Below are 72,089 nucleotides of genomic sequence, written 5' to 3'. Positions count from 1 at the left end.
GCCGATCCGGCCGATGAAGACGTGAATTTCACCGAAGGGGACCCAGCACCCGTACTCGATTGAGCCGGCTTCGGGGCCCCAGCCTTCGTCGTCGATGTAGAGCTTGCCGCGATGACTCTTGGTCATCCGGCCCACAGCGTATCCCTTGAGACCTTTGAAGTTGCCATTCAAGAACTCAAATCCACCATGCGCTGGCCCCACGGTGGGCGCCAACTGTCGTGGAGTTGATATGGCAGATGTCCTAGAGCAAGGACTTAGTCGTAGGGCCATCACACTAGGTAGCTTAAAGGGGTTAATCGGGACAAAGGACACAAGAGAGTTTTATACTAGTTCGGCCCCTTACGATGAAGGTAAAAGCCTACGCCTAGTTTGGTTTGGTATTGCTGAAGTTTCGATCTCCAAGGGGCTCAACTCGCCGGCTTGGTTGTCGATTTGGTTGTTTCTTGTCCTAAGCCGCCACCAGCTCGTCCCCTTATATACATGGGTTGACACATGGTGGCCTACAGAGTCCCGGCCGGCTCATAATCGTGTCCGGCTCGGTGACTTCCTTTACATACGGAGGTTTACAATAGCGGGCTTTAAGCCGGCCCCAGGCCTTTGGGCCTTCTATATGTTTAATAAACTATCATCTTGAATTTATATTGGGCTTCTTATGTAACCCGCCATTAGAGCTGACCCGGCCCCTCCTGGGCGGGTCATACTGGTAGTAATATCCCCAATAGTTTGGCCTACTAGATTGATCTTTCTTGCAATGGGAGAAGTGCTTAGCTTTGGGTTCAATCTTGCGGTGCTCAATCCCAGTGATAGAAAGGGAAATGACACGTATTGTATTATTGCCATAGAGGATAAAGAGATGTGGTTTATATCATATTGCATGAGTTTATCCCTCTACATCATGTCATCTTGCTTAAGGCGTTACTCTATTCTTATGAACTTAATACTCTAGATGCATGCTGGCTAGCGGTCGATGTGTGGAGTAATAGTAGTAGATGCAGGCAGGAGTCAGTCTACTTGTCGCGGACGTGATGCCTATATACATGATCATACCTAGATATTCTCATAATTATTCGCTTTTCTATCAATTGCTCGACAGTAATTTGTTCACCCACCATAATACTTATGCTATCTTGAGAGAAACCACTAGTGAAACCTATGGCCCCCGGGTCTATTTTCCATCATACAAGTTTCCAATCTATTTTATTTTGCAATCTTTACTTTCAATCTATATCATAAAATACCAAAAATACTTATCTCATTATTATCATCTCTATCAGATCTCACTCTTGCAAGTGGCCATGAAGGGATTGACAACCCCTTTATCGCGTTGGTTGCGAGGTTCTTATTTGTTTGTGTAGGTACGAGGTGACTCGCGCGTGGTCTCCTACTGGATTGATACCTTGGTTCTCAAAAACTGAGGGAAATACTTACGCTGCTTTACTGCACCACCCTTTCCTCTTCAAGGGAAAACCAACACAGTGCTAAAGAGGTAGCAATTTGTCACTCCGATTGTCGGAGAGGTATCTCTGGGCCCTCTCGGTAATGCACATCACTATAAGCCTTGCAAGCAATGCAACTAATGAGTTAGTTGCGGGATGATGCATTACGGAAACGAGTAAAGAGACTTGCCGGTAATGAGATTGAACTACGTATTGAGATACCGACGATCGAAATCTCGGGCAAGTAACATACCAATGACAAAGGGAATAACGTATGTGTTATGCGGTTTGACCGATAAAGATCTTCGTAGAATATGTAGGAGCCAATATGAACATCCAGGTTCCTCTATTGGTTATTGACCGGAGACATGTCTCGGTCATGTCTACATAGTTCTCGAACATGTAGGGTCCGCGCGCTTAACGTTCGATGACGATCGGTAATATGAGTTTATGTGTTTTGATGTACCGAAGGTAGTTCGGAGTCCCAGATGAGATCGGGGACATGACTAGGAGCCTCGAAATGGTCAAGACGTAAAGATTGATATATTGGACGACTATATTCGGACATCGGAAAGGTTCTGAGTGATTCGGGTATTTTTCGGAGTACGGGAGAGTTACGGGAATTTGCCGGGGAGTATATGGGCCTTATTGGGCTTTAGGGGAAAGAGAGAGAGGAGGCTGCGCCCCCCCCCCCCAAGGCCTAGTCTGAATTTGACTAGGGGGAGGGGTAGTGCCCCCTCCTTCCTTCTCTTCTCTTGTCCCTTTCCTTCTCTCCTACTCCTACTACATGGAAGAGGGGGAATCCTACTCCCGGTGGGAGTAGGACTCCCCAGGGCACGCCATAGGAGGGCCGGCCCTCCCCCTCCTCCACAACTTTATATACGTGTCCAGGGGGCACCCCATAGACACACAAGTTGATCAGTTAATCTTTTAGCCATGTGCGGTGCCTCCTCCACCATAATCCACCTCGGTTATATCGTAGCGGTGCTTAGGCGAAGCCCTGGTCCGGTAGCATCATCATCACCGTCATCACGTTGTCGTGCTAAAGAATCTCTCCCACGAAGCTCTACTAGATCGTGAGTTCATAGGACGTCACCGAGCTGAACGTATGCACATCACAGAGGTGTCGTACGTTCGGTACTAGGATCGGTCGACCGTGAAGACGTACGACTAGATCAATTGCGTTGTCATAACGCTTCCGCTTATGGTCTACGAGGGTACATGGACAACACTCTTCCCCTCTTGTTGCTATTCATAACCATGATCTTGCGTGTGTGTAGGAATTTTTTTGAAATTACTATGTTCCCCAACACACACATCATTGGAGAGGCTATGGTGTTGATGTAGAAGCCCTCCGTGATCGATTCCCCCTCCGGCGGAGCGCCGAAAAAGGCCCCAAGATGGGATCGGTACAGAAGGTTGCGGCGGTGGAAATAGGGTTCAAGGATTGACTTGCCTGATGATCGGTGAGTCATTGAGATTAAATGGATCTTCAAGAGGAAGATGGATGCTGATAGTAGTGCTACTATCTACAAAGCTCAAATTGTCGCAAAATGTTTTCGACAAGTTCAAGGTGTTGACTACGATGAGATTTTCTCACTCGTATCGATGCTTAAAAGTCTGTCTGAATCATGTTAGCAGTTGCCGCATTTATGAAATCTGGCAAATGGATGTCAAAATTGTATTCCTTCATGGATTTCTTAAAAGAAGAGTTGTATATGATGCAACCATAAGGATTTGTCGATCCTAAAGGTGCTAACAAAGTGTGCAAACTCCAGCGATCCATCTATGGACTGGTGCAAGCATCTCGGAGTTGGAATATATACTTTGATAAAGTGATCAAAGCTTATGGTTTTATACAGACTTGCGGTGAAGCCTATATTTGCAAGAAAGTGAGTGGGAGCACTACAACATTTCTGATAAGTGTATGTGAATGACATATTGTTGATCAGAAATAATGTAGAATTTTCTGCAAGGCATAAAGGAGTGTTTGAAAGGGGTTTTTCAAAGAAAGACCTTGGTGAAGCTACTTACATATTGAGCATCAAGATCTATAGAGATAGATCAAGACGCTTGATATATTTTCAATGAGTACATACCTTGACAAGATTTTGAAGTAGTTCAAAATGGAATAGTCAAAGAAGGAGTTCTTGCCTGTGTTGCAAGGTGTGAAGTTGAGTAAAGACTCAAAAACCGACCACAGCAGAAAATAGAAAGAGAATGAAAAATCATTCCCTATGCCTCAGTCATAGTTCTATAAAGTATGCTATGTTGTTTACCAGTCCTATTCTATACCTTAGCATGATTCCGACAAGGGAGTACAATAGTGATCTAGGAGTATATCACTCAACAGCGGTCAAAATTATCCTTAGAGGACTAAGGAAATATTTCTCAGTTATGGAGGTGATAAAAGAGTTCGTCGTAAAGAGTTACGTCGATGCAAGCTTTTACATCGATCTAGATGACTCTAAGTCTCGATCTGGATACATATTGAAAGTGTGAGCAATTAGCTAGAGTAGCTCTGTGCAGAGCATTGTAGACATAGAAATTTGCAAAATACATATGGATCCGAATGTTGCAGACTCGTAGACTAAACTTCTCTCACAAGCAAAACATGATCACTCTTTGGGTGTTAATCACATAGCGATGTGAACTAGATTATTGACTCTAGTAAACCCTTTGGGTATTAGTCACATGGAGATGTGAACTAATCACATAAAGATGTGAACAAGATTATTGACTCTAGTGCAAGTGGGAGACTGAAGGAAATATGCCCTAGAGGCAATAATAAAGTTATTATTTATTTCCTTATATCATGATAAATGTTTATTATTCATGCTAGAATTGTATTAACCGGAAACTTAGTACATGTGTGAATACATAGACAAACAGAGTGTCACTAGTATGCCTCTACTTGACTAGCTCGTTGAATCAAAGATGGTTAAGTTTCCTAGCCATAGACATGAGTTGTCATTTTATTAACGGGATCACATAAATAGAATGATGTGATTGACTTGACCCATTCCGTTAGCTTAGCACGATGATCGTTTAGTTTGTTGCTACTGCTTTCTTCATGACTTCTACATGTTCCTCTGACTATGAAATTATGCAACTCCCAAATACCAGAGGAACACTTTGTGTGCTACCAAACGTCACAACGTAATTGGGTGATTATAAAGGTGCTCTACCGGTGTCTCTGATGGTACTTGTTGAGTTGGCATAGACCGAGATTAGGATTTGTCACTCCGATTGTCGGAGAGGTATCTCTGGGCCCTCTCGGTAATGCACATCACTATAAGCCTTGCAAGCAATGCAACTAATGAGTTAGTTATGGTATGATGCATTACGGAAATGAGTAAAGAGACTTTCCAGTAACGAGATTGAACTAGGTACTGAGATATCGACGATCAAAATCTCGGGCAAGTAACGTACCGATGACAAAGGGAACAAGGTATGTTGTTATGCGGTTTGACCGATAAAGATCTTCATAGAATATGTAGGAGCCAATGTGAACATCCATGTTCCGCTATTGGTTATTGACCGAAGACGTGTCTCGGTCATGTCTACATAGTTCTCGAACCCGTAGGGTCCGCACGCTTAACGTTCGGTGACGATCGGTAATATGAGTTTATGTGTTTTGATGTACCGAAGGTAGTTCGGAGTCCCAGATGAGACCGGGAACATGACGAGGAGTCTCGAAATGGTTGAGATGTAAAGATCGATATATTGGATGACTATATTCGGACATCGGAAAGGTTCCGAGTGATTCGGGTATTTTTCGGAGTACCAGAGAGTTTCAGGAATTCACCGGGGAGTATATTGGGCCTTATTGGGCTTTAGGGGAAAGAGAGAGAGAGGAGGCTGCGCGCCCCCAAGGCCTAGTCCGAATTTGACTAGGGGGAGGGGCGGCGCCCCCTCCTTCCTTCTCTTCTCTTTTCCCTTTCCTTCTCTCCTACTCCTACTACATGGAAGGGAGGGAATCCTACTCCTGGTGGGAGTACGACTCCCCAGGGCGCGCCATAGGAGGGCTGGCCCTCCCCGTCCTCCACTCCTTTATATACGTGGCCAGGGGCACCCCATAGACACACAAGTTGATCAATTAATCTTTTAGCCATGTGCGGTGCCCCCCTTCACCATAATCCACCTCGGTTATATCGTAGCGGTGCTTAGGCGAAGCCCTGTTCCAGTAGCATCATCATCACCGTCATCATGCTGTCGTGCTGAAGAAACTCTCCCATGAAGCTCTAATGGATCGTGACTTCGCGGGACGTCACCGAGTTGAACGTGTGCAGGTCGCAGGGGTGTTGTACATTCGGTACTAGGATCAGTCGATCGTGAAGACGTACGACTACATCAACCGCGTTGTCATAACGCTTCCGCTTACGGTCTACGAGGGTACGTGGACAACACTCTTCCCCTCTCATTGCTATGCATCACCATGATCTTGCATGTGCGTAGGAATTTTTTTGAAATTAATACGTTCCCCAACACACACATCATCGGAGAGACTATGGTGTTGATGTAGAAGCCCTCCGTGATCGATTCCCCCTCTGACGGAGTGATGACCCACAAGTATAGGGGATCTTTCGTAGTCCTTTCGATAAGTAAGAGTGGCGAACACAACGAGGAGCAAAAGGAAATGATAAGCGGTTTTCAGCAAGGTGTTCTCTGCAAGCACTGAAATAATAGGTAACAGATAGTTTTGTGATAGGATATTTGTAACGAGTAACAAGTAACAAAAGTAAATAAAGTGCAGCAAGGTGGCCCAATCCTTTTTGTAGCAAAGGACAGGCCTGGACAAACTCTTATATGATGTAAAGCACTCCCGAGGACACATGGGAATATCTTCAAGCTAGGTTTCATCACGTTCATATGATTCGCGTTCGGTACTTTGATAATTTGGTATGTGGGTGAACCAGTGCTTGGGTACTTCCCTTACTTGGACAAGTATCCCACTTATGATTAACCTCTATTGCAAGTATCCGCAACTATAGCAAAAGTATTAAGGTAAACCTAACCATAGCATGAAACATATGGATCCAAATCAGCCCCTTACGAAGCAACGCATAAACTAGGGTTTAAGCTTCTGTCACTCTAGCAACCCATCATCTACTTATTACTTCCCAATGCCTTCCTCTATGCCCAAATAATGGTGAAGTGTCATGTAGACGTTCACATAACACCACTATAGGAAAGACAACAAACATCTCATCAAAATATCGAACGAATACCAAATTCACATGACTACTAATAGCAAGACTTCTCCCATGTCCTCAGGAACAAACGTAACTACTCACAAAGCATATTCATGTTCATAATCAGAGGGGTATTAATATGCATATAGGATCTGAACATATGATCTTCCACCAAATAAACAAACTAGCATCAACTACAAGGAGTAATTAACACTACTAGCAACCCATAGGTACCAATCCCGGACTTGGAGACAAGAATTGGATACAAGAGATGAACTAGGGTTTTGAGAGGGGATGGTGCTGGTGAAGATGTTGATGGAGATTGCCCTCTCCCTATGAGAGGAGCGTTGGTGATGACGATGCCGATGATTTCCCCCTCCCGGAGGAAAGTTTCCCCGGCAGAACAGCTCCGCCAGAGCCCTAGATTGGTTCCGCCAAGGTTCCGCCTCGTGGCGGCGGAGTCTCGTCCAGGAAGATGACTTATGATTTTTTTTTCTCATCAAAAGACGCCATATAGCAGAAGATGGCCATCGGAGGGCTACCAGGGGGCCCATGAGGTAGGGGGGCGCACCCACGGGGGTAGGGCGCGCCCCAACCCTCGTGGGCAGGGTGTGGCCCCCCTGGTGAACTTCTTGCACTCAGTATTTCTTATATATTCTGAAATTGACTTCCGTGAAGTTTCAGGACTTTTGGAGCTGTGCAGAATAGTTCTCTAATATTTGCTCCTTTTCCAGCCCAGAATCCCAGCTGCCGGCATTCTCCCTCTTTATGTAAACCTTGTAAAATAAGAGAGAATAGGCATAAGTATTGTGACATAATGTGTAATAACAGCCCATAATGCAATAAATATCGATATAAAAGCATGATGCAAAATGGACGTATCAACTCCCCCAAGCTTAGACCTTGCTTGTCCTCAAGCGAAAGCCGAAATCGAAAAACATGTCCACATGTTTAGAGATAGAGGTGTCGATAAAAATAAAATACGGACATGAGGGCATCATGATCATTCTTAGAACAACAACTTATATAATTCTTGTCATATGATCTCGTATGCTAGAGTAACAATTCAATCACAATTTCAAGTATGAATCATAAACTTCATTGAAAACTAACAAACTATAATCTCAGTCATTGGAGTAATTGCAATTTATCATAACATAGGAAAGAGTCAATATAAGAGCTTTTCAGCAAGTCCACATACTCAACTATCATATAGTCTTTCACAATTGCTAACACTCACACAATACTTATGGGTATGGAGTTTTAGTCGGACACAGAGAAAGATAGGGGCTTATAGTTTTGCCTCCCAACGTTTTACCTCAAGGGTAATGTCAACAATAATAGTTCATGAAAACTCACATCCAATTAGCCATATATACCAGGATCTTTCCAACATGTTGTGCTTGCCAAAAGATAAAATGTAAAAAGGAAGGGTGAAGATCACCATGACTCTTATGTAAGGTAGAAGATGAAAGTAAAAAATAGGCCCTTCGCAGAGGGAAGCAGAGGTTGTCATGCACTTTTATGGTTGGATGCACAAAATCTTAATGCGAAAGAACGTCACTTTATATTGCCACTTGTGATATGGACCTTTATTATGCAGTCCGTCGCTTTTATTTCTTCCATATCACACGATCGTATAAAGCTTATTTTCTCCCACACTAATAAGTCATACATATTTAGAGAGCAATTTTTATTGCTTGCACCGATGACAACTTACTTGGAGGATCTTACTCAATCCATAGGTAGGTATGGTGGACTCTCATGGCAAAACTGGTTTAAAGGTGTTTGGAAGCACAAGTAGTATCTCTACTTGGCGCAAAGAATTTGGCTAGCATGAGGGGGAAAGGCAAGCTCAATCATGTTGGATGATCCATGACAATATAATTTATCTCAGATGTAAGGAAACATAACCCATTGTGTTGTCTTCCTTGTCCAACGTCAACTCTTTAGCATGTCATACTTTAATGAGTGCTCACAATCATAAAAGATGTCCAAGATAGTATATTTATATGTGAAGACCTCTCTTTCTGTATTACTTCCTATTAATTGCAACGATGACCAAAACTATGTTTGTCAACTCTCAACAACTTTTATTCATCATACTTTTTCTATGTGAGCTCATTACTCTCCATAAGATCCATATGATCTCTTTGTTCCTTTTTATTCTTTCTCTTTTATTTTATTCACTCAAGATCATGGCAAAATAATCAAGCCCTTGACTCAACACTAATCTTTATTATATATAGCTCACGGACTCGATTACATAGAAGGATCGTAAAGCAAAACTCACAACTAGATCATACTAAAAAGCTTTTATGCTACTAGATCAAGATATTATCAAAAGGATCGAACTAAGAAAAACGGTAAAGATAAAATTGATGGTGATATGATATTCTTGGTGATGATGCCCCTCAGGATACGATTCTCCTCCTCGAGCTTATTGACTTGCTGCTTGAGGTCCATTATTTCCTTTCAAAGTTTTCCTGTAACAGCCAAAGCTCCCTGCACCCAAGGGTGTTGCATAGCTGCGAGAGAACAAGTGACACTCTTTTTCATATTCTCATAAGAAAGAAATCTAACATTGGAAGGGATAACCGAGTTTGGAATAGTCGAGCTCTGCAGTTCCCCCATTGTGAATCCAGCTCGGAAGCGGGAAGTGACTTCTTGATCCTCCTCCATGGCATCTATCCTTTTCAAATCAGCCTCCATCTCTTCCTCCGTTGATGGCCCAAAGTGGTCAACATTGTTGTTTGTCATTGATCTCAGTGTCGGATGAGACACCCGGCTCTCCTCGACTGACTCTTGCGAATACATCTTGCTCTAATCTGCAGCAGCAACAACTCAAAACACAAACAGAGGATAATTGCGTGATACGGGAGTCAAAACCTTCAGGAGGTTATATAATGAATTTTTACTGACCAAAATATGTACCGTGCAAGAAAATGGAGTCCGGAAAGCGCACGAGGTGCCCACGAGGTAGGGAGGCGCGCCCTCCACCCTTGTGGAGCCCTCGTGTCCTTCCCGGACTGCTTCTTATTTTTCTATTTTTCTAAATATTCCAAAACGGAAGAAAATTGCCTTTAGAACTGTTTTGGAGTCGGTTTAATTACCGTACCACATACCTATTCCTTTTCGGAGTCTGAAATGTTCCGGAAAGTGTCCCTTATGTATTCCTCCGGAGTTATGGTTTCAATAACATTGGTTTCAACATTTATGGGATTACCTGAGATATAATGTTTAATTCTTTGACCGTTCACCACGTTCGGATTTGTGCCTTCGAAGTTGTTGATTTTTATGGCACCGGAACGATAGACCTCCTCGATAACGTAAGGACCTTCCCATTTAGAGAGAAGTTTTCCTGCAAAAAATTTTGAACGAGAGTTGTATAGCAATACATAATCACCTACACTAAACTCACGCTTTTGTATTCTTTTGTCATGCCATCTTTTAACTTTTTCTTTAAACAACTTGGCATTCTTGTAGGCTTGGGTTCTCCATTCATCAAGTGAGCTAATGTCAAATAACCTCTTCTCACCGGCAAGTTTGAAACCATAATTGAGCTCTTTAATAGCCCAATAAGCCTTATGTTCTAGTTCGAGAGGTAAGTGACATGCTTTTCCATAAACCATTTTATACGGAGACATACCCATAGGATTTTTATATGCAGTTCTATAGGCCCATAATGCATCATCAAGTTTCTTGGACCAATTCTTTCTAGATCTATTAACAGTCTTTTGCAAAATTAATTTGAGTTCTCTATTTCTCAATTCTACTTGACCACTGGACTGTGGGTGATAAGGAGATGCAATTCTATGATTAACATCATATTTAGCAAGCATTTTATGGAAAGCAGCATGAATAAAATGTGAACCACCATCAGCCATTAAATATCTAGGGACTCCAAACCTTGGAAAAATAACTTCTTTAAGCATCTTAATAGAGGTGTTATGATCAGCACTACTAGTTGGAATAGCTTCTACCCACTTAGTAACGTAATCAACAACAACTAAAATATGTGTATATCCATTAGAGGAAGGAAAAGGTCCCATATAATCAAAGCCCCAAACATCAAATGGTTCAATAACAAGTGAATAATTCATAGGCATTTCTTGACGTATACTAATATTACCAATTCTTTGACATTCATCACAAGACAAGACAAACTTACGGGCATCCTTGAAGAGAGTAGGCCAATAAAAACCGGATTGCAATACCTTGTGTGCAGTTCTATCTCCAGCATGGTGTCCTCCGTAAGCCTCGGAGTGACACTTGTGTAGGACATGTTCCTGTTCATGCTCAGGTACACAACGTCTAATAACACCATCCACTCCTTCTTTATAAAGATGTGGGTCATCCCAAAAGTAATGTCTCAAATCATAGAAGAACTTTTTCTTTTGCTGGTATGTAAAGCTAGGTGGTATAAATTTAGCAACGATGTAATTAGCATAATCAGCATACCATGGAGCAGTATGAGAAGCCTTTATGACATTTAATTGTTCATCAGGAAAGCTATCATCAATAGGTAGTGGGTCATCAAGAACATTTTCTAACCTAGACAAGTTGTCTGCAACGGGGTTCTCAGCTCCCTTTCTATCAATACTATGCAAATCAAATTCTTGTAGCAAGAGAACCCATCTAATAAGTCTAGGTTTAGCATCTTTCTTTTCCATAAGGTATTTAATAGCAGCATGATCTGTGTGAATAGTTACTTTAGAATCAACAATATATGGTCTAAACTTATCACAAGCAAATACAGCTGCTAAGAATTCTTTTCAGTAGTAGCATAATTTCTTCGAGCATTGTCTAGAGTTTTACTAGCATATTGAATAACATTTAATTTCTTATCAACTCTTTGACCTAGAACAGCACCTACATCATAATCACTAGCATCACACATAATTTCAAAAGGTAAATTCCAATCAGGTGGCTAAACAATAGGTGCAGAGATCAATGCTTTCTTAAGTATTTCAAATGCTTCTATGCAATCATCATCAAAAACAAATGGTATATCTTTTGTAATAAATTAGTTAGAGGCCGAGAAATTTTTGAGAAGTCGTTAATGAACCTCCTATAAAAACCGGTGTGACCAAGGAAACTTCTTATACCTTTGATGTCCTTGGGACATGGCATCTTTTCAATAGCATCAACCTTAGCCTTATCAACTTCAATACGTCTTTCAGAAACTTTATGCCCCAAGACAATACCTTCATTAACCATAAAGTGGCACTTCTCTCAATTCAAGACAAGATTAGTTTCTTCACATCTCTGCAAAACCCGATCAAGGTTGCTTAAGCAATCATCAAAAGAGGATCCATAGACGGAGAAATCATCCATGAAAACCTCACAAATCTTTTCACAAAAGTCAGAGAATATAGTCATCATGCATCTTTGAAAGGTAGCAAGTGCATTACATAAACCAAAAGGCATACGTCTATAAGCAAAAGTACCAAAAGGGCAAGTAAAAGTAGTCTTTGATTGATCATTGGCTGACACGGGTATTTCAGAGAAACCAGAATAACCATCTAGAAAGCAAAAAATGTGTATGTTTGGATAATCTTTCTAGCATTTGATCGATAAAAGGTAAGGGGTAATGATCTTTTTAGTAGATTTATTTAATTTGCGAAAATCAATTACCATCCTATAACCTGTAATAATTCTTTGCGGAATCAACTCATCTTTATCATTAGGAACGACAGTAATACCTCCCTTCTTAGGGACACAATGGACAGGACTTACCCACTGACTATCAGCAACGGGATAAATTATACCTGCCTCAAGAGGCTTTAGTATTTCCTTTCTTACCACTTCATTCATCTTAGGATTCAGCCATCGTTGATGATCACGAACTGGTTTGGCATCTTCCTCCAACTTTATTTTGTGTTGACACAGAGTGGGACTAATGCCCTTAAGATCATCAAGAGTATATCCAATAGCAGCGCGGTGCTTCCTCAGAGTTTTCAATAATCTCTCTTCTTCATGCTCTGAAAGGTTAGCACTAATAATAACAGGATATATCTTCTTTTCATCAAGATAAGCATATTTAAGAGTATCAGGTAACGGTTTAAGCTCAAACACGGGATCACCCTTGGGTGGAGAAGGATCCCCTGGGATTTCAACAGGCAAATTGTGTTTCAGGATGGGTTCCTATTTAAAGAATACTTCATCTATTTCCCTTCTTTCGTTCATAAACATATCATTTTCATGGTCTAGCAAATATTGTTCTAAAGGATCACTAGGAGGTACGGCAATAGAAGCAAGACCAATAATTTCATCTTTACTAGGCAATTCCTTTTCACAGTGTTGTCTACTAAATTTAGAGAAATTAAATTCATGAGACATATCATCTAAACCAATAGTAACAACATCCTTTTTGCAATCTATCTTAGCATTAACTGTATTCAAGAAGGGTCTACCAACTATAATGGGACAAAAGCTATCTTGTGGGGAACCAAGAACAAGAAAATCAGCAGGATATTTAGTTTTCCCATACAAGACTTCAACATCTCTAACAATTTCCATTGGTGAAATAGTATCTCTATTGGCAAGTTTAATTGTGACATCTATATATTCTAACTCAATAGGTGCAATGTCATGCATAATTTCTCTGTATAGGTCAATAGGTATTGCACTAGCACTGGCACCCATATCACATAAGCTATGGTAACAATGATCTCCTATTTTAACAGAAATAACAGGCATGCCTACCACAGGTTTAGGTTTATCTTTAGCACAAGGTTTAGCAATTCTAGCAGTTTCATCACAGAAATAAATAACATGCCCATCAATATTATCAGACAAGAGATCTTTAACAATAGCAATATTAGGTTCAACTTTAATTTGCCCAGGAGGTGTATAAGTTCTAATTTTCTTTTACGAACCACAGTTGAAGCTTTAGCATGATCTTTTATCCTAACAGGAAAAGGTGGTTTCTCAACATAAGAAGTGGGAACAATAGGATCATTATAAGTGATAGTCTTTTCTTCAACTTTAATAGGTGCAGCTACTTTTACTTCTATGGGAGGATGATATTTAAACCACTTCTCCCTAGGGAGATCAACATGAGTAGCAAAAGATTCATAGAAAGAAGCTACTATCTCATAGTCAAGTCCATATTTAGTGCTAAATTTATGGAAAACATCGGTATCCATAAAAGATTTAACACAATCAAACTTAGGTGTCATACCTGACTCCTTACCTTCATCGAGGTCCCAATCTTCGCAGTTGCATTTAATTCTTTCCAATAAATCCCATTTGAATTCAATAGTCTTCATCATAAAAGAGCCAGCACAAGAAGTATCGAGCATGGTGTGATTGCTATCAGAAAGCCGACCATAAATTTTTTGAATAATCATTTCTCTTGAGAGCTTATGATTGGGGCATGAATATAACATTGATTTAAGCCTCCCCCAAGCTTGAGCGATGCTTTCTCCTTCACGAGGCCAGAAATTATATACTCCCTCCGTTCCTTGATATAAGGTGTATAGATTTTTGAGAAAAACCCCAAAATATAAGGTGTATTGCATTGCACCACTCGTTTGGATAATTTTTTAGGGATGTAATTACATTTCCTTATATTAGGCAACCTCCTCTATTTTCTCATGCCAATTAGTCAAGTGTAATCTCGCTCAAAACTTGTATAATTTTACCTCCACGTGTGTTCTTTAATTTCCGTGCCAAAAACTATACACCCTATATTTAGGAATGGAGGGAGTATATAATTGCGATCATGATGAACAAGATGCATAGGATAAAACTTCTGATGAAATTCCAATTTCAATCATTTGTAGTTCCATGATCCAATATCATCACATAGCCTATACCATGTTAATGCATCTCCCTTCAAAGATAAAGGGAAGACCTTCTTCTTAATAACATCTCCGGGTACACCTGCAAGCTTAAATAATCCACAAACTTCATCCACATATATTAGGTGCTCATCAGGATGTAATGTTCCATCTCCTGCAAAAGCTTTAGTTAGCAGTTTTTCTATCATACCCGAAGGCATTGCAAAGCAGACATTTTCATTTTCAGTAGTTTCACTAGGTTGAGGAGCAACACTTTGCTCTACTAGTCGGGGTGAAGATACCCCGAACAAGCCCCTCAGAGGATTACTTTCCATAGTAACAAGTGACAGTAAATTTCAGCACACTATATAAATTTTTCCTTACCAAATTCCACCTACCAAAGGCACTTCACTCACCGACGACGGCGCCAGAAAAGAGTCTTGATGACCCACAAGTATAGGGGATCTATCATAGTCCTTTCGATGAGTAAGAGTGTCGAACCCAACAAGGAGCAGAAGGAAATGATAAGCGGTTTTCAGCAAGGTATTCTCTGCAAGCACTGAAATAATAGGTAATAGATAGTTTTGTGATAGGATAATTTATAACGAGTAACAAGTAACAAAAGTAAATAAAGTGCAGCAAGGTGCCCAATCATTTTTGTAGCAAAGGACAAGCCTGGACAAACTCTTATATGATGTAAAGCGCTCCTGAGGACACATGGGAATATCGTCAAGCTAGGTTTCATCACGTTCATATGATTCACGTTCGGTACTTTGATAATTTGGTATGTGGGTGAACCGGTGCTTGGGTACTGCCCTTACTTGGACAAGTATCCCACTTATGATTAACCTCTATTGCAAGCATCCGTAACTACAACAAAAGTATTAAGGTAAACCTAACCATAGCATGAAACATATGGATCCAAATCAGCCCCTTATGAAGCAACGCATAAACTAGGGTTTAAGCTTCTGTCACTCTAGCAACCCATCATATACTTATTACTTCACAATGCCTTCCTCTAGGCCCAAATAATGGTGAAGTGTCATGTAGTCGACGTTCACATAACACCACTAGAGGAAAGACAACATACATCTCATCAAAATATCGAACGATTACCAAATTCACATGACTACTAATAGCAAGACTTCTCCCATGTCCTCGGGAACAAACGTAAATACTCACAAAGCATATTCATGTTCATAATCAGAGGGGTATTAATATGCATATAGGATCTGAACATATGATCTTCCACCAAATAAACCAACTAGCATCAACTACAAGGAGTAATTAACACTACTAGCAACCCACATGTACCAATCTCGGACTTGGAGACAATAATTGGATACAAGAGATGAACTAGGGCTTTGAGAGGAGATGGTGCTGGTGAAGATGTTGATGGAGATTGCCCTCTCCTGATGAGAGGAGCATTGGTGATGACGATGGCGGTGATTTCCCCCTCCCGAAGGGAAGTTTCCCTGGCAGAACAGCTCCGCCAGAGCCCTAGATTGGTTCCGCCAAGGTTCTGCCTCGTGGCGGCGAAGTCTCGTCCAGGAAGATGGCTTATGATTTTTTTCTCATTGAAAGACTCCATATAGAAGAAGATGGCCATCGGAGGGCCACCAGGGGGCCCATGAGGTAGGGGGCGCGCCCAGGGGGGTAGGGCGCGCCCCCACCCTCGTGGGCAGGGTGTGGCCCCCCTGGTGAACTTCTTGCGCTCAGTATTTATTATATATTCTGAAATTGACTTCCGTGAAGTTTCAGGACTTTTGGAGCTGTGCAGAATAGGTCTCTAATATTTGCTCCTTTTCCAGCCCAGAATCCCAGCTGCCGGCATTCTCCCTCTTTATGTAAACCTTGTAAAATAAGAGAGAATAGGCATAAGTATTGTGACATAATGTGTAATAACAGCCCATAATGCAATAAATATCAATATAAAAGCATGATGCAAAATGGACGTATCACGGAGCACCGGAAAAGGCCCCAAGATGGGATCGGTATAGAAGGTTGCGGCGGTGGAAATAGGGTTTCGTGGTGCTCCTGGATGTTTTCGGGGAATATGAGTATATAAAGGCGCACGAAGTAGGTCAGCAATGCCACGAGGGGCCCACGAGGGTGGGGGTGCGCCTAACCCCTTGGCGCGCTCTCCTACCTCGTGGACGCCTCTTTGCTTCCTTAACGTCCACTCCAAGTCTCCTGGATTGCATTTGTTCCAAAAATAACTCTCTTGAAGGTTTCATTCCGTTTGGATTCCGTTTGATATTCCTTTTCTGCGAAACACTGAAATAGGCAACAAAACAACAATTTGCACTAGGCCTTTGGTTAGGAGGTTAGTCCCAAAAATAATATAAAAAGGTATATTAAAGCCCATTAAACATCCAAAATAGATAATATAATAGCATGAAACAACCAAAAATTATAGATACGTTGGAGATGTATCAAGCATCCCCAAGCTTAATTCCTGCTCGTCCTCGAGTAGGTAAATGATAAGAACAGAATTTTTGATGTGGAATGCTACCTAGCATAATTCTCAATGTAATTTTCTTTATTATGGTATGAATGTTCAGATCTGAAAGATTCAATACAAAAGTTTAATATTGACATAAAAATAATAATACTTCAAGCATACTAACAAAGCAATCATGTCTTCTCAAAATAACATGGCCAAAGAAAGTTATCCCTACAAAATCATATAGTCTGGCTATGCTCTATCTTCATCACACATAGTATTTAATCGCGCACAACCCAGATGACAAGCCAAGCAATTGTTTCATACTTTTGATGTTCTCAAACCTTTTCAATCTTCACGCAATATATGAGCGTGAGCCATGGACATAGCACTATATGTGGAATAGAATGGTGGTTGTGGAGAAGACAAAAAAGGAGAAGATAGTCTCACATCAACTAGGCTTATCAACGGGCTATGGAGATGCCCATCAATAGGTATCAATGTGAGTGAGTAGGGATTGCCATGCAACGGATGCACTAGAGCTATAAGTGTATGAAAGCTCAAAAAACTAAGTGGGTGTGCATCCAACTCGTTTGCTCACGAAGACCTAGAGCATTTTGAGGGAGCACATCATTGGAATATACAAGCCAAGTTCTATAATGTAAAATTCCCACTAGTATATGAAAGTGACAACATAGGACACTCTCTATCATGAAGATCATGGTGCTACTTTGAAGCACAAGTGTGGTAAAAGGATAGTAACATTGTCCCTTCTCTCTTTTTCTCTCATTTATCTTTTTTCTTTTTTTTATTTGGGCCTTTTTTATGACCTCTTTTTCTTCTCCTGTTTTTTTTATTTTTCGTCCGGAGTCTCATCCCGACTTGTGGGGGAATCATAGTCTCCATCATCCTTTCCTCACTTGGGACAATGCTCTAATAATGATGATCATCACACTTTTATTACTTACAACTCAAAAAATTACAAATCGGTACTAGAACAAAATATGACTCTATGTGAATACCTCCGGCGGTTTACCAGGATATGCAATGAATCAAGAGTGATATGTATGAAAGAGTTATAAAGGTGGCTTTGCCAAAAATACGATGTCAACTACATGATCATGCAAAGCAATATGAAAATGATGAAACATGTCATAACAAACGGAACGGTGGTAAGTTGCATGGCAATATATCTCGGAATGGCTATGCAAATGCCATAATAGGTAGGTATGGTGGCTGTTTTGAGGAATGCATATGGTGGGTGTATGATACTGGCGAAAGGTGCGTGGTATTAGAGTGGCTAGCAATGGTGGAAGGGTGAGAGTGCGTATAATCCATGGACTCAACATTAGTCATAAAGAACTCACATACTTATTGCAAAAATATATTAGTTATGGAAACAAAGTAATACGCGCATGCTCCTAGGGGGATAGATTGGTGGAAAAGACCATCGCTCGTCCCCGACCGCCACTCATAAGGAAGACAATCAATAAATAAATCATGCTCCCACTTCATCACATAACGGTTCACCATACGTGCATCCTACGGGAATCACAAACTTTAACACAAGTATCTCTCAAATTCACAACTAGTCAACTAGCATGACTCTAATATCACCATCTTCATATCTCAAAACAATCATCAAGTATCAAACTTCTCATAATATTGAATGCACTTTTATGGAAGTTTTTATTATACCCATCTTGGATGCCTATCATATTAGGACTAATTTTATAGCTAAAGCAAATTACCATGCTGTTCTATAAGACTCTCAAAATGATATAAGTGAAGCATGAGAGATCAATAATTTCTATAAAATAAAATCACCATCATGCTCTAAAAAGATATAAGTGAAGCACTAGAGCAAAATTATCTAGCTCAAAAGATATACGTGAAGCACATAGGATATTCCAATGAATTCTGAATCATGTGTGTCTCTTCAAAAGGTGTGTACAGCAAGGACGATTATGGTAAACTAAAAAGAAAAGACTCAAATCATACAAGATGCTCCAAGCAAAACACATATCATGTGGTGAATAAAAATATAGCCTCAAGTAAAGTTACCAATGGACGAAGACGAAAGAGGGGGTGCCTTTCGGGGCATCCCCAAGATTAGGCTTTTGGTTGTCCTTTAATTTTACCTTGGGGTGCCTTGGGCATCCCCAAGCTTAGGCTCTTGCCACTCCTTATTCCCAAATCCATCAAATCTTTACCCAAAACTTGAAAACTTCACAACACAAAACTCAACAGAAAATCTCATGAGCTCTGTTAGTATAAGAAAACAAACCACCACTTCAAGGTACTGTAATGAACTCATCCTTTATTTATATTGGTGTTAAACCTACTGTATTACAACTTATCTATGGTTCATACCCCTGATACTAGCCATAGATCCATCAAAATAAGCAAACAACACACGAAAAACAGAATCTGACAAAAACAGAACAATCTGTAGTAATCTGTAGGTTTCGAATACTTATGTAACCCCAAATTTTTTGAAATAAATTGGTGGACGTGAGGAATTTGTCTATTAATCATATGAAAAAATAATCAACCTAATTGCACTCTCCAGTAAAAAATGTCAGCAAATCTCGTGAGCGCTAAAGTTTCTGTTTTTTACAGCAAGATCCCAAAGACTTCCCCCAAGTCTTACCAAAGGTTCTACTTGGCACAATCACTAATTAAAACATAAAAAACACAATAATAACAGAGGATAGATGATTTATTTATTACTAAACAGGAACAAAAAACAAGAAACAAAAATAAAATTGGGTTGCCTCCCAACAAGCGCTATCGTTTAACGCCCCTAGCTAGGCATAAAAATAAGAATAGATCTAGGTATTGTCATCTTTGGTATGCAATCCATAAGTGGCTCTCATAATAGATTCATAAGTTAATTTAATTTTATTCCTAGGAAAGTGTTCCATGCCTTTCCTTAACGGAAATTGGAATCTAATATTTCTTTCTTTCATATCAATAAGTGCACCAATCGTTCTAAGGAAAGGTCTACCAAGAATAATAGGACATGTAGGATTGCAATCTATATCAAGAACAATGAAATCTATGGGCACATAATTCCTATTTACAACAATAAGAACATCATTAATCCTTCCCATAGGTTTCTTAATGGTGGAATCCGCAAGATGCAAATTTAAAGAACGATTATCAAATTCACGGAAACATAACACATCACACAAAGTTTTTGGAATCGTGGAAACACTAGCACCCAAATCACATAAAGCATAGCATTCATGATCTCTAATTTTAATTTTAATAGTAGGTTCCCACTCATCATATAGTTTTTTAGGGATATAAACTTCTAATTCAAGCTTTTCTTCATAGGATTGCATTAAGGCATCAACGATATGTTTGGTAAAAGCTTTATTTTGATCATAAGCATGAGGAGAATTTAGCACGGATTGCAACAAGGAAATACAATCTCAAAGAGAAATTATCATAATTAAATTCCTTGAAATCCAAAATAATGGGTTCATTGCTATGTAAAGTTTTGACCTCTTCAATCCCACTTTTACCAATTTTTGCATCAGGATCTAAAAACTCCGAATCATTGGGACGCCTTTTAAATAAAGTTGACTCATCTCCAGTCCCATCATTATCAAGATTCATATTGCAAAACAAAGACTTAATAGGAGACACATCAATCACTTTTAGATCTTCATCCTTATTATCATGAAAACTAGAAGAACACACTTTTATAAAGCAATCTTTTTTAGCATGCATACTAGCGGTTCTTTCTTTGCACTCGTCAATGGAAATTCTCATAGATTTGAGAGACTCATTGATATCATGCTTAGTGGAATAGATCTAAGTTTCAAAGAATCAACATCAAGAGAAATTCTATCCACATTCCTAGCCAACTCATCAATCTTAGGCAATTTTTCTTCAAGCAAAGCATTGAAATTCTTTTGCGAAATCATAAATTCTTTAACACTAGTCTCAAAACCAGAGGGCATCTTATTAAAATTTCCATAAGAGTTGTTGTAGGAATTACCATAATTATTAGAGAAATTACTAGGAAACAGCTTAGGATTAAAGTTACCTCTATACGCGTTGTTACCAAAATTGTTCCTACCAACAAAATTCACATCCATAGATTCATTACTATTCTCAATCAAAGTAGACAAAGGCATATTATTAGATCAGAAGAAACACTCTTATTAGCAAACAATTTCATAAGTTCATCCATCTTTCCACTCAAAACATTAATCTCTTCTATCGCATGAACCTTTTTACTAGTAGATCTTTCAGTGTGCCATTGAGAATAATTAACCATAATATTATCTAGGAGTTTAGTAGCTTCTCCTAAAGTGATTTCCATAAAAGTGCCTCCCGTGGCCGAATCTAAAAGATTTCTAGAAGCAAAATTCAGTCCAGCATAATTTTTTTGTATAATCATCCATAAGTTTAATCCATGAGTAGGGCAATTACGTATCATACTTTCATCCTCTCCCAAGATTGTGCAACATGCTCATGATCAAGTTTCTTAAAATTTATAATATCGTTTCTAAGAGAGATGATCTTAGCGGGAGGAAAATACTTAGAGATAAAAGCATGTTTGCACTTATTCCATGAATCAATACTATTTTTAGGCAAAGAAGAGAACCAAGTTTTAATACAATCTCTAAGCTAAAACAGAAATAGCTTCAATTTAACAATATCATTATCCACATCTGTCTTCTTTTGCATATCACATAAATCGACAAAGCTGTTTAGATGGGTAGCGGCATCTTCACTAGGAAGGCCATAAAACGGATCTTTCATGACAAGATACAACAAAGCAGTATTAATTTCACAAGATTCAGCATCGGTAAGAGGAGCAATCGGAGTGCTAATAAAATCATTATTGTTGGTATCGGAAAAGTCACACAATTTAGTATTATCCTGAGCCATCGTGACAAACAATCCAACACACAAGCACACAAGAAGCAAGCAAAAAGAGGCGAACAGAAAAGAGGGCGAATAAAACGGCAACGGTGAAGTGGGGGAGAGGAAAACGAGAGACAAATGGCAAATAATGTAATGCGAGGGATAAGAGTTTGTGATGGGTACTTGGTATGTCTTGACTTGTACGTAGATCTCCCTGGCAACGGCGCCAGAAATCTTTCTTGCTACCTCTTGAGCATGCGTTGGTTTTCCCTTGAAGAGGAAATGGTGATGCAGCAAAGTAGCGTAAGTATTTCCCTCAGTTTTTGAGAACCAAGGTATCAATCCAGTAGGAGATTACACGCCAGTCGCCTAGTACCTGCACAAACAAACAAGAACCTCGCAACCAACGCGATAAAGGGGTTGTCAATCCCTTCACAGTCACATACGAAAGTGTGATCTGATAGAGATAATAAGATAAATATTTTTGGTATTTTTATGATATAGATTGGAAAGTAAAGATTGCAAACTAAACGACGCCAAAAAGAGTTAGTTGACGGGAGATTGATATGATGAAAAATAGGCCCGGGGGCCATAGGTTTCACTAGTGGCTTCTCTCAAGATAGCAAATTCTATAGTGGGTGAACAAATTACTGTCGAGCAATTGATAGAAAAACGCATAGTTATGAGAATATCTAGGCATGATCATGTATATAGGCATCACGTCCACGACAAGTAGACCGAAAAGATTCTGCATCTACTACTATTATTCCACACATCGACCGCTATCCAGCATGCATCTAGCATATTAAGTTCATAAGAACAAAGTAACGCATTAGGCAAGATGACATGATGTAGAGGGATAAACTCAAGCAAATATGATATAAACCCCATCTTTTTATCCTCGATGGCAACAATACAATACATGCCTTGTTGCCCCTGCTGTCACTGGGAAAGGACACCGCAAGATGGAACCCAAAGCTAAGCACTTCTCCCATTGCAAAAAAGATCAATCTAGTAGGACAAACCAAACTGATAATTCGAAGAGACTTGCAAAGATATTAAATCGCGCATAAAAGACTTCAGATAAGAATCAAATATTGTTCATAGATAATCTTGATCATAAACCCACAATTCATCGGATCTCAACAAACACACTGCAAAAAGAATTACATCGAATAGATCTCCAAGAGAATCGAGGAGAAATTTGTATTGAGATCCAAAGAGAGAGAAGAAGCCATCTAGCTAATAACTATGGACCCAGAGGTCTGTGGTAAACTACTCACACATCATTGGAGAGGCTATGGTGTTGATGTAGAAGCCCTCCGTGATCGATTCCCCCTCCGGTGGAGCGCCGGAAAAGGCCCCAAGATGGGATCTCACGGGTACAGAAACTTGCGGCGGTGGAAATAGGGTTTCGTGGTGCTCCTGGATGTTTTCGGGGTATATGAGTATATATAGGCGAAAGAAGTAGGTCAGCGGAGCCACAAGGGGCCCACAAGGGTGGGGGCGTGCCTACCCCCTAGGCGCGCTCTCCTACCTCGTGGCCACCTCATTGCTTCCTTGACATCCACTCCAAGTCTCCTGGATTGCGTTTGTTCCAAAAATAACTCTCCCGAAGGTTTCATTCCGTTTGGTTCTGTTTGATATTCCTTTTCTGCGAAACACTGAAATAGGCAAAAAACAGCAATTTGCACTCGGCCTTTAGTTAGTAGGTTAGTCCCAAAAATAATATAAAAAGGTATATTAAAGCCCATTAAACATCCAAAACAGATAATATAATAGCATGGAACAATCAAAAATTAAAGATACGTTGGAGACGTATCAGTCGCCTACCACCCACGTCACCAAGCCGCCCCGCCGCCAAGGAGCCGCACCGCCACCTCACCCGCCGCCGGCCATCGCCACCGGACAGCTGCCAAACCAAGCAACACTGTTGTTGGGGAACGTAGCAGAATTTTAAAATTTTCTACGCATCACCAAGATCAATCTATGGAGTCATATAGCAACGAGGGAGAGAGGAGTGCATCTACATACCCTTGTAGATCACGAGCGGAAGCGTTCAAGAGAAGGGGGTTGATGGAGTCGTACTCGTCGTGATCCAAATCACCAAAGATCCTAGCGCTGAACGGACGGCACCTCCGTGTTCAACACACGTACGGAGCGAGGACGTCTCCTGTGCCTTGATCCAGCAAGGAGGAGGGAGAGGTTGAGGAAGAGGGCTCCAACAGCAGCACGACGGCGTGGTGGTGGTGAAGCTGCAGTACTCCGGCAGGGCTTCGCCAAGCTCTTACGGAGGAGGAGAGGTGTTGGGGAGGGGAGGGGCTGCTACTTGGATGTTGTATGCAGCCCTCCCCTTGCCCCTCTATTTATAGGGGAAGGAGGAATGAGGCCGGCCCCTCTAGATGAGATCTAGAGGGGGGGCGGTGGCCAAGGGGAGGGGGCTTGCCCCCCAAGCAAGGGGGCGCCCCCTTTAGGGTTTCCCCCCAACCCTAGGCGCATGGGCCCAAGGGGGGATGCGGCCAGCCCATGTAGGGCTGGTTCCCTTTCCTCTACAGCCTATTAGGTCCTCCGAGAGAGGTGGCCCCTCCCGGTGGACCCCCGGAACCCCTTCGGTGGCCCCGGTACAATACCGATACGCCCCCGAACCTTTCCGGTGACCGTATGACAACTTCCTACATATAAATCTTCACCTCCTGACCATTCCGGAACTCCTCGTGACGTCCGGGATCTCATCCGGGACTCCAAACAACATTCGGTAATCACATACAAGTCTTCCTAACAACCCTAGCGTCACCGAACCTTAAGTGTGTAGACCCTACGGGTTCGGGAGACATGCAGACATGACCGAGACGACTCTCCGGTCAATAACCAACAGCGGGATCTAGATACCCATGTTGGCTCCCACATGCTCCACGATGATATCATCGGATGAACCACGATGTCGAGGATTCAATCAATCCGTATACAATTCCCTTTGTCAATCGGTACGTTACTTGCCCGAGACTCCATCGTCGGTATCCCAATACCTTGTTCAGTCTCGTTACCGGCAAGTCACTTTACTCGTACCATAATGCATGATCCTGTGATCAACCACTTGATCACATTGAGCTCATTATGATGATGCATTACCGAGTGGGCCCAGAGATACCTCTCCGTCATACGGAGTGACAAATCCCAGTCTCGATTCATGCCAACCCAATAGACACTTTCGGAGATACCTGTAATGCACCTTTATAGTCACCCAGTTACGTTGTGACGTTTGGCACACCCAAGGCACTCCTACGGTATCCGGGAGTTGCACAATCTCATGGTCTAAGGAAATGATACTCGACATTTAGAAAAGCTACAGCAAACGAACTACACGATCTTTGAGCTATGCTTAGGATTGGGTCTTGTCCATCACATCATTCTCCTAATGATGTGATCCCGTTATCAATGACATCGAATGTCCATAGTCAGCAAACCATGACTATATTTTGATCAACGAGCTAGTCAACTAGAGGCTCACTAGGGACGTGTTGTGGTCTATGTATTCACACATGTATTACGATTTCCAGATAACACAATAATAGCATGAACAATAGACAATTATCATGAACAAAGAAATATAATAATAACCATTTTATTATTGCCTCTAGGGCATATTTCCAACAACTGCCACCGTCCCTTCCCACAAGAAGGGGAACCACACGCAGGGGGCGGGAAGTCCCGCCACCACCGGCGCCACCCCGTCAGCGCTCGTCGGCGGGAGGGGGAAGGGGGAGGGGACCGCCAAGAGAGGAGGGCGCGCGCCGCCCCAGCCTCCTCCCGGGGAGGCGGCACAAGGGCGGATCCGGAAGAAGGGAGAGGGAGCGGGGCTCGAGCGGCCTACGGCGGCGGGAGGGTTCTAGGATGGCCACCGGCGGCGGGAGGGAGGGAGGGGAGGAACCCTAGCGAGGGGTCGGGTCTGGGGGGCATTGTTCATTTGTGCAATGTGTCGAAATATTTCATTTCATCATGAGTGAAGGCAGCTGATCTTTTAGACCTCCAGCGGGCTCCTCTATTGATAGCGCTTGTCCCTATGATTCTTCTTTGGAAATTTATTTCCGAGGCCTTTACGGCCCGCAGCTCCATGTTAGGGCGGTACTAACCGACCTCCACAAATCTTAATGGCCGCCGACTCGGCCCACATGGCTGATCCACATTCTATTGAAGGGATGTTTTGCGCATATCCTACCAATTAAGGGATGTGATGATGATGGCTCTTGATTCCATGCGCCTCATCTCATGAAACTGGGAACTTCAGAAGGTGTAGTGCATGTGTCACGCCGCAAGGTCAGGTGCTTCGGTTTCAAGCTGGCTATAAGGAGGGAAAAACATGATGGGTTTTCCCCTGCCTTCGTCTCCATCCATTTTTGCCTTCAAGTCTCCAGTTCCCAAAAGTGCTCCGTCGTCGCGTACTATTGACCATCTATGATAAGCATACCTCGAAGAATCAACGAAAGTGCGTGCTTCGGGAAAGCATACAATATAGAGCCCACACAACTACAACATAGCCCATGGTCGAAAATTCCGATCACATTTGATCAACGACATGATCATGTAGGAATCCACAATGGGTAAGTCGCCGTGCTCATCCTCAACCTCATTGTTGATGGCTTCAACCAAACTAGGGTTATGATGGACGGCAGTAGCAGTCTCAACCTCATCTGTGCAGGAATCTTAAGAAAAAATGTAGTTTCACCCATCGCGCTAACACTTCTCCAACGTATCTATAATTTTTGATTGTTCCATGCTATTATATTATCTATTTTGGATGTTTAATGGGCTTTATTATACACTTTCATATTATTTTTGGGACTAACCTACTAACCCAAGGCCCAGTGCAAATTGTTGTTTTTTTGCCTATTTCAGTGTTTCCCAGAAAAGGAATATCAAACGGAATCCAAACGGAATGAAACCTTCGGGAGAGTTATTTTTGGAACAAACGTGATCCAGGGGACTTGGAGTAGACGTCAAGAAAGGAACGAGGAGGCCACGAGGCAGGGAGGCGTGCCTGCCCCCTGGGCACGCCCCACCCTCGTGGGCCCCTCGCAGCTCCACTGACCTGCTTCTTCCTCCTATATATATCCATATACCCCCAAAACATCCAGGAGCACCACGAAACCCTATTTCCACCACCGCAACCTTCTGCACCCAAGATATCCCATTTTGGGGCCTTTTCCGGAGCTCTGCCGAAGGGGGAATCAATCACGGAGGGCTTCTACATCAACACCATAGCCTCTCCGATGATGTGTGAGTAGTTTATCACAGACCTTCGGGTCCATAGTTATTAGCTAGATGACTTCTTCTCTCTCTTTGGATCTTAATACAAAGTTCTCCTCGATCTTCTTGGAGATCTATTCGATGTAATTCTTTTTGCAGTGTGTTTGTCGAGATCCGATGAATTGTGGGTTTATGATCAAGATTATCTATGAATAATATTTGATTCATCTCTGAAATCTTTTATGTATGATTTGTTATCTTTGCAAGTCTCTTCGAATTATCAGTTTGGTTTGGCCTACTAGATTGATCTTTCTTGCAATGGGAGAAGTGCTTAGCTTTGGGTTCAATCTTGCGGTGTCTTTTCCCAGTGACAGCAGGGGCAGCAAGGCACGTATTGTATTGTTGTCATTGAGGATGAAAAGATGGGGTTTATATCATATTGCTTGAGTTTATCCCTCTACATCATGTCATCTTGCCTAATGCGTTACTCTGTTCTTATGAACTTAATACTCTAGATGCATGCTGGATAGCGGTCGATGTGTGGAGTAATAGTAATAGATGCAGAATCGTTTCGGTCTACTTGTCGTGGACGTGATGCCTATATACATGATCATGCCTAGATATTCTCATAATTATGCACTTTTTTATCAATTGCTCGACAATAATTTGTTTACCCACCATAATACTTATGCTATCTTGAGAGAAGCCACTAGTGAAACCTATGGCCCCCGGGTCTATTTTCCATCATATAAGTTTCCAATCTATTTTATTTCGCAATCTTTATTTTCCAATCTATATAATAAAAATACCAAAATATTTATCTTATTATCTCTATCAGATCTCACTCTCGTAAGTGACCATGAAGGGATTGAGAACCCCTTTATCGTGTTGGTCACAAGGTTCTTATTTGTTTGTGTAGGTGCGAGGTGACTTGCGTGTAGTCTCCTATTGGATTGATACCTTGGTTCTCAAGAACTGAGGGAAATACTTACGCTACTTTGATGCATCACCCTTTCCTCTTCAAGGGAAACCAACGCAGTGCTCAAGAGGTAGCAAGAAGGATTTCTGGCACCATTGCCGGGGACATCTATGCACAAGTCAAGACATACCAAGTACCCATCACAAACTCTTATCCCTCGCATTACATTATTTGCCATTTGCCTCTCGTTGTCCTCTCCCCCACTCCACCTTTGCCTTTTCTTCGCTTTCTTCCCGTATGTATCTTTGTTTGTGTTTCCATGTGCCTTCTATTTGCTTGCACCTTTGCTTGCTAAAAATCTATTGATATGGATCCACTTAAAGTGTTCTACTTGGATCATCTTCGATCCATATGCGCTCGTGTTGAAACCCCAACTAGCCTAGTTGATGGGAAATCTTTAGATGAGCATGCTCATTTTGTGCGCCACCGTTTGTCTGAAAAAGGGAAACTCTTATGGGATCAAATGAACAGATTGCTATGTTATGCTTGGAATCTTTGTGAAATTTATGATTTTACTTGTTGCTCTAAGAACCCTAAAAAACACCTCCCCTACCTATGTGAGTTTAATGATAATGAAATCTTATCTTCTTATGCGAAGGGTGTTTATAGTTACTACGATATCGAATAAATTGAAGAATTTGTTGCTTTTAAGGGTGCTTATGAAGTTGTTTCTTTGATTGAAAAGTATGATATTACTCTCTATGAATCTAAAATTTTTGGCATACTTAAATATCGCTATGAAAATTATACTCATAATGTCTATGTCAAAGAATTTGTTGGAAGAATGACCGTTGCTTGGGAAGAAAATAATGATATGCATGAATCTATAGATAATTATGATTCCGATGATTTGATTGAAATATCCCTTGATGAACATGATGCTTGCTATTCTTGTGGCCATGATGCCAATATTTATGAAGATGAGTTTGCTATAGTTCCTTATGTTAAACATGAGATCGTTGCTATTGCACCCATACTTGATAGTTCCTTCGATGAAAAGCATGATTGCAATGATGTTATTATAAATTCTATTAATGTCAATTGTGTTAATGATATGCAAAACCCTAAGCTTGGGGATGCTAGTTTTTCTATGACTACTATTTGTTGCAATGATCATGATTGGGGTGATTCTTCTTATGATCTTGAAAATTTATTTAAGCCCCATGATAAATATAAGATTGATAATAATGTTTGCAATATTGAAAGTGGGTTTGGAAGAGTGTCAACTTTAGATCCCACGTATTTGGAGAATGTTCAATCTTATGCAATTTTCAATAAAAGTGGGTTTGGAGAGTTCATAACTTTAGTTAATGTTAATCCCACTATTTTGGAAGAGTGTCAACTTTGCATGCATGTGGATCGTGTTGAAAATATTTTATGTGATAGCTATATTGTTGAATTTTCTTATGATCCTACATTTAATTATTATGAGAGAGGAAAATATGGTTGTAGAAATTTTCATGTTACTAAATTACCTCTCGTTATGTCGAGATTGCTATTGTTTCTTTCCGCTTCCTTGCATATGCTAGTTTTTGTTTGTCTTGATAATTTGTTTGCTTATATAATGCCTATGCATAGGAAGTATGTTAGACTTACATGTGGTCTTCACATGCTTCATTATGCTCCCTTGTGTTTCAATTGCTATCTTTCACGTGAGCATCATTAAAATTATATATGCCTAGCTAGGGGCGTTAAACGATAGCGCTTGTTGGGAGGAAACCCAATTTTATTTTTGTTTCTTGCTTTTTGGTTCTGTTTAGTAATAAATAATTCATCTAGACTCTGTTTAGATGTGTTTTTATGCCTTTAATTACTGTTTGTGCCAAGTAGAACCTTTGGGAAGAGTTGGGGGAAGTTTTTGCGATCTTGCTTTAAAAAAAGAAACTTTAGCACTCACGAGATTTGCTGCCATTTTTTACTGGAGAGTGCGATTAGGTTGATTATTTTTGCAGATGATTAATAGACAAATTCCTCACGTCCACCAATTTATTTCAGAATTTTGGGGGTTACAGAAGTATTCGAAACCTATAGATTACTACAGACTGTTCTGTTTTTGACAGATTCTGTTTTTCGTGTGTTGTTTGCTTATTTTGATGAATCTATGGCTAGTATCGGAGGGTATGAACCATAGAGAAGTTGGAATACAGTAGGTTTAACACCAATATGAATAAAGAATGAGTTCATTACAGTACCTTAAGTGGTGGTTTGTTTTCTTATACTAACGGAGCTCATGAGATTTTTTGTTGAGTTTTGTTGTGAAGTTTTCAAGTTTTGGTAAAGATTTGATGGATTATGGAATAAGGAGTGACAAGAGCCTAAGCTTGGGGATGCCCAAGGTACCCCCAAGGTAAAATTCAAGTACAACAAAAAGCCTAAGCTTGGGGATGCCCCGGAAGGCATCCCCTCTCTTTCGTCTTCATCCATCGGTAACTTTACTTGAGGCTATATTTTTATTCACCACATGATATGTGTTTTGCTTGGAGAGTCTTGTATGATTTGAGCCTTTGCTTTTTAGTTTACCACAATCATCCTTGCTGTGCACACCTTTTGGGAGAGACATACATGAATCGGAATTTATTAGAATACTCTATGTGCTTCACTTATATCTTTTGAGCTAGATAATTTTGCTCTAGTGCTTCACTTATATCTTTTAGAGCACGGTGGTGGTTTTATGTTATAGAAATTATTGATCTCTCATGATTCACTTATATTATTTTGAGAGTCCTTTAGAACATCATGGTAATTTGCTTTGGCTATAAAATTGGTCCTAATATGATAGGCATCTTGGTATAATAAAAACTTTCATAAAAAGGTGCATTGAATACTATGAGAAGTTTGATACTTGATAGTTGTTTTGAGATATAAAGATGGTGATATTAGAGTTGTGCTAGTTGAGTAGTTGTGAATTTGAGAAATACTTGTGTTGTAGATTGCAAGTCCTGTAGCATGCACGTATGGTAACCGTTGTGTAACAAATTTGAAACATGAGGTGTTCTTTGATTTTCTTCCTTATGAGTGGCGGTCGGGGACGAGCGATGGTCTTTTCCTACCAGTCTATCCCCCTGGGAGCATACGCGTAATGCTTGGTTTTTGATGACTTGTAGATTTTTCCAGCAAGTATGTGAGTTCTTTATGACTAATGTTGAGTCCATGGATTATACCCACTCTCACCTTTCCATCATTGCTAGCCTCTTCGGTACCGTGCATTGCCCTTTCTCACCTTGAGAGTTGGTGCAAACTTCGTTGGTGCATCCAAACCCCGTGATATGATACACTCCATCACACATAAACCTCCTTATAGTTTCCTCAAAACACCCACCATACCTACCTATTATGGCATTTCCATAGCCATTCCAAGATATATTGCCATGCAACTTTCCACCGTTTCATTTATGACACGCTTCATCATTGTCATATTGCCTTGCATGATCCTGTAGTTGACATCGTATTTGTGGCAAAGCCACCACGCATAATTTCTCATACATGTCACTCTTGATTCATTGCCCTTTCCGGTACACCGCCAGAGGCATTCATATAGAGTCATATTATGTTCTAGTATCGAGTTGTAATCATTGAGTTGTAAATAAATAGAAGTGTGATGATCATCATTAATAAAGCATTGTCCCAAATAAAAAAAGGTGGAAGGCCAAATAAAAAAAGAAAGGCCAAAAAAAAGAAAAAAAGAGAAATAAAAAGGGACAATGCTACTATCCCTTTTTCGCACTTGTGCTTCAAAGTAGCGCCATGATCTTTATGATAGAGAGTCTCTTGTTTTGTCACTTTCATATACTAGTGGGAATAACTTGGCTTGTATATTCCAACAATGGGCTTCCTCAAATGCCCTAGGTCTTCGTGAGAAAGCAAGTTGGATGCACACCCACTTAGTTTCTTTTGTTGAGCTTTCATACATTTATAGCTCTAGTGCATCCGTTGCATGGCAATCCCTACTCCTTACATTGACATTGAATTGATGTGCATCTCCCTAGCCCGTTGATTAGCCGCGGTGAGACTTTCTCCTTTTTTGTCTTCTCCACATAACCCCCATCATTATATTCTATTCCACCCATAGTGCTATATCCATGGCTCACACTCATGTATTGCGTGAAAATTGAAAAAAGTTTGAGATTAGTAAAGTATGAAACAATTGCTTGGCTTGTCATCGGGGTTGTGCATGATGAGAGCATTCTTGTGTGATGAAAATGGAGCATGACCAAACTATAGATTTTGTAGGGATGAACTTTCTTTGGCCATGTTATTTTGAGAAGACATGATTGCTTAGTTAGTATGCTTGAAGTATTATTACTTTTATGTCAACATTAAACTTTTGTCTTGAATCTTTCGGATCTGAATATTCATGCCACAATAAAGAAAATTACATTGAGAATTATGCTACGTAGCATTCCAAATCAAAATTTCTATTTTTATCATTTACCTACTCGATGACGAGCAGGAATTAAGCTTGTGGATGCTTGATACGTCTCCAATGTATCTATAATTTTTGATTGTTCCATGTTATTATATTATCTATTTTGGATGTTTAATGGGATTTATTATACACTTTTATATTATTTTGGGGACTAACCTGCTAACCCAAGGCCCAGTGCAAATTGCTGTTTTTTTGTCTATTTCAGTGTTTCGCAGAAAAGGAATATCAAACGGAATGAAACCTTCGGGAGAGTTATTTTTGGAACAAACGTGATCCAGGGGACTTGAAGTAGACGTCAAGAAAGGAGCGAGGAGGCCACGAGGCAGGGAGGCGCACATGCCCCCCTGGGCGCTCCCACCCTCGTGGGCCCCTCGCAGCTCCACTGACCTACTTCTTCCTCCTATATATATCCATATACCCCAAAAACATCCAGGAGCACCACGAAACCCTATTTCCACCGCCGCAACCTTTTGTACCCAAGAGATCCCATTTTGGGGCCTTTTCCGGAGCTCCGCCGAAGGGGGACTCAATCACGGAGGGCTTCTACATCAACACCATAGCCTCTCCGATGATGTGTGAGTAGTTTACCACAGACCTTCGGGTCCATAGTTATTAGCTAGATGACTTCTTCTCTCTCTTTGGATCTCAATACAAAGTTCTCCTCGATCTTCTTGGAGATCTATTCGATGTAATTCTTTTTGCGGTGTGTTTGTCGAGATCCGATGAATTATGAGTTTATGATCAAGATTATCTATGAACAATATTTGATTCATCTCTGAAATCTTTTATGTATGATTTGTTATATTTGCAAGTCTCTTAGAATTATCAGTTTGGTTTGGCCTACTAGATTGATCTTTCTTGCAATGGGAGAAGTGCTTAGCTTTGGGTTTAATCTCGCGATGTCCTTTCCCAGTGACAACAGGGGCAGCAAGGCACGTATTGTATTGTTGCCATCGAGGATAAAAATATGGGGTTTATATCATATTGCTTGAGTTTATCCCTCTACATCATGTCATCTTGCCTAATGCGTTACTTTGTTCTTATGAACTTAATATTCTAGATGCATGCTGGATAGCGGTCGATGTGTGGAGTAATAGTGGTAGATGCAGAATCATTTTGGTCTACTTGTCGTGGACGTGATGCCTATATACATGATCATGCCTAGATATTCTCATAATTATGCACTTTTCTATCAATTGCTCGACAGTAATTTGTTTACCCATCGTAATACTTATGCTATCTTGAGAGAAGCCACTAGTGAAACCTATGGCCCCCGGGTCTATTTTCCATCATATAAGTTTCCAATCTATTTTATTTCGCAATCTTTATTTTCCAATCCATATAATAAAAATACCAAAAATATTTATCTTATTATCTCTATCAGATCTCACTCTCGTAAGTGACAATGAAGGGATTGACAACCCCTTTATCGCGTTGGTTGCGAGGTTCTTATTTGTTTGTGTAGGTGCGAGGTGACTTGCGTGTAGTCTCCTACTGAATTGATACCTTGGTTCTCAAAAACCGAGGGAAATACTTACGCTACTTTGCTGCATCATCCTTTCCTCTTTAAGGAAAACCAACGTAGTGCTCAAGAGGTAGCACGCGCATCCAGCCCGGTAAAACAATGTTTAAGGGAATCATCCCAGGAAAGGAAATCCACTGCACAGGAAGGTTCATGTTGGTCGTGGTATTCCAAACTTCGAATAACAATCGTATCAAATCATTGAGCTTCTACATGGTCCTTTCGAAGTGGATATCAAGCGTTGCTTGGCCGAGTAGCATTCCGTGTTACCATCACGTCCAATCTCCTAGCTCGGGATCCCCAACCCCAAGATCCACCGGACTTAGCTCCGTCATGGAGCCCTTCTGTCAATACCCTTCCAAACCCCTTCTGGAGGCTAGGGTTCTTGGTTCTGGTGCATGTTCTGATCTCTTTGTGTGTCGTCTGTGCGATCCAAAGGCATGGAGTTGAAGTAGTTGATCAGAGGGTGGCGGCGCCGACGAGTGGGCATGCTCATACCAGATGTTGTCTTCACATCTGAAAGTGCCTGCACAACTGATTTTCTCCCATTTGATTGATGCTTCGTATGGTAGGTTATTATCACGCCAATAAGTGTGATTTTCACCCTTTGTATTGATGTTTCTTTCTTTAATAACTCGAATCTCCTTCTTCATTAGGATCTTGAAAGAATAAGCCAAAAAGAGTGTGCGAATGCAATAAAATCTTGAAAATCCCACGAGTACGACGCAAAACAAGAAGTAAAATGGGATGCCTGATTGGACTCATCAACCGGTCGCGACGTTCGACGAAGCGGTTCCGGTAGTTGATGTTGCAGGTTCCAACATCTGGATCGCAACATTTGGTATTGCCGGACTCGCAGTGCCAATCCCAGCAAACCGCCGCTCGCCGTTATTGCACCGCTACCGGTCGCGACATCCTCGGTAGACGGTCCCAGCATCACCGGATGGGTCTTCGTCACAATTGGAAGGTCGCGACATCCTCATCCAGCGGTCCCAACATCCCCAACACGTGGTTGCGACATGAGATGGGAAGGTGGGAGAGCAACATCGGCCCTCATGCGGAGGTAGAGAGAGGAGGGGGTCAAGCTCAGTGAACGCCTGTCATGGTAGTGCACGGTCTGCCCCGACAGGGGGTAGGCATGAGATACGTAGTTTGTTGGAGAAGAAGAGAAACAAGAGAGAAGGGATTGCGTTCATGCCAAGGAAACAAGTGAAGGAGAGCAACACCTGAGAGCATAAGGCGGCGCGTGTGAGCCACAAAGCCGCATGTCGCTGCGCGATCTTGCCCCTGATCGGGCGGTTCGTGCGCGACCGGCAAGAGACATAGCCGGTCAGCCGATGCAGAACGTTTACCTTCATCTAGAAGGCTTGGCAAGCGAACATCATTTGATAGCAGATTTAGTTATGAGGAAAGATCAAACGACGACAGTTTTCAAACGAAAATTACTTTCTCGACGAAGAAATTACCATGTCGTCTGAAGAAAATGCCGCCCCTCGTCACTTCCTCACAACTAAAACTGCCACGAAATCGTTTGCATATGCCACTCTCTTTGGCGAACGTTCACCAGGTAAGAGGGTCTATTTTTTTTCTCTAAAAGGTGGATCCGACCTTATAAAACTCTGCATGATCTGTGTCTGTCTGGTAGAATGATGTAGAAACCGATGAGGCCATGACATACACCAGGGCACCTGGCCGCATTAGCCGTCTAGCCGTCGCCGTCGCCCTCGCCGGCCGCCTAGCTCGCGCCTCCTCCTGCCCCCGCTCGATTGTCCCGATCCGACGGTGCTCGATAGGCAGTAATGAATTGATCTTGGTAGATTGCGTAATCAAGTAGAGAAGACAGGCATCATAGAAGCTGCTGCCAGAACGACCATAACGATAAGGAAAACTCCATTCCCCTCCCCTGTTTTCTTTACTCCCCTCCCCCTGCTTCCTCCCCACTTCCACTCCTCGGTTGGATCTCCGGGTCCGAGATCGAATCCCGGGAATCCCCGATCCTCATAGCCCCGCCATGCGCTCCCGACAACCCCAGCGCGCCCCCCTCCCAGCTCCCTGATCCCATCCGCCTCCCAGGGCCGCCGCCGTTGACGCCAATTGGCGCCGGACGGACGGCATGGACTCCGGCGCCAACAGCGTCGGCTCCGTCGGCGAGTCGCCGCCGCCGCTCTCCCCGCCGGGTCGCCCGGCCGCCAAGGGCCGCGGCCTCCGCCGGTGGCGCCGTATCCCCCGCGAGCACCACGACGACGACGGCGGCTCCCCCGCGGGCCCCGTCGCCGCCTCAGCCGCCGCTGGCGCTGCTAGCGCTGAGGTCGACCTGGCGCAGCTCCATAAGCGCCGTCTCCCCGTCGGCGCCGACGCGCCCAAGGGGAAGCAGGAGGCGGCGGCCGAGGAGGATAGTCCGGTCGCGTCGGTCGAGTCCAGCTTCGTGCCGCCGGAGGCGCCTCCGTCGCCGTCCCCAGCTCCGGCTCTGACTCGTCTGGACCCGGATCTTGGCCTCCTGATCGCGTCCGCCGGCTTCTCGGTGGGCGCCGGCGGCGCCGACTCGGACAACAGCGACGACCGGACCAGCAAATCCTCCACCGCGCTCCCGCGCCACGACTTCTCGCTCGCCGGCTTCGGCCGCGACCGCGACAGGGCGCGGTCCCGCGCCCCCGGCGCCGCCGCTCACGCCAAGAACCTCCGTACCGCACGCGCTCGCGGCGCGGGTGCGCGCGCCTTCTCCGCGGCCTCCTCCACGGTGGAACCGGAGAACTCGCGCTCCAGCGTCGAGTCTGACCTCCGCAGCACTGGCGCTGCTCACGCTCGAAAATCAAGCGCTGGCATCAGCAGTAATGGCGTTCACAAGTTTCTCTACACTGATGGCGACCACAGCGACGATGAAGCTCCAAGTGAGCACTTGCGATCTGCAGCTGGAGGTTTCTATAAGGAGAATGGGAGTGCAGTAGGGAGAATGGCAATGGGGAATGGTGATTTGTATGCCCATGATCACGGATTTCATGAAGGGAGCATCGGCAAGGGTGAGAATGGAGGGATCCATTCAGGTCTTGATCCGTACGCCGACTCAATTTCGATGCTTCAGTCAGCACAAGAAGCACTTGAGAATGGTATGATTATATAATCCCCCTTCAGTTTATTCTCTTAAAAAATCCCTTTCGCTTTAGCTTGATGAGCTAACGAGTTTATTCCATTAGATCAAGCAGGTGTTTGTTGTTAGGAGTAAGCAACTTGTATTCCCATGAGGCCATAGGCCGATATATATATACATGTACAGGTGTGAAACATATGCAGGAAACCCCTCATACAACGGGATAAATACAAAAGGGGTACATGACTTATATTATAACTCTAACACCCTCCTCAAACTCATGGTGGATGAACAACACTGAGTTTGGAGAGATAAAAGCCATGTTGTGCTCTAGTCTGAGCCTTCGTCAGGAAATCCGCCAACTGTAACTCGGAAGGCACATACTGAAGAGCAATAACCTGATCCTGCACAGCAGCACGCACATAGAAAGCATCAACACCAATATGCTTGGTGAGCTCATGCTTCACAGGATCGCGTGCAATGCTGATAGCACCTGTACTGTCAGATAAAAGCAGAGTCGGTGTAGTGACAGAAACACCAAAATCCTGAAGTAACCACCGTAACCAAGTCACCTCTGCCGTCAAAAGAGCCATTGCTCGCAACTCAGCCTCGGCACTCGAACGGGAAACTGCAAGCTGTTTCTTCGTCTTCCAGGCAATGAGAGAACCACCAAGAAAAACACAGTAAGCAGAAAGTGAACGGCGATCGGAAGGATCACTAGCCCACGTAGCATCCGAATAGGCCTGGAGCTGTAAAGAACTGGAGCGAGGAAAGAATAGACGGTGAGAGATCGTGCCTCGAAGATATCGAAGAACACGAAGGAGATGACTATAGTGAACCGAGGTGGGGGCAGAGACAAACTGACTCAGAATATGAACCGGATAAGAGATGTCCGGACGAGTGACAGCTAGATAGACAAGACTGCCAACAAGATGACGATAACGCGTCGGGTCAGGGAGAGGATCACCATCAGTAGCACGGAGGTGAACATTGAGCTCCATAGGAGTCTCAACAACGCGCTCGTCAGTAAGAGCAGCACGAGCAAGAAGATCCTAGATATACTTTTCCTGGGATATAAAAAAGCCATCAGAGGTAGAAGAGACTTCAATCCCAAGAAAGTAGCGAAGGGGTCCAAGATCAGACATAAGAAACTGCTCACTAAGACGGGCCTTTACAAAGGCAATATACTCGGGGTCATCCCCCGTGATGATCATGTCATCAACATAAAGAAGAGTCCGACCACGAGGAGAAAGGTGAATAAACAATGCTGGATCATGAGCACTTGCTAAAAAACCAGCAGCAGTGATCACAGAGGCAAAGCGCTCAAACCAGGCGCGGGGGGCTTGCTTAAGGCCATAGAGAGAGCGACGAAGACGACATACCATGCCATCAGGAACAGAATACCCAGGTGGTGGCTGCATGTACACCTCCTCACGCAGCTCACCATTAAGAAAGGCATTCTTAACATCAAGCTGAGATATAGACCAGTGGCGTGCAGAGGCAACGGCAAGAAGTGTACGAACAATGGTCATATGAGCCACAGGAGCAAAAGTCTCGTCATAATCACGACCATGCTCCTGCTGAAAACCACGAGCCACAAGACGAGCTTTGTGACGCTCAAGAGAACCATCAGAGCGAGTCTTAACCTTGTAGACCCACTTACAAGTGATTGGACGGACTTCGGGAGGAAGAGAAACAAGATCCCAGGTACCAGTGCGTTCAAGAGCAGCAATCTCCTCTGCCATCGCAAACTGCCATTCAGGATGAACAACAGCCTGACGGTAAGAAGTCGGCTCAAGAACAGCAGCACCAGCGGTGGGAAATCCAAAGCGATCAACAGGCGGACGAGGACGAGAACGCAAGCCATAAGTAGGCTGAGAGGAAGATGACGACCCATCCACAGAGGCATTGACTGGTCGTGGACGACGAGTGTAATGCTGAGGAAGAGATGGAATAATAGAAGGAGGAATCGGCAAGGTAGAATCAGGGGGTGGCGACGAAGAAGTCACCGGAGATGAAGGTGTAGAATCCGGTGACAGACTGGGAGAGGAGACCGGGGAGGAAGTCACCGGAGATGAAGGTGGAGAACCCGGTGACATGCTAGGCGAGGAGACCGGGGAGGATGGTGGCGGCAAATCAACTAGATGTGGAGAAGGAGAGGAAGTGGAACGGAGAGGTACAGTGTCGGCGGGGGTGATAGGTGAGTCAGGAAAAGTGAGGAAAGAGATATCCTGCACTGAAAAAGTCGAGGAAGATGGGCGTGGGTAGAAGGGACGAGACTCTTCAAAAGTCACATCTCGAAAGATACGCATCCGACGACCAATAGGATCCCAACAACGATAGCCCTTATGCTCATCACTGTAGCCTAAGAAGACACACTCAACAGACTGAGCGGTCAGTTTGGTGCGTTCGCGAGGGGCAAGAAGAACATAGCAAACACAACCAAACAAGTGAAGCATCGAATAATCGGGAGAACGATCAAAAAGTCGCTCGAAAGGAACACCACCCTGTGGAGCAGCGGAAGGCTGTATATTGATAAGATAGGTGGATGTGGAGACGGCCTCAGCCCAAAAATGAGGCGGGAGAGAGGCAGCAATCATCAATGCACGAGCCGTCTCAAGAAGATGTCGATGCTTTCGCTCAGCCACACCATTCTGAGCATGAGCACTAGGACAAGAGAATTGAGAGAGAGTCCTGTGCTCAGCAAGAACACCACGCAACATCTTAGAGATATACTCGCCAGCGGAGTCAACACGAAAAACACGAATGGGTGAAGAGAACTGAGTATGAACCATGGCAGCAAAACGCTTATAAATAGACAACACCTCAGAACGAGAAGTCATGAAATAAAGCCATGTGTAACGAGAGAAATCATCTATGAAAATAATATAGTATTTATGACCACCTTTCGAAGCGAAAGGGGCCGGACCCCATACATCAGAATGGACTAAATCGAAAGGACGCTTAGACACTGACTCACTATGTGAATATGGTAACTGAATCTGCTTGCCCAGACGACAACCCTGACACTCTAAAGAGACATCTCCTGAGACAGACCCCAGAAGGCCTCGACGAACTAAAGAAGACAACCGAGAACCACACAGATGACCAAGTCGATGATGCCACTGCTGGAAGGAACCAGTGACGGAGGCAACAGAAGCGGAAGAACTGGCGATGGTGGTGGCATCAGAAGGAACATGAAGCCAGTCCAACTCCCAAAGACCCTGAGAATCACGGCGGCGAGGGCCAACCCCAACCAGAGTGTGCGTGTGACGGTCCTGGACAGAACAAGAGTCAATGTCGAGGATGACGCGACAACCAGAATCCGTAAGTTGACCAGCAGAAAACAAATTCATGGTAAGTCGAGGAACATGAGCAACATCAGGAACAGAATAAGAAGGAGTAGTAAGATTGCCTCTACTAGCAACAGAAAGTGGAGTACCATCAGCAGTGAAGACATGAATAGGAGAATCCAGTGATCGAAGAGAGGACAAAGTGGAGGAATGAGAAGACATATGAAAAGAAGCTCGAGAGTCCAGAACCCATGGGGATGTACCTGACTGTGTAGAGGGTGATTGCTCAGTGCGGGAAGCATCAGTCACAGAACCGGCAGTACCCGTCGAGGAAGAACCTGAAGCCGCGAGCAGACGCTTAAGTCTTAGAATATCCTGCTCAGTCAAAGCAATGGCTGAAGCTGTCGAGGTAGATGACGAAGTCCCTGAAGATGATGATCGAGCCTTGCGCAGGTGTTTCTTCTTCGTGTAGCACTGAGACTCAAGATGACCATCATTGTTGCAATAGGCGCAATGTGGACGGGGGCGACCTGAGCCTCCAGAAGGAGTGGGCAAGAGCGGCGGAGCACTCAGCGAGAAGTGGTCGATGGAGCAGGTGGCGTAGGAGCACGAGTAGCAAGCACAGAGGGAACCTCCAGCAAACCAGCACCACGTAAGCGAGTCTCCTCAGCACGAATCTCAGAAAGCGCCTCCATGAGAGAAATACGGCCACGAGCGAACAACTGAGCATGCCGGGGCTCAAACTCCTTACGGAGCCGAGACAAGAACTCATAGACGCGATGAAACTCCAAATTGGCCTGGACAGCCTGGCAACAGGGGCAGGTACGACACCCAGCACTACGGAGAGAATCAAGCTGGCGCCAGATAGCAGAACTCTGTGCATAGAAGTCATCAACAGTAGAGTCACCCTGCTGAAGAGCATGCTCCTGACGGATCACAGAGAGGTATAAGGCATCACCAGAGGGCTGATAGCGCTCACGAAGACGGGTCCACATCTCAAAGACAGTAGGAAGACCCAGAAATTCAGAAGCAAACTGAGGCAGAACACTAGCAGTGAGAACAGCTGCAGCACGAGCATCATCATCAAGCCACTGGGTGTAAACAGACAGAGCACCATGATACGTCTGAAGAGCCTCCTCATAAGCCAAAACCCTCTCATCATAAGCACGATCAGCAGCCTCATCAGCAAGCTTAGCCGCATCCTTGGCGGCCTGATTAGCATCCGTAGGAAGAACCGATGGAGTTGGCGGAGTAGGGGCCACCGGAGGAACTGGACGTGGCGGACAGCAGACCTCGCCAGAAAGAACACCCCAAAGACGGATGCCACGCATGTGAATGCGCATGAAGCCAGTAAACTCGGTGTAGTTAATACCATCAAAGATCACCGGACAGCGAGGGACAGCAACATAGCCCGATGCAGCAGCCATTTTTTTTTAGAACCGACTAGACTTGGCGAAGTGCGCGGGGCTGGCGAGCGGGGCTTGGCGAACGACGGCTGTAGCGTGCGGGGCTAGCGATGCTGTGCACGCGAAGTGCAAAGCTAGCTAGACCAAACCTGATGGATTCTCAAGCAACAAACACGTAGACGTAGATGACGTATACGTGAATTTACTTGGCCGGCTGCTGGATCGGACGGGGCTAGCGGCGGCTGTGGCGCGCGATGGATAGAACGGAGTAGCTTGGGCGGGAGGGCGCTGGCTTTAGCGGCCGTCCACTGGAGATAACGCCGGCGACTAGATCAGAACCAGGGAAATCACGGCGGTAGAATCCAGCGAGGGGAACGGCTGGCGGCTTGATCCGGATCAGGGAGCACGGTGTGGACGCGATCAGGAGGAGAGGGAATCGCACGGGCGGGAGCGAAGGCAGCGGCCCAGCCTGGCGATCCACACGGCGGCGACGGAGAACAGAGCGACGGCCACAGAGGACGGTGGCGTCGCGAGGCGGATCAATCAGCACGAGTTGCGGCGTGCCAAAAGAAAATTGACCTAGCTCTAAAGGAACACCACCCTGTAGAGCAGCGGAAGGCTGTATATTGATAAGATAGGTGGATGTGGAGACGGCCTGAGCCCAAAAATGAGGCGGGAGAGAGGCAGCAATCATCAATGCACGAGCCGTCTCAAGAGAATGAGCTTAGATCAACAATGCAAAGAGAGGCCACAGAAATCCTATAGAGAGGACAATGACCAGAAAAAGGCTGACGGACAAAAGTTTGGTGGACTCGCATGACATGAGAAACACAAAATATCAACGGATTTGGTGGACACAGCAGAAAACAAGGAAGGTAAAATCTAGGAAGCATACACGACACAAAGATGCAAAATCCATCGTGTATGCAGAAGACATTGGACTCCTTTTTTTTGTTGTTGAAATCAAGATGGGAACGGAAAGACAGCAGCTAGTATGCAGGAGCGAACTCAGCAGCAAAGCAGCAGCTATAGCACAGCAGCCTGAACGCAGCAGCACGCACATCGATCTGGAGCTGGACGAGGTAACCCGATCTGGCGCACAGGTGCGAACGCAGCACAGTAGCCAACCAGGCGAGGCGGGCTTTGATCCATGCAGGCGATCACGTCTGTGCAGGCGCACGTCATGGGCGCACTCGTCACCAGTTTGGATCCAGCGAAGCAGCTGGGCGGCAGGTGCCCCGCGAACGACAGCGGAAGACGAGATCGACCCAGAGAAGAATAGATCGACCGAGAAAAAAAAAACTAGTGGATCGTAAGGACGAGTTGCGGCGTCCAGAGACCTAAACCTAGGCTCTAATACCATGTTAGGAATAAGCAACTTGTATTCCCATGAGGCCATAGGCCGATATATATATACATGTACAGGTGTGAAACATATGTAGGAAACCCCTCATACAACGGGATAAATACAAAAGGGGTACATGACTTATATTATAACTCTAACATTTGTTACTATTTGACATGGAAATTTGCATTTCACATACCCTACTTACCATCTTAGACCTTAGAGGGCGTAGTTCAGAATTTCTACTACTACCGAGTATTTTTGTTCAGCTATTCATTTTGAGATTAAACCGTTTGGTTTCCTAAAACGGCCTACTTTATTAGCTGGAAATAACTGAAAGCTTGATGTATCATAGTGATCAACAATAAATGGGACAAGACATACATCCATGATGTTTGTAGAGGATCCTAGATACTAATTTTGACAAGTTTAATCCACTGTGGCCTCATGCTTCGGTCATACCAAGTGTTGTGGATTCAGTAACACGTCAATTCTGAAGAAAGCGTATCATCTTCAATAGCCATTATTAGGGAAAAGTGGTCATTCTCCTAATCTGTTGCTGCTGCTTCGCTCTCATGTTGGATCTGCAAGATGTGGTTACATCAGTCTCTTTCTCTTCTTGGTACGCCACCACCCCACCCATATGCTTGGCCCCTTTGATGCAGTGACTTCTTGTCCAATGAGGTTCCTAGTTGTGCACAAGTCACCTTTTGGCCATTGCGAAAAAAGAAACCAGTTTTGCAGTTCCTGCCTATTGATTTAACTGAAAATCACAGTTGAATTTAATTTGTTAAGCCTTCCCGAGAGGAGAATCTGAATGCTGATTTTTTTTCCGTTTCCCTCATGGAAGCCTGGTGATAGTGAGTCATTTCATTAACAGAGTTGAAATGGAAGAGAAGTTGATGTTTTAGTAACCCATGTTTCATCAACATGTCCAGCTTGTAGTAAGAATTGAGATGGAAGAGAAGAGAAGTTGATCTCTGATAGGAAAAGAACCCGGCGAAGAAGAAATTACTTGTAGTAACGGAGTTGATGAACTTCCAGCGAAATAGCAGACATGATTGCGAGCTAGAAGTTAGGACACATCAATGCTACTTAGCGATGTGAGGGTGTCAGCTGTGGCGTGAATACACAACAACGGTGGCGGAAGAGGGAATGGAGGCTACAGTTATAATAATATAATGGCTACAGGGGAGGCCGCGTCTCCACTTTTCAATGAGCTTGCTCCCATGGAAAAATATGGCAAACCTGGTGTAGAACTTGGCTCACATTATGTTGGGAAATCCTGCTAAAACAGTCCTTATTGATATTTTATTCCAGTGTAGGTTTAAGGCGAGGTGTTAACAGTGATAACAATGCTTGTTTAAAAAGGAATGCAGTATGCATGTTCTTCTTTGCTGTTTAACACATCAGACTATCAACATTTAAGTGGTGATTTGGTGAGTTGATCAATACATTAGTTCAATGCTCTGGCAATTAATTACTGCCATTGTGGACTTCCCCATTTCATGAGAAAAGATCTCTTGTGTTTTATATCATTATATTCTCTGTGGCAATTTTTTTAATGTATATTTCATATCAGATTAAGTGGTCTGCTTCATCTCCTAGTTTTAAGAAAGAAATTTTGTACTCCGCAGTCCGCAAGCTTATTTCCTAGTAGTTTCAGTAGCAGCCATTATAGCATAAAAAAATGTGTAAAAGCATCTGCTTGCCCTCCATGTTCTGGGAAGTTTCCTTGGTCCATTTCCTATTATAAATTCGTGAGTGCTCTGTTGCCGTATCATTGCAGCTGGACGAAAATGTTTTGTTGAAAACATGAAACCATCTTTTGCTTCGGTCAAAGTGTTTTTTGCAATAACTGTTTGCTTCTGCATATTTCTGCAGAGCTCCAAATGTTTGTGGAAATCGGGAAAGAAAGCAGTGACAATTCCACAGACAATTCCGATGAAAATGAATGGAGCAGTTCACCCAATTGCGAAGATTTTTCAGAAGAAATAAGTGAAAAGTTGAAGCTTCTAGAGTCCAAGCTGGAAGAAGCTTCCCTTCTCATCGATGAGAAGGATTCGAGAATACTTGAACTTGATACACTCAACAAGACAAAACCAGGGGAAACCGCACTATACAATAGCAAGCTACTTTCCCTACAGTCTGAAGTTGATCAACTGCTCATGGAGAAGATGGAGGCCGATATCCAGTGCTTCATCCTGAAAAGAGCTTCAGAAGCTTGGCAGCCCCAGACTGAGGGTCAGGGCGCTCTTCAAGAAGCTCAGAAGACTCTGTCCGAGGATCACAAACAGCTGGAGGTCAAGCTTCGGCACACCGAGAACAGAGCGAGGACGCTAGAGGATTTGGTGGAGAAGCTAGAGTCACAGTGCAAAGAGCTCTCAAACGCTTCAGAGGTCCTGAAGCTGCAGGCCGGAGCGAGTCGAGCTTCACTTTTTTGTTCGGTTCAGTTAGTGCTGCTGTGCATCGCAGTGTGGACATTCGTCGCGCGGTTCTTGCCCTCTCCCCCCGAATTTGTACCTACTTGATGAGGTTAGAAAATTTCTCTGCGGATGAGCCTCTGTGTAAACATTATTGAGAAGTTACTTCCTGTAATCTATTAGGCATTGGTGGCCTTAAAAAATTTTCTGTTTGTAACATCAACTCAGATTTTGCTAGTTACCATCACTTTACTGTACTTATTCACAAATCTTGTTGCTGGTTCTCTCTTCGCTGTATCCTGGAAATGTTAATGAATTCCAACATCCAAGTGTACCAGTGCTCGTGCTGTCATCTTCTTCCCTGTTGCTGTTTGAATATGCTGTGCCTGTGCAAGTCATGAAGCAGTTATGCAATTTTTCTGGGGCATGCGTACTGAACATTACTGTCTCGTGGAGAATATAACTGTCTCATGATTCAGTTGACAGCTAAAGTCTACGTTTGGTAACCGGTAAGTAATCGTATTGATGATAGTACTGATTCAGTTGGCAGCTAAAGTCCACGTCCTGTAAGTAATCATATTGATGATATAAGATGGATGGTAAATCAGGGTGCTTGCGAACAAAAAATGTGTGTCCCCGTTGCGACGCATGTCAATTGCATGTAAGAAATAGGAGTATAACTACAGATGTTGAGATTGGCTTCTCTACCGTGCATGGATTCATTGTCTCGATGATGTGTCTAGCATCATTGGTGGACGTGTGGGGTTGTGTCTTCAGCGGATCTGTTCTTAATGAATTTGCTCGGATCTGGTCGTTCGTCTACATTCATGTGTTTTCAGGTTGAATTCTTCTGATCTATACTATTTTTCATTGGCGGCGGTTGCTGGTCTGATGCGCTGGTTCTATAGGGACTTAGCAAAACGATTTTTCAACCGTCTACTACAATAAATTTTGTCAGGCTCCGGCGAGGGAGGTGCATTGATGGCGGCGCGCCTTCAACTTGCTTCTTTGCTTGTAGTCGTTGCTAGGTGGTCTGCGGAATTAGATGTAATTTTTGTTATTTCTGATATTCGTTGTACTGCCATGATTGAAGATGAGTTAACCGAAAGTTTTTTCAAAAAAAAATCTCGTTTCAAATGTTTTCTTCTATTTTTTTTTCTTGTTTCACTGTCCGTGCGCTTTGAAGCAAGACAGATTCTAAAAGGTCAAAAGATAAAAGTAGCACTGATCTCAAAGCAACCACAGACGGTGGATCTACGCACATGATATCCCGTGCACACTAAAATTGCCTTGTGACCATGAGGTCATGGGTTCAAGTCCCGGAAACAGCCTCTTACAGAAATGTAGGGAAAGGCTGCGTACTATAGACCCAAAGTGGTCGGACCCTTCCCTGGACCCTGCGCAAGCGGGAGCTACATGCACCAGGTTGCCCTTTTTTTTTTTTTACTATGGGGAAAAGAGAGATAAAATCATTCATGTGGCACTGAATACACACACGCGGTTGCACTACCTGTCCAGATTAATCAATCTTTCACCACCTCACATACATACAAACATGATAGTACACCATCAGCGTATAATATAGAACTAGTGAAAACACGGCAGATTACAACAGCAAGCCGCTCCGGCCGGCACGCAGGCGGGCAGGCAGGGGAGATGTGGGACGGATCAGCCGAAGAAGGGTGGGTCGTATCCGTTGCTGGTGGTGGCGAGGATGTAGTAGGCGACGATGTGGCCGATGGAGCCCCAGGCGAGGACGTCGACGAGGTTGAAGCCGACGGGGTCGTTGGACTTGAGGATGCCGGCGAACTCCTTGGCGCGCTCGTCGCCGGCCTCGAAGTGGGTCTTGCCGTTCTGCTCGGGGACCTGCTTCGCCACGTTCTCCCGCTGGAAGTTGAAGAAGACGAAGCGGCCCATCACCAGCGACAGCCCCGTGCTGAGGCTGATCACCACCGACGGCTCCAGCGCCGCCCGCGCCGCCACGGACCGCCTCGCCGCCGACGACGAGGCCCCCCGGAACGAGACGGCCGCGCGCGGGGACGGCGCCAGGCGGAGCCCGGCCACGGTGGGCGGGGACAGCACGGCGGCGGTCGAGGCGGCCATGGTCCTCCTCCTTCGCTGGAGCTGTGTGGGTGCTCAAGCTCAAGGACCAACGCGCGGCGAGTTCTTGATCTCGGTAGGCGCTACGTACTACGTGGTGTTTGGTGTTGTGGGTATATAGGGGGGTGGTGACGTGGGGGATATGGTGGGGGCGCGGGAATGCGAGGTTAGTGGAGGAGGGGAGCGGGATTTCGCGGTGTGCTCATGGCGTGTGGCCATTGGAGGGTGCTGGATAAGGTATCTGAGCCATACCCTTTTTTTTCTGCACTTCTCTTCTCACGGCAAGTCAGCACTGTGACGCGTCGCTTGTGTGCCCCTCGAGAGTTACATGGATGGATGGCCAACTGGCCAGCAGGCCAAGAGTAGGTGAAGAGGTGGCTATGCCGGGTGCCTCGTATGAACATCGCAGTTCAGATTTTTTAAATTTCGCGTTTGCTAATCCTAGGATAACTGAAAAAGAAAAACAGTTCAGTCGTCCAAGCAGGAGACGGGGATGACGGCCGTCCGTGGCCTAACTACTCCCTTTGTTTCTAAATATAAGTCTTTTTAGACATTTCAAATGGAGTATAACATATAGATGTATGTAGACATATTTTAGAGTGTAGATTCACTCATTTTACTTCATATGTAGTCACTTGTTGGAATCTTTAAAAAGGCTTACATTTGGGAACGGAGGGAGTGGTTGTGAAAATTCCATATCAATCAAATAAATCACAATGAATATGAATATGGTATCACTCATCGCATATATTTGTTACTTTAAAATTGAAGAGTGCATAACATACCAATCGCTTGAAATTATAAAATCGCTCGTTTACATATTATAAATAAAGTAGTACCAGATAAACTTCATATTTCATATCCAACTTCTCATCTTTCTAAAAACATAGAAGAAAATAACAAGTTAGGTTGGCAAGTTTAAAATAGAAGTGACATCATGTGAAGGAATAATGTAAAGTCACTCACATTTCGAATCGTGCCTTTTCGATTTTTCATTGCCTTAAAAAGGTCAAGCACAACATCATTACTAATGGGAGAAAACATCTCTTTCTCCACACAGCAAATTAGACAATCACTCATGAACTGATCACCAGCAACTTTTTCTTGACAACATTCATAGCCGAAAGCATCTCTCCGTGGATGTTTTGGTAACTGGGAATAGCAATACTAGCTTTAGAAGATGATTGACCAAAGGAAAAGTAACATGTTTATTTAGCAAGATCGGCAATCCCATCCAAATTAGCAAACCTTTCATCCGCTCACACATTATCAATGTAAGTGTGAAGTTCAGGACCAAGATCATCCATTTTTTCGAATCAGAATCATCTGGATAAAACTCGGCTAGCTTCACCAAGCTATCCAAGTTAAAAGCGACAAATCCATCTTTTGGGTTGATATAGCCATGTGGGCAAGTAATGCAGAACTTACCTCATTGAAACGGTCATCAAACTCTTGAAGTTGCCAGTCAATAACGGAATTAAGACACTCTACTCGGTAATGTTGGAGGTTTGTCTTATTAGTTTTTGTCTTGGTTTGTGTCGATTGATATATTGCTCCTGCATATCCGCGTTCTCAATGTGATGTTCTTCACAAAATGAATATGCCTTTTTGTATCAGTGAGTCCCATCCATTCTCCCTTAGTTCTTGTAGCTCATTCCTTGTTGACTTCACACATAACATGGAATTAAGGATGTCTTGATCATTCTTTTGCAAGGAACGTGACAAAGTATTTGCATTTCCTAATATATCCAGCATCATGTGCAAATAAAAACACAAAATCAAAGGTCTCGAAATATGCTACAAGACCACGTGCACGGCTTTTCTTTTCATTTTTCCTTCTTCATCCACATATTTTAGAACATACATGGTTGCAGGGAACAACGTCACTAGACTTGAGAGAGTTCTGTAGTGTGAGCCCTGAAGGAAATATGCCCTAAAGGTAATAATAAAGTTGTTATTTTATATTTACTTATATCATGATAAATGTTTATTATCCATGCTAGAATTGTACTTGATACATGTGTGGATACATAGACAAAACATTGTGTCCCTAGTAAGCCTCTACTAGACTAGCTCGTTAATCAAAGATGGTTAAGTTTCCTAACCATAGACATATGTTGTCATTTGATGAACGGGGTCACATCATTAGAAGAATGATGTGATGGACAAGACCCATCCATTAGCTTAGCATGTTGATCGTTCAGTTTTATTGCTATTGCTTTCTTCATGTCAAATACATATTCCTTCGACTATGAGATTATGCAACTCCCCGATACCGGAGGAATACCTTGTGTGCTATCAAACGTCACAACGTAACTGGGTGATTATAAAGATTCTCTACAGGTATATCCGAAGGTGTTTGTTGGGTTGGCATAGATCGAGATTAGGATTTGTCACTCTGAGTATCGGAGAGGTATCTCTAGGCCCTCTCGGTAATGTACATCATAAGAAGCCTTGCCAGCAAAGTGACTATTGAGTTAGTTGCGGGATGATGTATTACGGAACAGGTAAAGAGACTTTCTGGTAACGAGATTGAACTAGGTATGAAGATACCGACGACCAAATCTCGGGCAAGTAACATACCGATGACAAAGGGAATAACGTATGTTGTCATTACGGTTCTACCGATAAAGATCTTTGTAGAATATGTAGGAGCCAATATGAGCATCCAGGTTCCGCTATTGGTTATTGACCGGAGAAGTGTCTCGGTCATGTCTACATAGTTCTCGAACCCGTAGGGTCCGCACGCTTAACGTTCGATGACGATCTTGTATTATATGAGTTATGTAATTTGGTGACCGAATGTTGTTCGAAGTCCCGGATGAGATCACAAACATGATGAGGAGTCTCGAAATGGTCGAGAGGTAAAGATTCATATATAGGATGGTAGTATTCGGACACCGAAAGTGTTCTGGGGGTACTAGGTACGTATCGGGTCACCGGAAGGGGTTTCGGTAACCCCCGGCAAACTATATGGGCCTAATGGGCCAAGAGAGGGACAGACCAGCCCCTAAGGGGCTGGTGCGCCTCCCTCATATGGGCTGGCCAAATTGGAGTATAAAAGGGGAAGGAGGAAAGGAAAAAGGGAATAGAATTCCCCCCTCCCCCTCTTGCCTTCCTACTCCGAATAGGAATAGGAAAGGTGGGAGGCCGAATTGAGAGGACCCCAAGTAGGATTCCTCCTACTTGGGGTGCCCCCTTGGATGCCTCTCCTCCCCTCCAACCTATATATATGAGGGGGGCACCACTAGAACACACAAAAAACATTGTTAGCCGTGTGCGGCGCCCCCCTCCATAGTTTACGCCTCCGGTCATATTCACATAGTGCTTAGACTAAGCCCTGCGCGGATCACTTCACCATCACCGTCACCACGCCGTCATGCTGACGGAACTCTCCCTTGATACTTTGCTGGATCAAGAGTTCGAGGGACGTCATCGAGCTGAACGTGTGCAGAACTCAGAGGTGCCGTACGTTCGGTGCTTGATCGGTCGAAACGAGAAGAAGTTCGACTACATCAATTGTGTTGTCAAACGCTTCCGCTTTCGGTCCACGAGGGTACATGGACACACTCTCCCCCTCTCATTGCTATGCATCTCCTAGATAGATCTTGCGTGATCATAGGAATTTTTTTGAAATTGCATGCTACGTTCCCCAACAAGCCCCAACATGTGTCACCAGCTCTCTGAAGAGTTTGATCTTGATTTAACCCTCAGCCAGTGCTAATTTGCCCACTACCTATGGCTTTTATTACATCCTCTTGATGTTTCTGTCTAATCATGTCCTTTCTTTTGCAAGAAGCTCCAACTGCATTAAATAAAATGGAGATCATGTAGAAAAAATATGCAATATCTTCATGCTTCTTTGGTACTGCTACAATAACAAAGTGGAGTTGGTGAGAAAAACAATGCACATAATAGGCTGACTTATTCTGTTGCAAAATCTTTGCTTTCAAGCCGTTGAACTCGCCATGCATATTGCTAGCCCCGTCATAACATTGTCATCTGACTTGTTTTATGCTTAAACCAATATCGGTGAATAATTTTTGAAGTGCGGCATGAAGACATATTGCCGATGTTTCTTGCACATGTACAACTCCAACTAACCATTCAATGATAAATCCACGCTTGCTAAGATATCTCAAACCAACTGTCATTTCCTCTTTGTCAGACACATCAACAGCCTCATCAATCAACAAGCTGAACACATGAGCTCCAGTTTCTTAAACAATAGAATTCAAAGTTATCTATGCACAAATATAAGGGGATCATTATAAATTAGTGTAACTTGTGAGACAACAAAAATGGTAGGAAATATAATTTAATGACGATGTTACCTTGGCAAAATAGTTGGCAATTTCCTTCTAAATATCTCCACATACCCGCTTGCAATTTTGTGGAGCATTCTCAAGAACTACCTTCCGTATATCATCATTCTAATTTGCCAAAGTCTTTACCAACTCTCAAAATTTCCTCTTGTTTTTTGACTCTTCTGATTCGTCATGGCCTCGGAAAGCTAAGCCTTGATGCAACAAGTATCTAACTGAATCAATTGAAGCATTAAGACGAAATCAATTTTGCTTTTTTGTAAGATTAGTTTGCTTATCGAGGCAACCTGAATTGATTGATCTTGATTCATCAAAGCATCACATCGTTTTACTGCTACATTATGAAAGCTATTAACATTATCTTTACCCTCATGGGTACCTTATCCAACCTACTTTTCTTGTTCCAACCATTTCAACCATTAATTCCAAATGAATCACTCCCAGGTTGTCCCTCATTGTTATCTCTGAAAATATAGCAACACAAACAAAAGGCCTTATGCACCTTATCACTATACTCAAGCCAACGACCATAATCTTTAAACTATTCTGGATTAAACCTTCATGGAGTATCTCCAATGTCCCTATGTGGATAAACAAAAGTAGACGGCGGCCTGTAAGGTCCCCTCATTAAATATCGTCGCCTAATCTCATCTTGATTCTTAGGGTTTCTTGTGAACTCTGGAATTCTCTACCGATCAGCTGTATCATAGGGAACCTCATCTAAATTAATCTCTTTCTGGATAGAAGGCTTCGGGAGACTACTGGAAGCAACATTTGTGCTCTTTGCTTACATCTAATGGGTGACCTTGATGTCCCCGCATCATTATCGGGATTAGGTTATCGACTTCTCTTCTTTGAAAAATATCTTTCCATAGCCTACATAAATCAAAGTCTAGGAGAAAAGGAATTAGAAATTAGGGAAGAAAGTTTCCCATACCAGGCTATTAGATTTAGATTGGGTAGAACATACAGAGGAAAGAGATGTGGCGGTGATCTTGTTGCCTCAAATTAAATTACAGTTGATTGCCACTATGGCACTATCGATTTTGTCAGGCGTCGGTGTCTTAGGAGGTGAGGACCGGAGCGACGGGCTAGGGCTAACAGCAAACTGGTCAAGACAGGAGAGAGAGAGAGAGAGAGAGAGAGAGAGGCGAGGCAAGTTGGAAAATTGACGAGGCGTGCGGCTGTCATCCGTGTATTCATCTTACATGTATTGATCTCTTTTTTTAGACAATTCACTGAAGCTTTATTAATTCATCACAATGTTTACATGGATGGAAGGAAGATTCGCCGGATGACCTAACCAGACATGGCGGCCACCTACAAGGGTAAGAGCATGCTTCGCTAAATTGTGAGCCTTAAAATTTGAGCTCCTACGTTTCATGAACTATTTTACAAGAAGTAAAGGAAACAAAATGGATAATGATCTCCCAAATTACTGCTTCATAACTTGTCGAATTATGTACATGTATTGATCTAGTAACGAACAGACCTGACAGTGGGCTTTTGGGCCTCTTATTTATCTATGCATGTGGCGTTAGCAGCGCTTGATGGGGTCAAGCCTGATTTTTTATTGGGGCCAGGCCTAATATGTGGTATATAACATGCACGTACATGGCAAATTTCATTAGGTTCATCCGAACCCAATGATACAACGTTGGCTCCGCCCCGAGGGGGGCTAGGAGGTTAGGGGTCATCCAAACTAGGTGGAGGTGTCGACTCGGGTAGGGAGGTGTGCCCGACCAGCGAGGGAGCGATGCCGACCACGTGGACAACAATTAGGCCGACATTAGCATGCAACAGAGGGGTGGCATGTCATCGACGCCATGAAGAGGAGAATATGGACACAAAAGAAGGAGGATGAGGAAGGAGGAAAGAGAGTGAATTGGGAAAAAATTAGGCAATTGTGGCACATCTCCTCCCTTTAAATTTAGGAATTTGTGGCCATGTGAAGGCTAATGTTTTTTGTGTGTTTATCGATATTTACTATTTGATGGCGGGCTTAGCCATCTGAGTCACTTGTGGTTCATGATGCTTTCTTTTGACTTCACTCAAATGAGCATTGTCGTCCTAGAGGGGATGCTTGGGAAATGTGTCACATCTCTGTTCCTATCAATGAGTATGGCTCGAGTTTCATTGAGTGGAATGAGTTCCAAGCTAGGTTAGCTGGTGGGGTGGAGTTAGTCTTCTCTCCATCTCGTAGGGTTGTCACAGCGTAGGAGGACCCAGCTTCCAAGAAGGGCAACTTGATTGGGCTAGTGGAGGGGCGGCTAAAAGTGTATCTAATCTTGTTGGTGGATTTTGGCAATTAATATCAACATATTTGAGATGTTAATGCTTTAACTAGCTTATCTCAGGAAAGTTTCCTTAGGTTGCAACAAAGGAGATTAAAAGAGACCTCCCCCTTCTCATGAAGACCAGTGCTCACCAAGCCAAGGACCTACCTTCTTCATTTTAGCGATCGAAGATTGAGTCCATCAAAAGGAAAATGAGGTTGCTAAGCTGAGTTTATTTCTCTTCACGCTTAAAGATCAAACCCCAATTCTCTCTTTCATATCTCCATTATATCTACATATACTTCAACACTTCAAAGCTTAAAATTCTTCCAATCGAAACTGCCGAGTTGTTCATCCACCGTAACTTGGGTTCGTGTAACAACTCCATGCCTTGTATTGTTGTTTATGCATTATTGCTTTACTCTTTTTATTTTACTAGGATCCATATATTTATACCAAGTTGTATCATCCATACTAATTCGTTTATTGTTTCTCATATCAGGTGGTTGAAACATGCTAGGTGGCAGCAACAACAAGGGCCTTGGCAAGATGGTGCATAAAATCATGTTTGTTCTATACGATACTACTCAACTAGTTGTTCCTCCATTACTTGGCACGGCTGCAAAGAAGGGAAAACTGACGGTGACAGCGTTGCGCGATGCTACTACCACCAAGAGGACCAAACGGTTGGCGGCTACAGAACCATCCACATAGAAAATAAGTGGAGAAACGAGCAAGAGGGTTGTAAAGGCCGGGGAGGCCGCTTGCTAAGTTCCGTCCTACACCTTCCGCTCCAGTGGGTGTGAGCCCGCTGAGGAGGAGGAGGAGGATGCGTGATGATTGGAGGAGGTGAAGGATATGGAGGAGAAGAACAGGGAGGATGTAGAGAAAGATATGGAGGAGGGGGATGGGCGGCAACTGATTGTTTGTTAGGATCGCGGGGTGGGGATGTGCCCTCACAAGTGGCGACTGATTAGGACCATGAGGTTGAGGTGGCCGAGCATGGGGGTTCGTGTGCCACCACTATGATGGCAAAAGTGTGGTTGTGTAGGCCTTCAAGGTTGTCCCGACGACCTTATGCGCATAAACACATGGTGCTTAAACTAGTTGGAGACAAGTGGTTCGCTCGACTCTTAGAAATTACTACATTTGCACCTAGTATATTTCATCACATACAGAATGACATGGATTTCCATTATGCAGGAGCTTCACACATGCTGGTGACACGCCTCCACCACACTTGTCGGACGATGATACGTCCATTTTGCATCATGCTTTTATATCGATATTTATTGCATTATGGGCTGTTATTACACATTATGTCACAATACTTATGCCTATTCTCTCTTATTTTACAAGGTTTACATAAAGAGGGAGAATGCCGGCAGCTGGGATTCTGGGCTGGTGTTACGGCATATCTCTCTCAAGGTAGTTTTGGTGATTGATGACAACATGTTTGTGGACTAATCTTGTGCTTTGAATATTTCACAGATTCTCCCCTGGCACGAGACGTTTTCTTCCCCTCGGAGTATATTTCAAGACGGTGTAGCTCTTTCGTTTCTTTCTCGATGGACTAGTTGCGTAGAGGGCACCGTACTATCAAGAGGGGGTCCGCTGGGGTATTGCATGGGTGGAATCAACACGTACACATCAGCTTCTCACCCTCCGAGCTTTTCCATTTCATTGTAGAGATCTCTCCTCTCTTCCTTGTCCTGTCTGGGTCCAAGCGGTAGTACCGCGCAACCCAGCGGTAGTACCGCTGAGGAGCCACAAGCGGCAGTACCGCTCCACAGCGGTAGTACCGCCCGTGGCTCCACAGTAGTAGTACCGCTGGGGTGCCTGGCACCTCCGCCTCGTCCTCAGCCTCTTTGGAGAGATTCTCTCTCTCTCTCTTCTGTGCCCCAGCGGTAGTACCGCACTACCAGCGGTAGTACGACCGAAGGGTCACAAGCGGCAGTAGCGCTCCATGGCAGTAGTACCGCCCGTGACCCCGCTGCCGTAGTACCGCTGGGCTGTGTGGCTCCTACCGCCTCGACTAGAGGGGTCTTTTTCTCGTGTCAGGTTTTGCGGCACTAGTTGCGGTTGTAGAGGCGGTAGTACCGTTCCAGGAGCGGTAGTACCGCCCCTACCACCGCGGTAGTACCGCGTTGGGTCCTATTCCCTACTAGTCTCCTCTGCGCGGCAGTGCCACTGGCTGGCGTGGCAGTACCGCTGACCTGGCGGTAGTACCGCCCCCTCTCAGCAGTAGTACCGCCCTGTGCGGGGCTGGTTGGTGAGGGGCAACGGTTGGATTGTTGCCCCCACTATAAAAGGGAGTCCCCTTCTTCTCTTTGACCTACCTCTTCCTCCCCCAAGCTCCATTTATTGCTCAAGCTCCATTAAATGCTCCAAGCTCCATTTTCGCCCGATCTATCTCTCTAGCCAATCAAACTTGTTGATTTGCTCGGGAGTGGTTGAGAAGGCCCCGATCTACACTTCCACCAAGGGATTTTCGATTCCCCCACTCATCCCTAGCGGATCTTGTTACTCTTGGGTGTTTGAGCACCCTAGACGGTTGAGGTCACCACGGAGCCATAGTCCATTGTGGTGAAGCTTCGTGGTTTTGTTGGGAGCCTCCGATTAAGTTGTGGAGATTGCCCCAACCTTGTTTGTAAAGGTTCGGTCGCCGCCTTCAAGGGCACCAATAGTGGAATCACTGCATCTCGCATTGTGTGAGGGCGTGAGGAGAATACGGTGGCCCTAGTGGCTTCTTGGGGAGCATCGTGCCTCCACACCGCTCCAACGGATACGTACTTCTCTTCAAAGGGAAGGAACTTCGGTAACACATACTCGTCTTCACCGGATCCACTCTTGGTTATCTATTACCTTTACTTGTGCAAGCTCTTTAGTGTTACTTCTATTGCTTGCTAGCTTGCTTGTTGGTTTTGCATCATATAGGTTGCTCACCTAGTTGCACATCTAGACAACCTACTTTGATGCAAAGTTTAATTTGATAAAGAAAAGTTAAAAATTGGTAGTTGCCTATTCACCCCCCTCTAGTCAACCATATCGATCCTTTCAATTGGTATCAGAGCCTCGTCTCTTTATTAAGGACTTTACCGTCCAAAGAGTATGGTTGATACCGTAGACGGTGTGGAGGAACACTCCGGTGTGAATTCGATCTCGTCCACGGGCGATGGGGGAACCTCGGTCTCTCGTGAGGAATTCAATGTGGCCTTAGAGACATTGAAGACCTCCATGACGACCGAGGTTGAAAGCATGTTTACTAAATTTCTTGAGGGGCTTAAACTTTCCACCGCACCGTTGAAAGTGGGTGATCTCACCAACAAGGTGACGAATGCTATCCCCGACAAGGGGGAAGCTAGTAGTGAAAAGGCTCCATCTTCTAGTGGTAAAAATGGCACCGGCATCTTTGCTCATGTGGAACCACCACTTGTTTATGGTGGACCGGTTCCTTCTACTCATTTGAATCATGCCGGTCCTCCCCCTAAGATTGTGAAAAATGAGGACTTTGATTCTTGGGTTTACTGCTTTAAACGTCATTTAAATCATGTGAACACTAACCTTTGGAGAATCATTGAAGAAGGTTTTTATCCGCATGATCCAAGCAACTTCACTCCTCGAGAAGCCGCAGATAATCAATTCAATGAGAATGCTCTCTTTATCATTCAAGATGCAATTCCACCCGAAGACCTACCTCATCTTCGTCCCTTCACCTTGGCCAAAGATGCATGGCATTGTGTTGTCTCTCTCTACCGGGGAAGCTCAAGCATTCAACGCTCCAACTATGAAGTGGTGCAAGATGAGGCCGATGAGTTTGCTATGAAAGAAGATGAAGAACCTCGTGAGCTTTATCGGGGAGTAACCAAACTCGCGGTCTCACTACGAGATCACGGGAGCAAGGACACGGATGACAATTGGATCAAGCACAAATTCCTCAAGGCAATGATGCCCTACCACAAGGCCATGCCCTCCGTCATTCGTCAAAGACCGGACTTCCAGACTTTGACCTCAAGCAAAGTGTTGGATGAGTTTGTGGCCATGAACATTTTGGACAAGACCGCCGACAATGCGGTGCTCCGTTCTCAACGGGCAAAGAAGCCTAACCTTGCATTGAAGGCCAAGCTCACCGTTGAAGAAGAAGAAGATGAAGAAGAGGAGAGCAACCCCAAAGATACGAAGTATGCATATCATGAACACATGGCACTTGCTTCAAGGCAATTTTGGAGCAAGAAAAACTCGAGGCCAAACTTTAGCAAAAACAACTCGAGTGGCACGAGGGGCAAGCAACGTGTAAGGACTTGCTACAATTGCGGCAATGTGAGTCATTTTGTTGCGGAATGCCCGTATGAGAAGAGGGAAGACAATGGTGGCAAGCTCATCCGAAAAGACAAGGCCAAGTCGTTCCCCAACAAGAAAAACTTCACCAAGAAGACTCCTCCCAAGGCATTGGTTGTACAAGAAGAGTACAATGAGGATGATGCCGATGATGAAGATGATGAGTCGGTTGCCATGGCCTCCGTTGCCATTGCGATGACTTCACCGGTGTCTCTCTTCGACTCACCCAATGAGAGCATCACCGCCAAGTGCCTCATGGCTAAAGCCACCAACAAGGTAACCCCCAATATCAAAACTACCATCATTAATCATCCTTCTCCGATGGATAGCATTAATGAACTTGAGGGAGCTAATGTGGAGGCTAATGAGTTTGAGGCCTTTATGGGCAAACTCAAGGGAAAATCCAAGAAGCACTTTGTTGCTCTCTTGGAACAACTTGGTGAAGCCAATGACATGATCGAGGCTCACGAAGACACCATCACTAAGATGGAAGGGCATAGTCGTGACTATGCCGATGAGATTTCGGATCTTTCCAATGCTCTTGAGGAAGAGCGTGGTCTTCATTTGGCTCTTGAGGAGTCACACAACGTTGATCATGCTAAGTTAAAGAAAGATTATGATCATGTCCTCATAGTTTCTTATGTGCTAAACTCCGAGAAGGCCGAACTTGAGGTTGATCTTGCTAGACTCAAAGAGGAGTTTTATCTACTTGACAAGGCTCACAAGGTCTTGAAGGGTGCTCATGCTAGCCTCAAAGAGTCTCATGATCAACTTCAAGTAAAGCTAACCAAGGAAAAAGCCACTTTCCCTCGTATGATGTTAATTGATAATGCAAATGCTACTAACCCGTGTTGTGAGCATGTGCATCTCACTGAGGAGAACGCTAAGCTAAAGGGGCAACTTGAGAGAGGTCTTGCGACTTGCATACAAGGCAAGAAGAACCTCAACGATCTCTTGATCAACCAAAAGGGAGTTGTGGCCAAGGAAGGGGTTGGGTACGTGCCCGACTCCAAGAACAAGAAGAAGAATGACAAGACCAAACGACCTCCTCCTCTCATGCAAACCTTTGTGAAGGAGGGAGAGAGTGCCTCCAAGGAGAAGAAGAAGAACAATGTCAAGAAGGGCAATGTCACCCCTCCCAACAAAGCCGGCGATTTTAATCCTTCTTATGGGTTATGCCGTGCTAGTGATGGGCATGTTTATGCCAAATTTGTTGGTTCTCCTCATGAATACATTGAATGGTCTATTTGGGTTCCAAAAACCCTTGTTACTAACATCAAAGGACCCATTATAAAATGGGTACCTAAAACCAAGCATTGATCTCTTGTAGGTGTTTGCTTCCGGTGGGGGATCATGGTTGCTCGATAGCGGAGCTACAAATCATATGACTGGAAGCAAGGACTTGGTGGTGGACCTGCACAAGGTTCCATCTATGCCCACCAATGTCGAGTGGGTGACGCCTCATCTTCTAAGGTATTGAGACTTGGCAAGGTGGTCATCTCTCATGATCTCACGATCGAGAAGGTCATGCTTGTTGAGTCCCTTGCATACAATTTACTTTCCGTTCGTCAACTTGCAATCATGGGCTTTGCCACTTTCTTTGATATGATACTGTGGCCCTCTTGTGGAGTAAGACTCTTAAAGTAGCCTTTGTTGGGCATGTCGAGAACGGTCTATATGTGATTAACTTTTCGGAGCGACCCACTAAGACTGCAACATGCCTAATGGCTAAAGTTGATGTGGGATGGCTTTGTCATCACCGTTTAGCCCATGTCAATATGAGATCTTTGCAAAGTCTTCTCAAGGGGGACCATGTCCGTGGACTAACGAATGTCAGTTTTGCTAAAGATCGTGCTTGCAGAGCCTGTATCAAAGGAAAGCTACATGATAAGGCTCACCCTCCCACGACTATCATTTATTTGAAGAGGCATTTGGAGCTCCTTCACATGGATCTCTTTGGGCCTCCATCCTTCAATAGTCTTGGAGGTAGGAAGTATTGCTTGGTGATTGTGGATGACTACTCAAGGTACACGTGGGTGTATTTCTTCAAGAGGAAGAGTGAGACCCAACAAACCGTCATTGACTTTGCAAATGAAGCACAACGTTAACATAATGCAAAGATCTTGACAATAAGAAGCGACAACGGCACCGAGTTCAAGAACTACACCTTGGATGAATTTCTTAGTGATGAGGGAATCAAGCACCAATATTCCGCACCATACACCCCTCAACAAAACAGTGTTGCAGAGAGGAAGAACCGGACGTTGATGGATGCGGCAAGGACCATGATGGCAGAGTTCAAGTCTCCGTACAACTTTTGGGCCGAAGCCATCAACACCGCGTGTCATGCATCCAATCGGCTCTACCTCCGCAAGGGCTTGAACAAGACTCCATATGAGATACTCACCGGTAACAAGCCCAATCTCAAGTACTTCCGGGTATTCGGGTGTAAGTGTTTCATTCTCAAGAAAGGTGTTCGGTTGTCTAAATTTGAGGCTAGAGCTTATGAGGGCATATTTGTTGGTTATGCTACAAACTCTCATGCTTACCGTGTCCTCAATAAATCCACGGGACTTATTGAGGAGACGTGTAACGTGGATTTTGATGAGAATAATGGCTCCCAAGTGGAGCAAAGTGGCACTTGTGATGTAGGTGATGAAATTCCTCCCCAAGCCATAAGAAGAATGGGTGTTGGCTTTATCCTACCCATTGAGGAACCCCTTGTGGCCGAAGGAGAAGGACAAAGCTCCACTCAAGTGGAGCCATCACCAACCCAAGGCCCACACGCTTCCGAAGAACAACATGAAGGCCCTCATCCTCAAGAACATGACCAAGGGCAAGATCACGCTCAAGACGGTGTTGACACATCAAGTGATGCCCAAGGTCAGTTTTCTCCTCCGAGCAAGTTCAAGAACAAGAACAAGCCCAAGACGACACTCAAGATGATCAAGTGACCACTCCTCGTCTCACCCCCGAGGAGGAATTAGAGCGCCGTGCCGCCAAGGTTACTTCCAAGCTCTCCACCAATGATCATCTCATGACGAATGTGCTTGGAAGCTTAAGAAAGGGGTAAGCACTCGTAGACAATTAGCAAATTATTGTGAACATCACGCGTTTGTCTCTTGTGTGGAACCCCACAAGGTCTATGAAGCGCTAGAAGATCCGGATTGGCTCAATGCCATGCATGAAGAACTCAACAACTTCGAGCGCAACAAAGTGTGGAGATTGGTGCCAAGACCGACCGGGAATCACAATGTCATAGGAACCAAGTGGATATTTAAGAACAAGCAAGATGCCCATGGGATTATCATTCGCAACAAGGCTCGTTTGGTAGCACAAGGCTACTCCCAAGTCGAGGGTGTCGACTATGGTGAAACCTTTGCTCCCGTTGCTCGTCTTGAATCCATTCGCATGTTGATTGCATATGCTTGTCATCATAACTTTAAGTTACAACAAATGGATGTGAAGAGTGCTTTTCTTAATGGTCCTATTAATGAGTTGGTTTACGTCAAGCAACCCCCCGGGTTCGAGGATCCCTACTTTCCCGATCATGTGTATCAACTCGATAAGGCACTCTATGGCCTTAAACAAGCCCCACGTGCGTGGTATGACCACCTTACCGAGTTGTTACAAGACCGTGGTTTTGAAGTTGGGCTAATCGACCCCACTCTTTTTACTAAGAAGGTCAAAGGGGAGTTGTTTGTGTGCCAATTATACGTTGATGATATTATCGTTGGTTCTCCTAACAAAGCTTTCAATGAGGAATTTTCCGCCCTCATGACCTCAAAGTTCGAGATGTCCTCCATGGGAGAGTTGAAGTTCTTTCTAGGGTTCGAAGTGAAGCAAAGAAGAGAAGGAACCGTCATCAATCAATCCAAATACACTCAAGACATGCTCAAGAGATTCAAGCTAAGTGACGTCAAGCCGACTTCCACTCCAATGCCCACCAAGTGCCAACTTGACTTAGATCCCAATGGTAAAGTGGTGGATCAAAAGGTATATCGTTCCATGATTGGATCCTTGCTTTACCTTTGTGCATCTAGACCGGACATCATGTTGAGTGTGGGAATTTGTGCATGGTTTCAAGCCGCACCTAAGGAAAGTCACTATGTGGCGGTCAAACGAATCTTTCGAAATTTGGCTCATACCCCAAACTTTGGCTTATGGTACCCAAGAGGATCAAACTTCAAGCTTGTAGGGTACTCGGATTCCGATTGGGCGGGAGACAAAGTGGATAGGAAGTCCACTTCCGGAGGGTGCCAATTCCTTGGTTGCTCTTTGGTAAGTTGGTCTTCCAAAAAGCAAAGTTGTGTGTCTCTCTCGTCCACTGAGGCGGAGTATGTTGCCGCCGGTAGTTGTTGTGCACAACTCCTATGGATGAGGCAAACTTTAAAGGATTATGGTGTCACTTGTGACTGTTGGAAATATGCCCTAGAGGCAATAATAAAATGGTTATTATTATATTTCTTTGTTCGTGATAATTGTCTATTGTTCATGCTATAATTGTGTTATCCGGAAATCGTAATACATGTGTGAATACATAGACCACGACCGTCCCTAGTGAGCCTCTAGTTGACTAGCTCGTTGATCAAAAGATGGTCATGGTTTCCTGACTATGGACATTGGATGTCATTGATAACGGGATCACGTCATTAGGAGAATGATGTGATGGACAAGACCCAATCCTAAGCTTAGCTCAAAGATCGTGTAGTTCGTTTGTTGTAGCTTTTCTGAATGTCAAGTATCATTTCCTTAGACCATGAGATTGTGCAACTCCTGGATATCGTAGGAGTGCCTTGGGTGTGCCAAACGTCACAACGTAACTGGGTGACTATAAAGGTACATTACAGGTATATCCGAAAGTGTCTGTTGGGTTGGCACGAATCGAGACTGGGATTTGTCACTTCGTATGACGGAGAGGTATCTCTGGGCCCACTCGGTAATGCATCATCATAATGAGCTCAATGTGATCAAGTGGTTGATCACGGGATCATGCATTACGGTACGAGTAAAGTGACTTGCCGGTAACGAGACTAAACAAGGTATTGGGATACCGACGATCGAGTCTCGGACAGTAACGTACCGATTGACAAAGGGAATTGTATACGGATTGATTGAATCCTCGACATCGTGGTTCATCCGATGAGATCATCGTGGAGCATGTGGGAACCAACATGGGTATCTAGATCCCGCTGTTGGTTATTGACTGGAGAGTCGTCTCGGTCATGTCTGCATGTCTCCCGAACCCGTAGGGTCTACACGCTTAAGGTTCGGTGACGCTAGGGTTGTTAGGAAGACTTGTATGTGATAACCGAATGTTGTTCGGAGTCCCGGATGAGATCCCGGACGTCACGAGGAGTTCCGGAATGGTCCGGAGGTAAAGATTTATATATGGGAAGTTGTCATATGGTTGCCGGAAAGTTTCGGGGGCATATCAGTATTGTACCGGGGCCACCGGGAGGGTCCACCTCTTTCGGAGAGCCTTATGGGCTGTATGGAGAAGGGAACCAGCCCAAGTGAGCTGGGGTGCCACACCCTCCTAGGGCCCATGCGCCTAGGGTTGGGGGAAACCCTAAGGGGGGGCGGCCCCTTGCTTGGGGGGCAAGCCCCCTCCCCTTGGCCGCCCCCCCTCTAGATCTCATCTAGAGGGGGCCGGCCCCCTTCCCCTTTCCCCTATAAATAGAGAGGGGAAGGCTGCACATAACATTCAAGGCGCAGCCCCTCCCCTCCCCAACACCTCTCCTCCTCCATAAGAGCTTGGCGAAGCCCTGCCGGAGTACTGCAGCTTCATCACCACCACACCGTCGTGCTGCTGTTGGAGCCCTCTTCCTCAACCTCTCCCTCCTCCTTGCTGGATCAAGGCGCAGGAGACGTCCTTGCTCCGTACGTGTGTTGAACGCAGAGGTGCCATCCGTTCAGCACTAAGATCTTCGGTGATTTGGATCACGTTGAGTACGACTCCATCAACCCCGTTCTCTTGAACGCTTCCGCTCGTGATCTACAAGGGTATGTAGATGCACTCCTCCCTCTCTCGTTGCTAGATGACTCCATAGATTGATCTTGGTGATGCGTAGAAAATTTTAAAATTCTGCTACGTTCCCTAACAGTGGCATCATGAGCTAGGTCTATGCGTAGTTACTATGCACGAGTAGAACACAAAGTAGTTGTGGGTGTCGATATTGTCAATTTGCTTGCCGTTACTAGTCTTATCTTGATTCGGCGGCATCGTGGGATGAAGCGGCCCGGACCAACCTTACACGTACGCTTACGTGAGACCGGTTCCACCGACTGACATGCACTAGTTGCATAAGGTGGCTGGCGGGTGTCTGTCTCTCCCACTTTAGTCGGATCGGATTCGATGAACAGGGTCCTTATGAAGGGTAAATAGAAATTGGCAATTCATGTTGTGGTTTTGGCGTAGGTAAGAAACGTTCTTGCTAGAAACCTATAGCAGCCACGTAAAAGAAAAAACTTGCAACAACAATTAGAGGACGTCTAACTTGTTTTTGCAGCAAGTGTTTTGTGATGTGATATGGCCAAAGGTTGTGATGAATGATGAATGATATATGTGATGTATGAGATTGATCATGTTCTTGTAATAGGAATCACGACTTGCATGTCGATGAGTATGACAACCGGCAGGAGCCATAGGAGTTGTCTTTATTTATTTATGACCTGCGTGTCAACATAAACGTCATGTAATTACTTTACTTTATTGCTAAAGCGTTAGCCATAGTAGTAGAAGTAATAGATGACGAGACAACTTCAAGAAGACACGATGATGGAGATCATTATGATGGAGATCATGGTGTCATGCCGGTGACAACGATGATCATGGAGCCCCGAAGATGGAGATCAAAGGAGCAAATGATATTGGCCATATATTGTCACTATTTGATTGCATGTGATGTTTATCATGTTTTACATCTTATTTGCTTAGAATGACGGTAGCTTAAATAAGATGATCCCTCATAATAATTTCAAGAAAGTGTTCCCCCTAACTGTGCACCGTTGCGAAGGTTCATTGTTTCGAAGCACCACGTGATGATCGGGTGTGATAGATTCTAACGTTCGAATACAACGGGTGTAAGACAGATTTACACACGCAATACACTTAAGTTGACTTGACGAGCCTAGCATGTACAGACATGGCCTCGGAACACAGAAGACCGAAAGGTCGAGCATGAGTCGTATAGAAGATACGATCAACATGAAGATGTTCACCGATGTTGACTAGTCCGTCTCACGTGATGATCGGACACGGCCAAGTTAACTCGGATCATGTTATACTTAGATGACTGGAGGGATGTCTATCTGAGTGTGAGTTCATTTAATAATTTGATTAGATGAACTTAATTATCATGAACTTAGTCTAAAATCTTTACAATATGTCTTGTAGATCAAATGGCCCACGTTGTCCTCAACTTCAACGCGTTCCTAGAGAAAACCAAGCTGAAAGACAATGGCAGCAACTATACGGACTGGGTCCGGAACCTAAGGATCATCCTCATAGCTGCCGAGAAAGATTATGTCCTAAAAGAACCGTTAGGTGACGCACCCGTCCCACAGAACCAAGACGTTATGAACGCTTGGCAGACACGTGCTGATGATTACTCCCTCGTTTAGTGCGGCATGATTTACAGCTTAGAACCGGGGCTCCAAAAGCGTTTTGAGAGACACGGAGCATATGAGATGTTCGAAGAGCTGAAAATGGTTTTTCAAGCTCATGCCCGGGTCGAGAGATATGAAGTCTCCGACAAGTTCTTCAGTTGTAAGATGGAGGAAAATAGTTCTGTCAGTGAGCACATACTCAAAATGTCTGGGTTGCATAACCGCTTGACTCAGCTGGGAGTTAATCTCCCGTATGACGCGGTCATTGACAGAATCCTTCAGTCGCTTCCACCGAGCTACAAGAGATTTGTGATGAACTTCAATATGCAGGGGATGGAAAAGACCATTCCTGAAGTATTTGCAATGCTGAAATCAGCAGAGGTAGAAGTCAAAAAGGAACATCAAGTGTTGATGGTGAATAAAACCACTAAGTTTAAGAAAGGCAAGGGTAAGAAGAACTTCAAGAAGGACGACAAGGGAGTTGCCGCACCCGGTAAGCAAGCTGCCGGGAAGAAGCCAAAGAATGGACCCAAGCCCGAGACTGAGTGTTTTTATTGCAAGGGAAGTGGTCACTGGAAGCGGAACTGCGCCAAATACTTAGCGGACAAGAAGGCCGGCAACACGAAAGGTATATGTGATATACATGTAATTGATGTGTACCTTGCCAGTACTTGTAGTAGCTCCTGGGTATTTGATACCGGTGCGGTTGCTCACATTTGTAACTCAAAGCAGGAGCTGCGGAATAAACAGAGACTGGCGAAGGACGAGGTGACGATGCGCGTCGGGAATGGTTCCAAGGTTGATGTGATCGCCGTCGGCACGCTACCTCTACATTTACCTACGGGATTAGTTTTAAACCTCAATAATTGTTATTTAGTGCCAGCTTTGAGCATGAACATTGTATCAGGATCTCGTTTAATACGAGATAGCTACTCATTTAAATCCGAGAATAATGGTTGTTCTATTTAAATGAGAGATATGTTTTATGGTCATGCTCCGATGGTGAATGGTTTATTCTTAATGAATCTCGAGCGTAATGCTACACATATTCATAGTGTGAATACCAAAAGATGTAAGGTTGATAATGATAGTCCCACATACTTGTGGCACTGCCGCCTTGGTCACATAGGTGTCAAACGCATGAAGAAGCTCCATGCGGATGGACTTTTAGAGTCTCTTGATTACGAATCATTTGACACGTGTGAACCATGCCTCATGGGTAAGATGACCAAGACTCCGTTCTCAGGAACAATGGAGCGAGCAACCAACTTATTGGAAATCATACATACTGATGTGTGCGGTCCAATGAGTGTTGAGGCTCGCGGTGGCTATCATTATGTTCTCACCCTCACTGATGACTTGAGTAGATATGGGTATGTCTACTTAATGAAACACAAGTCTGAGACCTTTGAAAAGTTCAAGGAATTTCAGAGTGAGGTTGAGAATCAACGTGACAGGAAAATCAAGTTCTTGCGATCAGATCGTGGGGGAGAATACTTGAGTCACGAATTTGGCACACACTTAAGAAAATGTGGAATAGTTTCACAACTCATGCCGCCTGGAACACCTCAGCGTAATGGTGTGTCCGAATGTCGTAATCGCACTCTATTAGATATGGTGCGATCTATGATGTCTCTTACCGATTTACCGCTATCATTTTGGGGCTATGCTTTAGAGACTGTCGCATTCACTTTAAATAGGGCTCCGTTGAAATCCGTTGAGACGACGCCGTATGAATTATGGTTTGGGAAGAAACCTAAGCTGTCGTTTCTAAAAGTTTGGGGATGCGATGCTTATGTCAAGAAACTTCAACCTGAAAAGCTCGAACCCAAGTCAGAAAAATGCGTCTTCATAGGATACCCTAAAGAAACTGTTGGGTATACCTTCTACCTCAGATCCGAAGGCAAGATCTTTGTTGCCAAGAATGGGTCCTTTCTAGAGAAAGAGTTTCTCTTGAAAGAAATAAGTGGGAGGAAGGTAGAACTTGATGAAGTATTACCTCTTGAACCGGTAAGTGGCGCAGCTCAAGAAAATGTTCCTGAGGTTCCTGCACCGACTAGAGAGGAAGTTGATGATGATGATCATGAAACTTCAGATCAAGTTGCTACTGAACTTCGTAGGTCCACAAGGACACGTTCCGCACCGGAGTGGTACGGCAACCCTGTCTCGGAAATCATGTTGTTAGACAATGGTGAACCTTCAAACTATGAAGAAGCGATGGCGGGCCCGGATTCCGACAAATGGCTGGAAGCCATGAAATCCGAGATAGGATCCATGTATGAAAACGAAGTATGGACTTTGACTGACTTGCCCGTTGACCAGCGAGCCATAGAAAATAAATGGATCTTTAAGAAGAAGACAGACGCGGATGGTAATGTGACCATCTATAAAGCTCGGCTTGTCGCTAAGGGTTATCGACAAGTTCAAGGGGTTGACTACGATGAGACTTTCTCACCCGTAGCGAAGCTGAAGTCCGTCCGAATCATGTTAGCAATTGCCGCATTCTATGATTATGAGATATGGCAAATGGACGTCAAAACGGCATTCCTTAATGGTTTCCTTAAGGAAGAATTGTATATGATGCAGCCGGAAGGTTTTGTCGATCCTAAGAATGCTGACAAGGTGTGCAAGCTCCAACGCTCGATTTATGGGTTGGTGCAAGCATCTCGGAGTTGGAACATTCGTTTTGATGAGATGATCAAAGCGTTTGGGTTTATGCAGACTTATGGAGAAGCCTGCATTTACAAGAAAGTGAGTGGGAGCTCTGTAGCATTTCTCATATTGTATGTGGATGACATACTGTTGATGGGAAATGATATAGAATTCTTGGAAAGCATAAAGGCCTACTTGAACAAGTGTTTTTCAATGAAGGACCTTGGAGAAGCTGCTTATATATTAGGCATCAAGATCTATAGAGATAGATCGAGACGCCTCATTGGTCTTTCACAGAGTACGTACCTTGACAAGATATTGAAGAAGTTCAAAATGGATCAGTCAAAGAAGGGGTTCTTGCCTGTATTGCAAGGTACGAGATTGAGCACGGCTCAATGCCCGACCATGGCAGAAGATAGAAAAAAGATGAGTGTCGTCCCCTATGCCTCGGCCATAGGGTCTATCATGTATGCTATGCTATGTACCAGACCTGATGTAAACCTTGCCGTAAGTTTGGTAGGAAGGTACCAAAGTAATCCCGGCATGGAACACTGGACAGCGGTCAAGAATATCCTGAAGTACCTGAAAAGGACTAAGGAAATGTTTCTCGTTTATGGAGGTGACGAAGAGCTCGTCGTAAAGGGTTACGTCGATGCTAGCTTCAACACAGATCTGGATGACTCTAAGTCACAAAACGGATACGTGTATATTTTGAATGGTGGGGCAGTAAGCTGGTGCAGTTGCAAGCAAAGCGTTGTGGCGGGATCTACATGTGAAGCGGAGTACATGGCAGCCTCGGAGGCAGCACAAGAAGCTGTCTGGGTGAAGGAGTTCATTACCGACCTAGGAGTCATACCCAATGCGTCGGGTCCGATGACTCTCTTCTGTGACAACACTGGAGCTATTGCCCTTGCCAAGGAGCCCAGGTTTCACAGGAAGACCAGGTATATCAAGCGTCGCTTCAACTCCATTCGTGAAAGTGTTCAAAGTGGAGACATAGAGATTTGTAAAGTACACACGGACCTGAATGTAGCAGATCCGTTGACTAAACCTCTCCCTAGAGCAAAACATGATCAACACCAGAACTGCATGGGTGTTCGATTCATCACGATGTAACTAGAATATTGACTCTAGTGCAAGTGGGAGACTGTTGGAAATATGCCCTAGAGGCAATAATAAAATGGTTATTATTATATTTCTTTGTTCATGATAATTGTCTATTGTTCATGCTATAATTGTGTTATCCGGAAATCGTAATACATGTGTGAATACATAGACCACGACCGTCCCTAGTGAGCCTCTAGTTGACTAGCTCGTTGATCAAAAGATGGTCATGGTTTCCTGACTATGGACATTGGATGTCATTGATAACGGGATCACATCATTAGGAGAATGATGTGATGGACAAGACCCAATCCTAAGCTTAGCTCAAAGATCGTGTAGTTCGTTTGCTGTAGCTTTTCTGAATGTCAAGTATCATTTCCTTAGACCATGAGATTGTGCAACTCCCGGATACCGTAGGAGTGCCTTGGGTGTGCCAAACGTCACAACATAACTGGGTGACTATAAAGGTACATTACAGGTATCTCCGAAAGTGTTTGTTGGGTTGGCACGAATCGAGACTGGGATTTGTCACTCTGTATGACGGAGAGGTATCTCTGGGCCAACTCGGTAATGCATCATCATAATGAGCTCAGTGTGATCAAGTGGTTGATCACGGGATCATGCATTACGGTACGAGTAAAGTGACTTGCCGGTAACGAGACTGAACAAGGTATTGGGATACCGACGATCGAGTCTCGGACAAGTAACGTACCGATTGACAAAGGGAATTGTATACGTATTGATTGAATCCTCGACATCGTGGTTCATCCGATGAGATCATCGTGGAGCATGTGGGAACCAACATGGGTATCCAGATCCTGCTGTTGGTTATTGACCGGAGAGTCATCTCGGTCATGTCTGCATGTCTCCCGAACCTGTAGGGTCTACACGCTTAAGGTTCGGTGACGCTAGGGTTGTTAGGAAGACTTGTATGTGATTATCGAATGTTGTTCGGAGTCCCGGATGAGATCCCGGACATCACGAGGAGTTCCGGAATGGTTCGGAGGTAAAGATTTATATATGGGAAGTTGTCATATGGTCGCCGGAAAGTTTCGGGGGCATATCGGTATTGTACCGGGGCCACCGGAGGGGTTCCGGGGGTCCACCGGGAGGGTCCACCTCTTCCGGAGAGCCTTATGGGCTGTATGGAGAAGGGAACCAGCCCAAGTGGGCTGGGGCGCCACACCCCCCTAGGGCCCATGCGCCTAGGGTTGTGGGAAACCCTAAGGGGGGGCGCCCCCTTGCTTGGGGGGCAAGCCCCCCTCCCCTTTCCCCTTTCCCCTATAAATAGAGGGGTGAGGGGAGGGTTGCACATAACATTCAAGGTGCAGCCCCTCCCCTCCCCAACACCTCTCCTCCTTCATAAGAGCTTGGCGAAGCCCTGCCGGAGTACTGCAGCTTCATCACCACCACACCGTCGTGCTGCTGTTGGAGCCCTCTTCCTCAACCTCTCCCTCCTCCTTGCTGGATCAAGGCGCGGGAGACGTCCTCGCTCCGTACGTGTGTTGAACGTGGAGGTGCTGTCCATTCGGCACTAGGATCTTCGGTGATTTGGATCACGTCGAGTACGACTCCATCAACCCCGTTCTCTTGAACGCTTCCACTCGTGATCTACAAGGGTATGTAGATGCACTCCTCTCTCCCTCATTGCTAGATGACTCCATAGATTGATCTTGGTGATGCATAGAATTTTTTTTAATTCTTCTACGTTCGCCAACAGTGACAAAGTGCCTCTTTAGTGTGACAATGAAAGTGCCATCAAGATCTCTCTCAACCCGGTGCAACACTTCAAGACGAAGCATATTGAGATTCGGTATCACTTCATCCGGGATCACATTAGGCGAGGAGAGATCGAGCTCAACTATGTCAACACTCATGACAACCTTGCAGATATTTTCACGAAGCCCTTGGATGAAGAAAGATTTCGCGAGTTAAGGCATGAGCTAAATATCATTGATTCGAGCAATGTGGCCTGAACCCTTGCACACCCCACCACGCTCATTTTGTTGTCTAGTTTAGGTGTAGGCATGGACATAGGGGGAGTGTTGTTCTCTCAATGAACTCTCCCTCCCCCCATTATGCATAAATTGATCAAGTCTTTCACTTTAGCCATTGTTGATGGTACTTGTGCTTCAAAGACGAGCTTTGGTCATGGGCCCAAGGTTAAAATCTTCGCGGTGCCATACCTTTTGACTCAAACATAGGTGGC

General features: G+C 44.2%; 2 protein-coding genes across 2 annotated transcripts; one reads left to right on the top strand and one right to left on the bottom strand.

The window, feature by feature from the left end:
- Window positions 1–35,634: 35,634 nt before the first annotated feature.
- Window positions 35,635–45,821, top strand: LOC119301971 (WPP domain-interacting protein 2-like). The gene is made up of 2 exons (XM_037578980.1): window positions 35,635–37,026; window positions 44,936–45,821. Exons 1-2 carry the CDS (start codon window positions 36,036–36,038, stop codon window positions 45,580–45,582), a joined length of 1,638 nt encoding a protein of 545 aa, XP_037434877.1. The 5' UTR covers window positions 35,635–36,035; the 3' UTR covers window positions 45,583–45,821.
- A 1,117-nt stretch (window positions 45,822–46,938) lies between these two features.
- Window positions 46,939–47,661, bottom strand: LOC119301970 (photosystem I reaction center subunit V, chloroplastic-like). Its single transcript, XM_037578979.1, has one exon. The coding sequence runs from the start codon at window positions 47,575–47,577 to the stop codon at window positions 47,143–47,145; it is 435 nt and encodes a 144-aa protein (XP_037434876.1). The 5' UTR covers window positions 47,578–47,661; the 3' UTR covers window positions 46,939–47,142.
- Between the last annotated feature and the right edge of the window lie 24,428 nt (window positions 47,662–72,089).

The sequence above is a fragment of the Triticum dicoccoides genome, chromosome 5A (assembly GCF_002162155.2).
Source record: "Triticum dicoccoides isolate Atlit2015 ecotype Zavitan chromosome 5A, WEW_v2.0, whole genome shotgun sequence".
NCBI lineage: Eukaryota > Viridiplantae > Streptophyta > Magnoliopsida > Poales > Poaceae > Triticum > Triticum dicoccoides.
This window is presented reverse-complemented; position numbering and strand designations above follow the sequence as displayed.

Coding starts and splice junctions, on each gene's coding strand:
- LOC119301971 (XM_037578980.1), top strand. CDS start 36,036: ATGGACTCCGGCGCCAACAGCGTCGGCTCCGTCGGCGAGTCGCCGCCG. Junction 37,027..44,935: donor ACAAGAAGCACTTGAGAATG/GTATGATTATAT, acceptor ATATTTCTGCAG/AGCTCCAAATGTTTGTGGAA.
- LOC119301970 (XM_037578979.1), bottom strand. CDS start 47,577: ATGGCCGCCTCGACCGCCGCCGTGCTGTCCCCGCCCACCGTGGCCGGG.